A 70,506-nucleotide genomic window follows, 5' to 3' on the forward strand; every position below is an offset into this window, starting at 1 on the left:
TGTTACTCTATAAATATTTTTGCAAAATTACTTCTATGTGTCGCTTTCAATGTTTCACATTTTATAAAAACATAATTTTTCACTCTATTACTCACACCCGCTATGTTATGATATAAAACACTTTTACTTTAATGCATGATTTGAAAAGTTAAATATTTTAACATTTGTATTACAGACCCACTTAAATATACACAAATATTCCTCTGTCTTTAGCTTGCTTGTTAGCTCACCTGATACAGCGTTGAACTTTAGGCACAACTGTCGCAGTTTGAGTCCAGCCAAAGACGTACGAAAGTGAGAGTGGCATAGAAGCAACACAAAATGACGATGTTGCTTCAGTTATTGTGTGTTTTCTTTTTTTTATAAAAAATTTGCAATTTAAAACTATCGATTAGGGTTAGGTGTTGGATAAGGGTAAGGGTGTCTGTTTTGTTAAATTCTCATTTATCTTTTCAGACACTATTTGTTAGGTTTACAGTAAGATTTTAGGTTAGGGAGGTGCGTTTTACTTATTAAAACCTCCATCTAAAATTCACCTTAAAATCTTGTCTGATTAAAACCTAATTTAGCTCGGTTTTGGCGCACCCCGCTGGACATTTCACTTGAAAACTGCAGCCAAAAGTGTAATGAAGCATGTAATTTCAGTTTTGCAAAAAGTTGCAATGCTCAAGTAAATTTCATGTGACCAGGCTGGAAATGTTGCAAGCCAGACTCAATCTCATCATATCACAAAAGCATGATGTCATGTGCACTAACCATTAAGCCATTATGTTAGTTTGAGTACAGTGTGTGAGTTTAGTTACCCGATATCTTAAATGCACAGTAGGGTGTCTAGTGTGTACAAGCAGCCGCTGTGTTCTATGTGGGGGTCAATCTCATCTTCTCCTCTTCTGTTGTTTCCTCATTGATCTGATTCTAAACCATCAAATACTTCTGATCCAGACCTAAATACAGAGACATACACATTAACTGAAATCTGAAAATCTAACATATCTTAGTGTTTTATTGTTTTTCTATATAAAGCTAACTAATGTCTACAGAAACCCTAACCCAAACCTGAAATAAAACATTTAGCATTTTTAGAATAAAAACCTTTTACTTTATATATGAATATATATATATATTCAAGATGAGAACACTTACAAAGGTCACCAAAAGGTTTTGTCATACTTAGCTCACTTCTGAAGTCAATTGTGTCCTCAAACTTTAGTTAAGCATAAACACACACACACACACAAACACACTCACACACACACACACACACACACACACACACACACACACACACACACACACACTTCATTTAAGCAACCAAACCAAAACTGATGTTGAACTATGCCATTAATATTGAAGACTACAATATTCAAAGGGATGTATTTAAAGATAAAATCTTTAATACACTGTATTTCACAGTCTATGAACAAACAAACAGCACTCTTCCATCATCGATCGTGTTTTGACACCTCACTGAGCATAGCTGCACTTTTCTGGTGGTGGAACTGGCAGGAAGGAAGAATCTCCTGTTGCATCTTTGAGTGTGCCACTACTTTCCAAAGGCTATGAGTTTTGACATGAAGTATAAACCGCAATGTCAACCAATTGGAGTTCACTTAAAGACCTTGATAATCGATTGGCCAGGCAGCAGATAAGCAGGAGCCCATTTCAGCAGTTTGCTGTACAAACTGCTCGTTCATTAAAAGATGCTCTACTCTTATTGATTTTAGCTTATGTAATGATGAAGCTTATCCAAAAATCTTTCGCATTTGGTCTTAAGTTAAGGAAATCAATGCTGCCACTGTCACGAACCCCGCTCCTCTGCCCCATCCCCGCTTCGTCGCACACACACTCACTCCCTCGACCTCACTCCCTCGCTCCGCCCCCTCGAGCTTTTCACGCTCTTTTTGCTCGCTCGAGCCCTCACGCCCACTTTGCTCCTACTCGCTCTCATGCTCGTAGGTTATCTCCCGTCCTCTAGTTTCTCACGCGTTTCCAATCCCCCAGAACATTATGACCACCTGCACTTGAGTCATCTGCACTCCTGCACATTAGTTTCACCTGCACTCGTCTCATCACCTGTCATGGTTTACACCTGTACCTTCCCCTATAAATACCACAGCACATCCGTTTCACGGGTGTTGGTTATTGTATTTAGTTTCCCGTGTCCTTGCCCCCCGCTAGTCTCGCCTAGTTCTGATACTCCTCTTGTTTACCCCTTAGCTTGCCAGCTCCCCTTGTTCCTCTGTCGTTGATCCCACTAGTCCCGTCTTGTTCTACGCCATAGTTGTTAACTGTGTTCCCGGCTTCGACCTCCCGCTCTCGTTGACCACCCTCTCCCGGATTTGCCCCTTCCTTCCTCTTGATTCCCCGGCTCCGACATCACGCTCCCCTTTGACGCCTCTTCACTGGATTTGCCCTTTTTTGTACTTTGCACGCTTTGTGTTTAATAAAGCTGTTTTGTATTCGACATTGTGACTGTCTCTTCTTGTGCGGGTTACAGAATAACCAACCGTTACCGAAGACAGTCACAATGTCCCGTGCTGAGGATTCGCGCAGCTCACTAGAGCGGAGGTGCACATCACATTCGGTGCGAGGAGCTAAAGTTTGGAGGCAGGACCAAGCGCTCGCAGCCCAGGGGCAGCAGGTATGTCCCTTGTCTGATTTATGTCACCCTGTTTCACCTGTGTCTGCCCCTGAGCCCGTTTATGCCTCCAGTGCATTTCTGAGCACCGTAAGCCTTCAAACCCCTGACAGGTTTGATGGCTCTTCGGGCGCTTGCCAAGGGTTGTTTATGCAGGGCAGCGGTTGTAGAACTTTTAACCGTGCCCTTAACATTATGGACCCAGCGGCCCAACTCTTGGTTTTGCGTCAGGGGAGTCAACCCTTGGAGGCTTATGTGGTTGATTTTTGTGCCCTGGCCAACCAGGTGAATTTTGATGAGGTGGCTCTGAAAGACATTTTTCAATTTGGACTGAATGAGCCAGCCTCATCATTCATGCCTGGTGGTCGCTGCTCTCTCAACCTGGCTCAGTTTATTGACCTCGCCCTACTGTACGCTGGTTCCTCGTTTACTGTGGGGGAGGCAGAAACTGAACCAACGTTCCATACCACGGCCCCCGTCTTGAAGCCTACCACGGCCCACTTCTTGAAGCCTACCACGGCCCCCATCTTGAAGCCTGCCACGGCCCCCGTCCCGAAGCCTGTCACGGCCCTAGTCCCGAAGCCTGTCGCGGCCCTAGCCCCAAAGCCTGAAACGGCCCTAGCCCCGAAGCCTGACACGGCCCTAGCCCCGAAGCCTTACACGGCCCTAGCCCCGAAGCCTGACACGGCCCCAGTCCCGAGGCCTGTCACGGCCCCAGTCCCGAAGCCTGTCACGGCCCCAGCCCTGAAGCCTGACACGGCCCCAGTCCTGAGGCCTGTCACGGCCCCAGTCCCGAAGCCTGTCACGGCCCCAGTCTCGAAGCCTGGCACGGCCAGCGAGTCAACGCCCATGCCCGCCACGGCCAGAGAGCCAGCGCCCATGCCCGCCACGGCCAACGAGCCAGCGCCCATGCCCGCCACGGCCAACGAGCCAGCGCCCATGCCCGCCACGGGCAACGAGCCAGCGCCCATGCCCGCCACGGTCGGCGAGCCAGCACCTGTAGCCTCGACTGTCCCCATGGCCACGTCCCCTGTTGGCCGAGGACGCAAGAGAAGGAAGAGGGCCCCTTCTCCCCAGTCTCGTCTTGTGCTCAAGACCGCAGAGGTTCCCTCAGAGTCTTCCACGACTCTGCCGGGTTCTGCTCCGCCCCCAGAGTCTTCCACGGCTCTGCCGGGTTCTGCTCCGCCCCCAGAGTCTTCCACGGCTCTGCCGGGTTCTGCTCCGCCCCAGAGTCTTCTACGGCTCTGCCGGGTTCTGCTCCGCCCCCAGAGTCTTCCACAGCTCTGCTGGGTTCTGCTCCGCCCCCAGAGTCTTCCACGGCTCTGCCAGCCTCTGCTCCGCCCTCAGAGTCTTCCACGGCTCTGCCAGCCTCTGCTCCGCCCTCAGAGTCTTCCACGGCTCAGCCAGCCTCTGCTCGCCCCTCAGAGCCCTCGCAGCCTCCGCCTCTCGAGTCTCCCAAGGCTCCTCCTCTCAAGCCTCCCAGGGCTCTTCCTCTCGAGCCTCCTAAGGCTCCTCCTCTCGAGCCTCCCAGAGCTCTACCTCCCAAGCCCCCCAGGGTTCTGCCTTTCAAGTCTCTCGAGCCTCCCAGAGTGCCGCCTCTCAGGGCTTCTCCTCCCGAGTCTTTCAAGGCTCCTCCTCCCAAGCCTCCCAGGGCTCCTCTTCTCGAGCCTTCCAAGGCTCCTCCTCCCAAGCCTCCCAGGGCTCCTCCTCTCGAGCCTCTCAGGGCTTCTCCTCTCGAGTCTTTCAGGGCTCCCCCTCCCAAGCCTCTCAGGGCTTCTCCTCTCGAGTCTCAGGGCTCCTACCCCCCCAAGCCTCTCAGGGCTTCCCCTCTCGAGTCTTTCAGGGCTCCTCCTTGCCTCGAGCCTCTCAGGGCTCCGTCCCTCAAGTCTTTCATGGCTCCACCCCTCAAGCCTCTCACGGCTTCGCCCCTCGAGTCTCTCAGGGCACCTCCCCCTCTCAAGCCTCTCAGGGCTTCCCCTCTCGAGTCTCTCAGGGCTCCTCCTCCCCTCAAGCCTCTCAGGGCTTCTCCTCTTGAGTCTTTCAGGGCTCCACCCCCTCACGGCTCTGCTCCCAAAGACTCCAGAGCTTTCTATGGCTCCGCCTCTCGGGCCTCCTACGGCTCTACCCCCCGAGACGACAGAGCCTGCCAGGTCGTCGCCTCAGGGACCTCCCACGGCGCCACCTCCATTGGCTCCACCTCCTGAGCCTTCCAGGCCTTCCCCCCTAAAGCCTCCTTCGGCTCCACCTCCAGAGCCTTTCAGGCCTTCGCCCCTAAAGCCTCCTTCGGCTCCACCTCCAGAGCCTTCCAGAACCCCACCTCCAGAGCCGCCTACAGTGCCGCCTCTGACGGCACCGTCTTTCACGGCTCAGCCCGGACTTCCTGACCCTCTCCCTGTCCTGTGGCCTCTTCCCTGGCCTCCGGACCCTATTCCTGTCCGGTGGTCACCTTCCAGACCCCCGGACCCAGTCCCTGTCCTCCAGTCGCCTTCCAGACCCCCTGACCCTGTCTCTGCCCTACGGCTGCCCCCTAGATCTCCCAACCACCCACCTGTCCGCTATGTTCCCCCTGACCTTGCCTTGAAACTGCCCATTGACCCCATGGACTGTCTCATTTCCCTCTGTGCCCCTTGGACTGCCCTCAATTTTGTTTGTGTGTTTTGTGGGTTGTCTATTCAGGGTATTATTGTTTGTTGGGATCGTCCAGCACCACTTCCTCGCAACCGAGTTTGGCCGTCAGGAGCCATCCGTTTTAGAGGGGGGAGTACTGTCACAAACCCCGCTCCTCTGCCCCATCCCCACATCGTCGCACACACAATCACTCCCTCGACCTCACTCCCTCGCTCTGCCCCCTCGAGCTTTTCACGCTCTTTTTGCTCGCTCGAGCCCTCACGCCCACTTTGCTCCTACTCGCTCACATGCTCGTAGGTTATCTCCCGTCCTCTAGTTTCTCACGCGTTTCCAATCCCCCAGAACATTATGACCACCTGCACTCGCGTCATCTGCACTCCTGCACATTAGTTTCACCTGCACTCGTCTCATCACCTGTCATGGTTTACACCTGCACCTTCCCCTATAAATACCACAGCACATCCGTTTCACGGGTGTTGGTTATTGTATTTAGTTTCCCGTGTCCTTGCCCCCCGCTAGTCTCGCCTAGTTCTGATACTCCTCTTGTTTACCCCTTAGCTTGCCAGCTCCCCTTGTTCCTCTGTCGTTGATCCCGCTAGTCCCGTCTTGTTCTACGCCATAGTTGTTAACTGTTTTCCCGGCTTCGACCTCCCGCTCTCGTTGACCACCCTCTCCCAGATTTGCCCCTTCCTTCCTCTTGATTCCCCGGCTCCGACATCACGCTCCCCTTTGACGCCTCTTCACTGGATTTGCCCTTTTTTGTACTTTGCACGCTTTGTGTTTAATAAAGCTGTTTTGTATTCGACATTGTGACTGTCTCTTCTTGTGCGGGTTACAGCCATTCCCATATGAACAGCATATTTGAAGTTTGTGTGCAAAAGACAAGGCAAATCCAAAATTGGATCAATCAATAGGCTTTGTCGATTAATGTAAAGCTGACCTATGGCTTTTTAGCACATAAAGTGAGCTGTAAACATATGAAGCCTTATCAGTTCATTTGTTTTTCTAATATAAATGCTTTGATAATCATTGAACTTAAGCTGACTCAACAACTTTTAACGATTGAGAGGCTAACGTAAATAGGTCAGAAAAAAATAATGCATGACAAAACACACTGATTTAGACACTTTTTCCCCAATAAAGAATTTTTATGTAAAGTTAATTTTAAAAAGACAAATAAATACAGTTTAGTAATTTCACAATCATACTGAGTACGAACATGGCTGTAATTATCTATGACTGAATCACATTTTGTATCACCTTTACACAACAGATTAATAAAACAAGTTAAAATAAAAATAAAAAAATTAAAATAAAAAAACTTCAAATATTGCCAAAAGTCAAAGGTTTTTAAAACAAGTCAGATTTTCAAGGTGAAACCAGACTCAGGGAAATCTAATCTTTATATAAAGCTCATACTGGCATTAGCATTAAAAGTGTGAATCTTGCTAAAGCTGGGGGTGGAGAAATGTGTAGGTATAAGCTCAAAGTGTGAAGGGCTGTGTATTAAACTCCAGTCACCTTTTGAGTTCTTCTCTGCACACAGAGTTCTTTTAAAGTTCAATCAGTGGATCTAAGCTAATCTCTACTGCTGAATTGCATACAGTTTTAACTAAAGGTCCAGCAGGCATTGAGTTTGCAATAACTTTTAAATAGGTACAATCAGAGACTATTTATCAGAGTCAGGCCACTTCTATTTAAATGAATAAGAGAAATTGGAATGCCCAACCAGGAAGCTCTAAGCACCCAACGGTCAACGGCTGTAGAAAGGAAGTCCTGCCTTATATGTAAAATCAATCACCTTTTAGATGCAGATATCGCCTGCAATCAACTCGCTAATGCATATGCACATTAATTCTATAAGACGGGAAAATTGTGTGTTTTAATATGAGGTTAAGAAAATAAATTTATGATTCCAATATTATATAATTTTTTTTTTTTTGCTGATTTTAAATGTGTTCTTTGATTGTAATTTTGACCAAACTTTTTGAGATTTCTGTGTTTCCCCATTCAAGCAGATTGGAGCTGCACTGGCATGACTGGAAATAGCCTCCCGAGGGTGTTCCAAAGATGGCCGTCAGGGGACTGACTTGCTAGAAAACATCTAGGTTACTGTTGTACCTCCATTCCCTGAAGGAGGGAATGAGACGTTGTGTTGAAGAAGCGACACTAGGGGTCTCTCTTGAGAGCCTTGTGCATCTCTGAACTTGAGAAAAGGCCAATGAGAAATTGGCAGACAGAATGTGCATGTCCCACCCCCGGACATAGGAGTATAAAGGGAGGGAAATGCATCTGTTCATTCAGGATTTTGCCTGAGGAGCCGACAATGAGGTTCGGCCGTAACAGTGGCACGGTTCAGCAACATGGCCGGGAGGACACAACAGTAACCTAGACGTTCCCCGTCTGTCACTCACTTCGATGTTGTGTCCAAGAAGCGCCATGCGCTGAACCGTGTATGTGCGCTGCTGACACAGTTGTGGGCAGGCAGTTGCGTGCCAAAATGACAAGCCATGTCAGACTGCAGGTACACTTCCCCAACACCCCATAAGATCGTCATAACCTTCTGGTTCCCTATGTCCCGATATGGGGGGAACAAGGTGACGTGCCAAGCAAGGGAGCAAGCTGCGCCAGGCGTGCCTTTTCTCTCTCTATGTTTCTTGCATAGAGTTAAAGTGGCTGGGGCCATCTTAACGCTATCACACGCATCGGGGAAGGTGTTCTTTCCCAATTCCTATTCTTTCAGGGGGGAAAGACCCTGCGGAGACCACACCTGCCCAGGCTGGGGGAGGTAAAGAGTGGTGGAATACATCACATGGCATTCTAAGTCGCATGTGAAGAATGGCACGGTGGTAGATCCTACCTCATTGGGAGGGAGGAGTTGCTACAAAACATGGAGACCGGGGGGCAGTGAGGACTGCCCAAGGGAGACGCGGGTCCGCTCGCAAGGGACCGTACATGGAAAATACACACAGGGGGACAAGTCCACACAGGGGCCCGACCTATGGAGCACCTATTCCAGTACAGAGTAATTTGAGTACTCACATTGGGTTTGGTCGGGGAATTCCTCCGCTGAATTTGCGGACCAGAGGGATAGGGAGGAGTCATCCAGGTGCAAGCGGTACACCCGGTCAGTTGTTACTGAGTTCAACTGGCTCGGACCTGAGAAAACACGGGATGAAACCGACTCAACCCTGTGATTGTAAAATCTCTTAAAGATATTGGGTGTTGTCCACCCAGCTGCTCTACATATGTCTGCTAAGGAGGTGCCTTTGGCCAGTGCCCACGAGGATTCCACACTTCTCGTCGAGTGTGCTCGAACCCGCAAGGGGGCGGGCATGGCCTGGGTGTGATAGGCCAATGCTATGGCATCAACCACCCAGTGGGAAATCCTCTGTTTGGAGACAGCATTCCCTTTCCACTGTCCACCAAAGCAGACAAAGAGCTGCTCAGAATGTCTAAAGCTCTGTGTGCAGTCCAAATAGATATGCAAAGCACGTACCGGACACAGCAACAAAGAGGCTGGGTCTGCCTCCTCCCGGGGCAGCACTTGCAGGTTCACTACCTGGTCTCTGAAGGGAGTCGTAGGAACCTTGGGCAAGTAGCCCGGTCGCGGTCTTAGTATGACATGAGTGTCTGCCGGACCTAACTCAAGGCAGGTGTCGCTGACAGAGAATTCTTGCAGGTCCCCGAACCTCTTGATGGAGATGCTGGACGCAAGTTAAGATTGCGTGAGCATTTTGAACGGGAGTTTGTGCAAGGCCCGGTTGAAAACTCGCAAGTCCAAGATCGGTCGTAAGCCGCCGCCTTTCTTGGGTACGATGAAGGGCTGTAGAAACCCTTCTTCATCTCGGCTGGAGGGAGAGGCTCTATCGCGTCTTTGAGTAAGAGAGTCGTGATTTCCAGACGCAGGGACTTACCGTGCACTGCGGTAAAGCGGACGCCTGGCTCACTGAATTGCATAACCAAGTCGGATGGTCCTGGCCAGCCAGCGTGATGGATTGGGAAGTGAAAGCCACGCATCCATACTGGGGCACTAAGGGGACAATTGTTTTTGACATACCCGGTGGGGCTTCGCAGCGGGGCGGAGCTGGAAATACGGCGTCGGGGGGCATAAGCTTCCTGCGTGGTGCTCTACTTGAGGGTCATGGCATGCAAGGCGGAAGCAGACTGTCCTGTGGCGCTGTAGGATTTGGAGGTCAGTGACGACGTCATCCTAAAGGTCCTGGAGGGTAACACTGGGCGATCCCGCCAGGTTGCGGTGTTCTCGGGACACAGGTGGATCGCAACTGCTCTGTCCACCTGGGGGACCGCCGAGTAGCCGTGGACGCTCCGCCGTCGAGGGTAGTGAGTGCGGATGAGCGAGGGGTTCGATTATGGGCAGTAAAAGGTGCCCTCCATGACCTCGTCAGCTCATCGTGCACTTCCGGGAAGAAAGGGACCAGGGGGGTGTGGCTGTGAGCGGCGCGCAGACCCAAGGAACCAATCATCCAGCCGCAAAGGCTGTGGGGAGGACGGAGGGTTCCAGTACAACCCAACACTGACGGCAGCCTGGGCAAGCATGTCGGCCATCTGGGCGTCAGCCTCTGTCTGGGCGTGCTGACCCGAGGGTGGAAGCCCAGTCGAGTCTTTCATGTCATAAGCCGGAACACTCTCTGATGCAGCGGCGAACTCATCATCCAGCTCAGGGGGCTCAAGAGGATAGGCAGACTGGCCGTGAAGCGAGCCGCTGTCACCCCGAGACCGGGTAGAACTCAGCGAGCATTTCAGGGGGCGGGTGGTTCGTGGGGAGCCCGCTGCCATCCCCAAATCGCCTCCATCGCCAGCCAGGTTGTCCTCAATCCCGTGGGAAGAAGGAGCGAAGTGGGTGGCGGCTGGAGTGGCAATCCTTTTTAGGAAGGAATTCCACAACTGCAGCGTTGCCATGGTAAGGTTCTCGCAGTGAGAACACGAACCATCCACAAACGCTGCCTCGGTGTGATTACGGCCCAGACACACGAGGCGCCGCATGTGACCGTCAGGAGCGGAGAGCACTCGACCACATCCAGGAACTACACAGGGGCGAAAGGGCATCTTTATAAAGATGTGTCCTAAAAAGGATGTTCAACGCCGCTGTGTATTGCTCTTTTAGAGAATTAAACTCTTTTACAAAAATTATTAAATGTATTATTAAAGTTGATAATACAGTACTTGGCCGACTGTTTGTGTCATGTGTCAAAAGCAATTTTCTGCTTTTGTTTATGCATTTCAAAATCTGTCAGCTTTCCATTTTTTCTTTTTGGAATCCCCAAAAATCCAATGAAATTGCAGACAGGAGATATAAAACAAAAATGAAATTACGAAAAAAACAGGGATGAGGAGAAGAACGTGTGAGAGAGAGAAAGAGAGAGAGATGGAGAGAGAAAGGGCAGAAATGACATCCAAATATAGCAGCAGGCGGAGCAGAAATGCCTTCTGGGGATTCCGTCTCTGATACCAGTGAGCCAAAAGTAAGGTGTATGTTAGTAAAGCTAAGCTGTAGACAACATTTCCCAGAGATAATTGTTCCCCTCATTAATATTCATTCGAACCAGATTTCCTTAACATCAGTGACATGTTTTGGCTTTGATGTGCCAGATTGCACACCTTTACGGCACTTTTTCCCCATGCCCGAATTTACAAAAGAGGTGTTTTCTGGCAGGTCTTTAAAAACAGAAGATTTGCTGTTTGTCTGCACCCATTTTGTCTTCTTCCATTTAGATGTCTGGTCCAGCAGTGTTTTCCATTTAGCAGGGATGGTTTAATCACGCGTTAAAAATACAGGCTCTTCTGTTGGCCAAGCATGACATTTCAATTGTGCAGCCAATAAAAGTACGACATGAAGAGGGCTGAGATGATGGACTAACCGCAAAGCCTGGAGATCCAGGTTACCATGGTGAACTACCCTTTCTATGCATGCAAGGTCAAGAATGAGAGGCCTGCTGATGCTGAACGCTCCGGCTGTAAACACAATAATGGACAACGCCTATATTGAGTTATTACAGAATGAAAATCAGTTTTACTTACATCTATCAAAATATGATTTATTGGTCCAAAGTGATTACTTCTGATTTATTTTATCAGATTGTTCTTTTTTTTATTAAAACTGGAAATTGGATCAGGAAATGATGCAGGTTGTATTTGAACCTGTGTCCCCGTGAGCCAATAGATCTTATTGTGTTGTGAGTACATGCAGTGCGCACTATTACCTCCTACTAAAAATAATTTTGAATTTTAAAAACAGTTTTAAAAAGTAAAAAAAGTACTCAGTACATTTTTGCAGATCATAATCTTTCATCTTACTGGACTGAAGCCTCCTTTTCACTGTATCCGACAAATGACAGATGACAGATGACAGACTATAGGTCAGTCATTTCAAATGGAGTGTCGCGTGACTGCTGTGTGGAGATTCGATTTGAGCTTTGGGTACATTTAAATATTTGTACGACTAGACCATATGTGACCTCCCGACTGAATGTGATGTATTCATTCAAAACTATGAGCACAAAATGAGAAACACTGAAATTTTTTGTCCTAAATTTTATTCTAAACACCTGCTACATCTACAGATTGGACAGTAATGAAGTCAAAAAATATCATTCACGTTGCAAATATACAGTATATATATATATATAAAGTTTTTGAAATTAAATGTGTAAATGCCATTTATTTCTATGGAAATGTAAAGCCCCTTACCATAACCAGTTTCAGCTCCTGAGGCTTCCTGAGCAGCGCATTCCTGAGGTGGGCATTATGCAAATGTGTTACATGACGTAGCTGTATCACGGAAGTAATGGCTGGACTGCAATCCAGGCATTTCAGGCAGTTCAGGAGCAGTGTTTTCTGTGGGAGAGCGTAACTCCCTTTTGGCGTGGACATTGTGCATTTTAACTGCAGAAATTGTACATGCACAAACAGCTATATTACACACTAAAGGAAAGGAAAAATCCAAAAAAGCATAATAGGGCCTCTTTAAACAAGCTGGTAAATGTAATTGGTTATGTAAGAAAAACTTTCATATAAGGCATGTGCTATAATAAAAGTTCTTAGATGTCATAATATAGCATTGTGTGAGGAACAGAGCAAATATGAACTGATAATTAGCTGTTTTACTCTTGATTTGAGTGAAAGTCTAGAGTTGTTGTAGCACTTTTAGAGTTTATTCCACCAGGACATGACCGTGTTATGTCCAAAAGGCCACATAAATATTATTTTGCAAAAATGTAGTTATTGTAACATGATTCTATGACCAGGTTGAGAAAGCCACTGGGGAAGAAACAGGACAGTCGTTGAACATAGTAACAAATTGAATTTAGCATCCCCTCTCACACAGTCTCCTCTCTTGATTTAATTCTAGCTAGGAAAAAAGTTACTTTTTAATGCTTAAGCACAATTGAATGTGAATCCTTTTTTACTTTCACTCAAGTATGTTTTTGGCTAGATACTTGTAGTTTTAATTGAGTAAAATTTCCACAAAGTATCCATACTTTCACTTAAGTATAATTTTAGAGTACTTTTACACCCCTGATTACCAATACCATAACATTATATCTGACCATCAAAACTTTCAAATATCATTCATCTTGAGAACTGAAAATGGCAACTTCAAAAATTAAACTCTCAACTTCAGCTTAAGAAGTGTGTTTTGATATTCAGTAACAAAAAAATATTTGGGGGTTTTGATTTTTCTGGGTTTGGAGATGTGCTTATAAAATATTCAGGATGGATATGCAGCAACAGATCCCTGCTGTCATGTGTAAGCTAGTGAATGTTATGACAAGAGCTTTAAAACATTTATGTGTGGAGTATAGTGTATAAAAGACTCATTAGGTCCAAAGGACCAGGCATATCTTTCTGCTTCATATGGTAACTAAGCTAACAGTGAAAGCAAAGGAGCATCAAGAAGGTTTAACTGACACATGCACACCAGTCAAATATTGTTACAAATCCATCTTTGGAAAGAATCACCCCTGGCCATTCAAAATATGAGATTTATCTCTAACTGTAGCTGCAAATGTTACAGAAAATGGTGGGTCTTTTAATATTTCGAAGTATTTTGACAAAAAAAAAAAAGGAGTCAAAGTTGCCTATCAACACACAAGTAGCACACAATATTGTATTTCACTTTCAATCTCTCCAAAAAAATGGGTGTCTACTATTCTGAAAGCATTCAAATGTCCCCTTGCATGTTTTCAGAGGCAGCTTTAAATAAATAAAAGTTTGACCCGCATAATCTGATCAGAGGAAAACATTAGACTTGTTAGGAGAGTAAGTCATTTAGACTAATGTATACATCTCCTGATTGCTACTTCATCTTCTGCAGATATATGACAACACATAAGTTCATCTATTATCTCCTACCCCAAAATCTTCCCCCCACCCCATCTGAACCCCACTATTTGCAATTCTGATGGGATGGATTGTAATTAGAGACCAAATAATTTTACACAATCAGACAAGGGCACAGTATGGTGAATCAGCAAATCTGATAAATTATCTTTTCATGGCAATGTACTCCCATTAGGGCTGTGTGTTGGTATGCTTTTTAGAGTCGGATGGAAAGACCCCCAGCTTAATTCAAAGCACACTTTCCCATTAGCGTGCGTAATGGACACTTCTTATGCAAAGTGGCCGCGAGTGAGGACGCGGCAGCAGAAATGGGATTAAATCTTGCTAACTCCACAAGATTTAACGGAGGAAGCACAGTGGGACAAGCGGCATAACTCTCACTTTGTCTCGCTCTCGTTTTCCTTTCAAGAGAACAACAGTGTTTCGAAAGCCGTCACCTAATCACTCTGTGTTTTAGAGGCCCTCTGGGAACATGCTTACCTCAACTAATATGCTCTAATGACTTTGAACTAACTTTCATTTTTGCTGCTTTGCATTTTAGAGTCCTGAGGATTCGAGAGAGAGGATTATGATGATGGAGAGAACAACAGAACAGAGACCAAAGGATTTTGGAAATGGGAGACTTATTTGTTGGAAGATTTTTTTTTTTTTTAAAGGACAGCTCACCCAGATATTAAATATCTGTAATCATTTACTCACCCTAATGTCGCTCCAAACCTGTATGACTTTCATTCTTCCATCAGTCACAAAAGAAAATGTTAGGCAGCATGTTCGTGTTCCTTTTTTGCATATAACATAAGTGAATGCTGACCAGGGTCTGTCAAGCTCCCAAAACAACAAAAAAGCAACATTAAAGTATGTACATAATGTATCAAAAAAATAAAAAAAGTAACATACAGTAAGTAGTCCATATGACTCATGCACTATATTACAAGTCTTCTGAAGCCATATGATAGCTTTGTGTGAAGAAATTTAAATTGTTATTTACTAAGAATCTTTTTTTTTCATTATTGACCTCAATAATTCATTATTGACCTTTATTGTTTGGCATTATACATGGTGTCACACGTTTTGAAATGTCATAATTGTACATATTCAAGAAAGTAAATGAGAATTGAGGGTTAAGAAAAAGGAGAAGATGGTCAGCGAATAAAGCTATTGTATGGTGCTTTTTGTAATCTTTGGAGCTTTACAGCCCCTGGTCACCATTTACTTTAAATGTATGGAAAGGAAAAATGGAAAGTGTGAACATTCTGCTAAACATCTTTGTTTAGCATCTCTTGTTTTTTAGTAAACTGTTCCTGAATAGAGAATTGTTCACATCACATCAGATATCGTAAAATGTCACACAAAATAATAAAAAAACAATATGCTGGACCAACACTGAACGTTAGACATAAAACAACACCAAATACGTATAACAAACTCGTACCACAAGGAATACTGTCTTCAATGATCACTTGGTCACTCATGTATCCTATGGTCAAAACAAAAGACCATAAAAGCAACATATCAAAATCAACACATATCCAAAAGACATCCAAATGTGTTTAATTGGAAAAGCTCAAAGCTGTTAAACCCTGTAAACATGTCATGGGTTTATCCACTGCACCGCTGCAAAATAAACACTTGGCAAGAGGCACAACAAGTTCCTGTTAAGCATAAATCTACATCTGGGTTCCCCTCAATGCCACTGTCTCTTTAAGTAGATGGCTGTGGTTTTAACACCACATTTCATGTGTTGTGCCAAAAGCTTAAAGGGAGCTGTGATGAGTCGACCATAGTGGAAAGTTGTCTGAACACAGAGTGGGATTTCTCCATCTATAAAAGCAACAATGGCATCTTTTTTTAGCGGCTTTTTCATCCCACATTCATAATAAATGTCAAATGCTGCGGATGGCTTAAAAAAAAAATGGCTCCACATTTTGCTGTGAAGCTTTTTATAATTTTTTAACCACTGTTCTGACCAGGAACACTGTCTCTTTCATATGCTAAGATGCAATAACAATAACTCTGCAAAACTAAACAATTAGGGACCATTTACCATTAATCTTACATAACCACTGCCACTTCAGTCATATTATATAACCTCATGCAGGCACCACAGACTGTTCATCCTCTCCACATACACCTGGCTCAACAGTTCTGGAAAGTTCACAAACGGCAATGGCTGAAAGAAAAACAGAAAGACAAACAAGCGTTAAATGAAAAGCTTTGAGCAGAGGAACAGAACAAGAACGTTTAAAGCTGTGGCAAGCATTATCCAAAACCAGAGGCTGGCCTAGCTTGCTTGAAAGAATAAAAATAGAAATGTAAGCCGACTGCTGGTTAATAGAATAAATATGTTCACGGTGTCACTGAAATCTGGATGTGGAGAGGGCTTTGTCACAGAGGCTTGCCCTTATAAAGACACAGCGCTTTGGCCTCTTCAATTCCATCTGTGCTTGATGAGAATTACAACTCCTATTTAGATGCAAATACAATTAGCTCTCCTACCATGCACATAGGGCCCTTAACAAACACAAGTGAGGTTTTTCTATTTGGCTCCAAAGTGGGCATCTGTGTCCCTGTAGAGCGCAGGCAGAGGAGGGAGAGGAATGGAGTGTGGCGATGCCTGCCAGTGCTGGTTGGCACGATGTCAAGAATTGCTGGGTAAACACTTCTGATGCCTGGTAGCTTATCACAATATGCCACATTATGAGGTGGCACCTCTCCACTTCCACCCAGCACATGATCAACAGTGCCAGGCAAACAGACGAACAAACAAATGCACACATGCAGCGTTTCAGCAGATAAATATTTGTTCTGACAGCTTGACACTCTGACAGCTTCGTTGGAAAACCTGTATCTCAAATTTCACATAGAGCCTTTTACTTTGATAATTCATGGCGGTGAAGTGTGGATATCAGGCTTAGCACATAATACAGTCATTAGCAAAATCCCGGATTCATTAACATGGAGACGTTAATGCAGTGACAAACGTGAAATATCTTGTTGGCAAATTTCCAGCAGGCACTCATGTTGGCCCCCTTTGATCAGCACATGTGTAGAATCAACGAAAATATGAATGCGTGCCCTGTAGTCCACCATGCGCTGCTGAGGTTAATGATATTATAGCACCCATTTACATATTTGATTATGTTCCTTGTAAATGATAAGTGCTGTTCATTCAATTTGCTTCATTTTGTAGCTGGCCCGTTTTCAATGGGAGCCCGCCAGCCAGGCTGTCGGGGAGTAGAGACAATTAAAAATGCATTCATCAAATCTGTAAAACAGATGCTAACAATCAGGTGCTTTCTCTCAACAAGATCTCTTCAATCTTTCATTACCATTATGCCAGTAAGACATAATTATCCTGTTGCCAGCTCGTGCAAGCTTGCTTCTTATTCCAGAAGGTTGCTAGAGTGTCTGAAGTATCAACAGCAGTGGGGCCTCTTAAAGCACATACACATTCAGTGAAATTAAGCATTTTCTCATTAGCCCGAGGCTATTGGGCTTATAAATTATTCATTACTTCCTCACCAAAGTACATTAATCAATTATGACGATATAAAGAAATTAAACACAGGGAGAAAGACACGACTTTCATATTAATATGCAGACAGATAGTACTGCTACTGCTTGAAAATCAATGCTTGTATGAGTAATCTGCACGGTTCAGTGGCAATATGAATGTGTAATCAGGTGTGATCTCGGTTCAGGATTTAGAACAGGAGCTTAAGCCTTTATTGTTCGGGATACAGATTATCTGCAAACGAAAAATTTAAAAAAGAACTCTCGAAATAAGTAAATAAGAGAAACAAATAAAATCACTTTTGTGAAGTGAAAAGCAAGTGAAAATTCTGGCATTGTGAAGTGCAGACAGACCACCGGGGATTGTGGACGAGCGAGCCATGCAATTGGTTTGAACCCTGTGGCACACAAATTTGTTTTTAATGCATTTTTTAAAGTTTTACTAGCATTCAAGGACACTCAGGGAATAAAACTCATCCATTCAAAGTCTTGACCTGATTGGTATTAACAGCTGAAACAAATCTGCTCGGCTCTATCAGCACTCCCTAAGCTAAGAGACACAACCCTGTCTCCTATGAAAGGACAGCCATGGCGCGATACACATTCCTTGCCTGTTCGACAAATAATTTGCAGTGTGCCAACCAAATAACTATCTGCCCTGCAAATGGTTACCGTTTTAAAGTGATTTAACTATTTGATGATTTTTTTCACTATGTACATAACACTTTGCATTGTGAATGACAGCATTGTTCTCGACTTTTATACCTGACCACTGATCCTGCTTGATTGGCTACAAAACTAGTGTGACATAAAATAAGAAACAGCCATTAATGTTGCAACATAATCACAGTTTTAAAACATTAAACCACTTGCTTTTTTGTTATTTGTGTTGAAACAAGAGGTAGGTGTGCTACATTTTGCATAATCATGTGGCATAAGACTTTTTAAACCGTTATAACACAACAGCACTGAGAAATTGTCCTCTAACTGAATTAACTCTAATTTACCAAAAAGGATCATTCATGAAAAAAATTTACATCCAAGATTTCGCGGATTTCGCTGGATCACAAGTCTTCCCTACTGACTACATTCAGCATGCCATTTGGAAGATTAAGATTTCTTCGGATGCATTTTGGCATTAATTCGTCCAGCGAGGTCTTTCAACGTGCTATGGAACAGATCTTTGCTGGCTACCCGTGTGCAGTCATAGCCGATGACATCATTGTAGGTGGTAACGGCGAGCAGGAACATGATGCAACTCTAAGGAAAGTGTTGGACTGTGCTCGTGAAGTGAACTTGAGACTGAACCCTTAAAAGTGCAAATTCCACCTAAGTGAGGTGAGCTATGTCAGTCACATTTTCACAAGCAAGGGACTACAACCTGATCCAGCAAAAACAAAAGCAATCACAGAAATTCTGCCACCAGACAATGTAACTGCACTGCAGCGCTTTCTGGGTATGATTAATTACTTAGGAAAATTCATACTGAACCTTAGTGAACTGTCATGTAAAAACACAGAGTGGTGCTGGTTTAAACAACATCAGAATGCTTTTGAAGATCTGAAGCACAGGATTTCTAGTCCACCTACCTTGAAATACTACCATGATACTATGAAATACTATGATGTCCAGAAACCTGTCACACTCACCTGTGATGCTTCCCAGTTTGGACTCGGAGCTGCGTGTCTTCAAGAAGGTGCTCCTGTGGCGTACGTTTCAGGTACTCTGACGGAAACAGAAGTGCAGATCGGAAAATAACTTCTGGTTGTGGTATTTGCGTGCACCAAATTCAATGACTACATATGTGGTAAACAAGTTCACATCGAAACAGACCACCAGCCACTGGTAACCAACATTAAGAAGCCCATCCACACAGCTCCAGCAAGACTGCAACACATGATGCTAAGATTGCAGAAATACAATTTCACCATCACATACAAGAAAGGGAAACATATGTTTCTTGCCGACACATTGTCATGTTTCCCTAGAGACTCACCACACGAACACACTGATGACAGAGCTAACTTTGAAGTTATGTCAGTTCAACATATATCATCTTCCAGACTGAAAGAGCTGCAAACTCACACTGCACAGGATACGATCCTTCAACACCTCTGCAGTATTATCAAGTCAGGATGGCCCTCTAGACAATCAATGCTGACAGCAGAAATATGTGGGTATTTTCCCTTCCAGTTCGAGCTCACAGTCGATGAAGATGTACTCATGAAGTGACAGAGGACAGTTGTTCCAGAATAATTATTCTGCGAGTATATCGCCATTATTTATAGAGGTCACCCAGTCCTTGATGCAACCATTTGCACCAAGCAGGGCACAAGGCATTGTATTCTGGCATTCCCTAACCAAAGACATTAAAAAGGAGGTTCTGTCATGCTCAGTCTGTAACCGTATGTAAGAGCCTCTTCACTTACACCACATCCAAGATCTTCCATGGTCAAGTGTAGCTACGGACCAAAGCATTCGACCGAATCTGACTCGTCAAACAGCACTGTGATGAAACAAGATCATATCTTGTGGAGGTTGAAGGAAAAGAATACAGACGAAACCGAAAACATATCCTTCCTGTCACGGAGCCTCCACCACAACAGTTCGAGCATAGCGATATGTCATTCCCCTTTGTCCAGACCCCCTCTGCTGAATATAAGCACAAATACCCCACTCCAAATTAAGTCAAAGAACAATGCACCCCACAAGGAGCCGAGAAGAAACCACTGAATGAACATTCAACAATAATTCTTTCCACAGCTCCATAGGTGACCAGAGCAGGTCGCCTTTGCAAACCAAACCCTAAGTACACAGAATGAAAAAACAAAAAGAGACAGAGACAGATAAAACAGTTGCGTAATTCAGTAACTTTCAGTAATATTAAAAATGTGCGTTAACAAATGTTAAATCCATCCATATTCAACCGCTTATCCGAAGTCGGGTCGCGGGGGCAACTGCTCCAGCAGGGGGCCCCAAACTTCCCTATCTCGAGCCACATTAACCAGCTCTGACTGGGGGACCCCGAGGCGTTCCCAGGCCAGTTTGGAGATGTAATCTCTCCACCTAATCCTGGGTCTTCCCCGAGGCCTCCTCCCAGCTGGACGTGCCTGAAACAGCTCCCTAGGTAGGCAGCCAGGGGGCATCTGGTAAGGAAAACCACCTCAACTGACTCCTTTCGACGCAAAGGAGCAGCGGCTCTACTCCGAGCTCCTCACGGATGACTGAGCTCCTCACCCTATCTCTAAGGGAGAAGCCCGCCACCCTTCTGAGGAAGCCCATTTCGGCCGCTTGTACTCGCGACCTAGTTCTTTCAGTCATGACCCAGCCTTCATGACCATAGGTTAAATGTTAAGTGTTAATAGACTTTCTTAATTTCAGCTCAAGTAATTTATTAAATGCATTTCCCATATACTGTAGATAAAGACTTTATTGAGTTAACTTACAATGTAAGGAACTTTTCATTAAGGAATAACTGTCAAAGTTAAAGAAGGAGGATGTAGAACATAAAAGTGATCTTTAGCTTTATGGGCTACAGAGCTGGCTCAGGTGTTAGAGCGGGTCGGCTGCTAATCGCAGACCATTTACCATTTAAGTCCTAGCAGACTAAGCTCTTAAAACTTGCTAATAGGCATGAGCAAGTGAGAGCGTAATGGGTGAAGAAGTTTGCTGTTTGTGTGTTGAACTTCTGCATCTCAATCAGTAAGGATATAATTTGTTAAAAGGAATTTTTGCCATCATTCAACAAAAAACTACAAATTTATATACATATATATTGTATCACACTTGAAGGTTTCAACAAGTGTGTGATTTGTTTTGGGTTCTTTATTCAGCCAGCATCATTTGCATGATCATTCACAGTCCTAGTCACAGCTTGAGCTCAGTACAATACTGTCAGTCATGTCAACATAATGTGTACAACTACTAAGTCTTTTTCTTCTTTCTTTTCTCTTTAGGTCTACTCTGGGATTCTCTTCCTGGCTACTGCCACCTACAGGATATTCATCATATAGCTGTAATTATACTACAAATATACATGCATATGCTGAATAATTAAACAACAATTATTAATAATAAAACAGAAATTATTTCTTCTAAAAATATATTATTATTATTAATATTGGGGGGGTTAGCTTTTTATTTTTTTATTTTTATTAATCTGTCAATATATTTTATATTTCCCCACAATACATATTGCTGTCCGTAAATGTCGCTCTCTGTCCCACTGCAGTCTCCAGTCGGCCTGTATCCCTCTCTGAGGCTTGATTAGCCTGATTAGGGTGTGTGGAGTCACGACCTGGCCCCGCCCTCCGCCTTGTCATATATATATATATATATATATATATAAACTCAGCAAAAAAGAAACGTCCTCTCACATTCAACTGCTTTTATTTTTCAGCAATCTTAACATGTGAAAATATTTATATGAACACAAGAGCACTTTTTGCCAGTCCTGTCTGGTCCAGCGACAGTGGGTTTGTGCCCATAGGCAACGGTGATGCCATTGATGTCTGGTAAGGACCTGGCTTAAAACATGCCTACAAGCCCTCAGTCCAGCCTCTCTCAGACTATTGCGGACAGTCTGAGCATGGAGGGATTGTGCGTTCCTGGTGTAACTTGGGCAGTTGTTGTTGCCATCCTGTACCTGTCCCACTGGTGTGATATTCAGATGTATCGATCCTGTGCAGGTGTTGTTGCACGTGGTCTGCCACTGCGAGGATGGTCCTCCTTCCTGTCTCCCTGTAGCACTGTCTTAGGTGCCTCACAGTATGGCCATTGCAATTTATTGCCCTGGCCACATCTGCAGTCCTCATGCCATTTTTATAACTGTGACCTTAATTGCCTTCTGTCTGTAAGCTGTTAGTGTCTTAATGACCGTTTATGGTTCATTGTACAAGCATGAAAAACTTTGTTTAAACACTTTACAATAAAGATCTTAAAATGCTTAATATTTTTACAAAAATTTATTTAAAATACAGTGTCCTGAAAAAGGGACGTTTCTTTATTTGCTGAGTTTATATATATATATATATATATATATATATATATATATATATATATATATATATATATAAACTATTTTACTAGAGACTAAATCAGGCTATATACAAGAAAAACACGTGAAAATCATTTTGATCTGTTTCTTCAAAGTGCCTCATCTACTGTACATCTTTGTTAGGTCACAGAAAGTCGATGCCCATTCGTGTTGCCCATTACTGTCCAGAGGCCATATCAGCATGTTTATCCCTCTGCTTTTGGAAACACAGTGATAAGTCCATCCCCAGTTAAAAATTATAAGACAGAGGTGCTGGGCTGAAATAGAATTGGAGGGAAAAGGGCTCCTTAATATCCCGTTGATATATCCCTGCAGGTAATGTATGTATCATAAACCCTTTTCTTCCTGCTCAGCAGACAACTGCTGGGATTCATCAGTAAAACCTACAGTACTTACAACCTGTTCACACACTGAACTGACAATATCATTGTCCTGATAGGTTAATTCACTTCTCATCATATCGGTTTATTGAGTATAACACCATCTCTGGCTCTGCGTTGGAAATAAATATTTTTTTTTAATGTACTGATCTCAAAAGCATGTGCATTGAAAGGAGCTCTACTCACTGCATGTTCATTGACAATCAGTGACCCTGCTGTGAGATTTTCATTAAAAAATTCACAGATTTGCAGCAAATTAATGTCACTTCGAGTAATACAGCAAAAGGTTATAAGGAGGGTGGCTATATTTGCTCTTACACATTCATCTGGTCATAAAGTATGTGTACAAGCTTGTTCAGATCCTTATGGCACTGGTCAAATGCATGACTTAGAATTTCATGTTCATCTATCTCCTTCCCAGTCTTACCACTTTTTGCTGCACCTGTCAATTCCTGCTCCGACACACAAAGGGTTGAATGTTAAAAATGTTACAAATATATTTATTTTTATCTTTTCGATTATTTGTCTCCTTTATCTTATTTATGTATACATTTTGGTCGGTTTATACGTATTCTTTTTTCTTCCTTCACCTGTACTTGTTTTTATGACTCAGTGATTGTATTCATACATTGTTTGATCTTATTGTACATTTATATAGATACAAATCCACAGTTTTAGCACCATTTGTGGATTTTTCGGATGGTCCTTTACCCACCATAGGCACATTTTCCAATTTATATAAATGTTAAATTAGCAATCTGGAACAATTTCTCAGTGACACCATCTGACCACCTTAAATATGGGACAAATCATGTCCCGTAATGATTCGATACAGGACACATAATTTTATTTTTAATTATGGGAAGATCCTGTATTTTACGGGACAGATGGCAACCCTAGACTCACACATATATGTCACATCAAACAGAAATATTCAAATCAGTAGACCGTCAGTACATGCTCATACTCAGAAAAGGGTGAGATCATTACTTGCCATTTGCTTGATTACACAGAATGGGGCAGACAGAATTAGACAATTTTTTTGGATTGGAATAGATTGATGGAGAGGTGGAAGGTAAGAAAGCAGGCAGAGTTTACGCACCCGTGTTCCTCTGGGACCAACTGGCCACAATCTGTGAAACGCAATGAGCTTGAATGGCCAAAATGGCATTTTAAGTAATAATTAATATAATCCTCCATCTAAGAAAATCATCTCAAGTTAGTATGCTCAATATTGTAGCTGTGTATGCAAAAAACAAGCAAACACACTATTTATGTTTAGGTTTACCACAACCTTCAATTTGTGAAGGCCTAACCCACAGGCAATAAAACAGCAGTGGTTTTAATTGGTGACACCTTATATAGAGGGGTAGGAGCCAGTAAAAGCAAGTCTTAGTTGAGATGCCATTTCAAGCCTTTTGGGGTTCACAATATTTGCCTTTTGTTACAGAACGAAAGCACCAGCTAATACACAACACATGTAAGGCTTAGAGTGCAATCAGCTACCAATATTGTTAAGATTCGAAGGCATCTAAAAGTTGTTTCAATTCAATCAAAGAGAACGGGGAAAGGGATTTTGCCTTCTGCAAACCTCATTCTTCCTTTGTGCTCACTGGAACAAAGGAGTCTTAATTTCCTCTTTCAGACTTTGAATAATCCTGCTCTTGGCCTTGAGCTGTTTCTTCAGATCTTCCACCTGAGCCTTCATAAGGTCTTCTGGCTTTGGACTGTGAACAAGAGGCTACGGAGAATATTAAGTGCAACTTGCAGCCATTTCAAAATCTCAAACACGCTTTGAGACCTAAACAACCCATAATGCAACCCTAGATTTCACTTATAATAACATGTACAATGGAAATATCCATCTTACCTTCATTTGTGCCCATGAAAAGCAGTAAAATTTGTAACCATGCTTATAATATACTTGACAGAAACTCATTCAAGCTGTAAAAACAACATGTGCTCTTTCAATTTTTGTGAGACATTTATAAGAAGCCATTAGTTGTTCTTACGAAAAGCTGACTAAAATTGTTCCAGACACTATTCTGCTCCTAATGGCACCTCTGTGGCTTTGTTAGAGTTTCAAAAGGTAATGGGGCTCTAATGAGAATGTCTTAATGAATCTCCCAATCTGAACTGAATAGTTTGTATATTTTTTTTCTTTCTTTTCTCCTCAGAACCCCCCGGTGAGCTCCATAATTACTATGTAGTGAGTAGGGCATTCTTTACACTGTTAATTCTGTGTGGCCTATGTGTCTCATTCCCCTCCTGCCTGCATCATTATTGTCATACTGTCACTCACCAGGTGGCGGGCGTTCAACCACACACCTGGAGTGCAGTGGAATCTGGGTTTAACCAAACACAGAGCACGAATGCCCCACAAAAACAACATACGTGACTGCTGTCTCTGTAGTCATAATTTTTGGTAGAGTATAATGGAAACGTCATGTCTGTGTACAACTCTGAGGGACAAATTAACTAAACAGAACATTTGCAGATTTTTCAGTGCAAAAACCTGTATCTTATTTACTAACCGCTCACAATCTAGTTTAAACAGTTGCTATTTGCACTGGAATAGTGCAGCACCATGCATATTTTATAAGTCAATGTCTTTTCAGAGTAAACACGCCTACCTTTTATGCAAAAAAGCAATACCAAGTGCATTTCGATTGGTGCAATTTACATTAGGTTATTCTAGGCAGTCAACAGAATTGTGCTTAAATAAGACATTTGAGTACATTTTCAAATTGATCATGGCACTGGCAATTCATCAAATTATGATGAAATCATGGAGAACACCATAACTAGGCATAATTACAGATGCAATGTGGCTTTAAACATTTTAAATAGCTGATTAAAGTACCTCACAAATCACAAATGTGGAATTGTGGGGGAAAAAAATAAGACTTTCTTTCTTCCATGGAACACAAAAGGATGTGGCAGAGTGCTAGTTTCAGTCACCATTTTTTTTATTGCTAACATACTGCCTAATATATCATTTTGTGTTCTGTAGGAAAGATGGTCATATGGTGAGTAAATTTTTCATTTCTAGCTATTGCTTATATTCAAAACACCATCAAAAACAATAAATCTGTCACTATAGTTGCATCCACACACACAAAACATGCAGAGCTCAACTGGAAGAAATTAGGCCCTGACCAGCTTGACACTTATCAGCAGCGATAAGGAAAGGCGAAGAAGAGGCTGAGTTTCGACAGATTTTGGACAGGCGATCCAGAGGGGCCGAGCAGCAGAACTCGTTCTTGATGTGACAATACATGAGATGGAGGCTTCAGGAGTCTGTGCACTTTCTTCACACTGAGCTCGACTCCCTGAACCTCTCCAGCTCAGCACGACACTCTAAACTTCTCTGACAGAGCGGGCAGGCAGTGCTGGCTTCCTGACGAGCTCTTCGAAGCTGCTAGCGACAGCTGTCAAGCGCCATGCTATCAACCACTTCTCGACTGATATCCCTGCAACATCCTATAAATATTGCTTCTTAATGTTGCTGCTGCAAAAACTCATTTGCCTCATGCTTATATTTGGATATGTAAATGCTGGCTTTATAGAAAACTAACTTACAGGCAGACAAGTTTCTTTTCCCCTGAATGTTGTCCCATGCAATCAAAAGCTTGAGAAAAAAATTATGTCTAGAATGACTGAGGAATCAGGTACAGAACAGAGGGGGAATATGCAAGATGTTCTACATCAGGGAGAAAATGGAAAAACAGTGAGCAATCATAAAGGAAAGTGGAAAGGGGTGCAAGACTCAACATTTTTGACTGAACTTCCTTTTCTAGATGAGTTAATAAAGTATGGAAAGTGATGACATGTACTTCAATATGGGTTGGGAGCAATGTTTTATGATTCTGAAATTTTTGAAAGAAAAATATTTATTTATTTAAGCTTCTGCATTATTTCTAAATCACAAATCAAATGTAACAAAATTAGGTGACATTGAGCATGTAAACTTCTTCCCTTGCTTCCACTGTGCACACAACGTGATCTTTGGAGAGATAACATGGACGATCAGGTTTTGCACAAAGTTTTGAAGTCCATGCCGGTCCAGGTTTATACAGTCATTAAAGTTAAAAGGGGACTTACAAAATGGCAAATTATGACATTAATATTTAGTTCTAAATTCAACTTATTATTTAAATGGTAATGCTGATAATATAATGTGTGACTAATATTTTTTGCATTAAGCTAGAATAATGTGAAATAGAAGCATTTTCACAAGTGGCCTCAGAATTTTGGACCCCACAGTATGAGCATTGCTAAACAATCACAGTGGACTAATGGGGAGAACATGTCCAATTTTTTTACCAATTTATAGTATAGGGCTGATTTGTTTCAATTACAGCACATATTTGAGCACTTTATGTTGCTTGCCAAATATCAGTCATCTGACATATATGGAAAAACTGGTGAAGTGCAAGATGAAAATGAAAGCTCTGTGAATAGAGGAGAGGTTTTTGAAAGGTAACTAACTGCAGTCAATTTGAGACCCATTTCCTATCTGAGACATTTTCTAAAAGTTCCACTGGCGATTTGTTCTGGGCTCTCCCATGCTGGGTAAAAGGTTCCTGTCTCTTTTCTTCGGGGCCCAGATTCCTCTCTGCGCACACCCCTGACAGCCAGTCAATGCACAGGGGCCAAGGGAGGCGTGTAAATTGCCACTCTCAGACTCCAAAACCCAGAGGGCATCCATTTAGCCCTTCAGTACAACCCTGTGTGTGTTTGTGTGTGTGCGTGGGGGGGCACGTGTGCATGCTATGGTGATTGTGTGTTCGTGCCATATAGCACACCCCTAAAACATGTCAATACAACAGCGTTCAAGCCACCTCTGATGCCAAAATTAATCATTCAATTAATGATTCATAATGACATGCATATGCCTACACTTATCGTATCAAAAACACATGCCAAACAGAATACACAGACACAAAAAAAATATTTTGCCCAAGACAAAAGTCTACTGTATCATGCACATAGTCTTTGAGATCACCTAGCAGTATGACTGCATTCAAACATGTAATTATTCGGGTTTGTTCTCTATTTTGCATTTTTTTTTTTTCATTTGTAAGAATTGTCTGTGGTATTGAACAACAATGTTGTAATTAACATGTGGAACTTTCCACGTATGTTAATGTTTAATATGCTGTAGTTTCATGTTGAAACATAATTTCCGAAAATGAATGTGTTATAACATGCCATTGTAAGTGCTATAAAAAATGGCTTCCATGCAGTAAGATAAAATTAGAGCCCTAAACAGATTATATAATGTCAAGCTGACAAATGGAACAACCTGCTATATTTAGCAGCTAAGTATTTTAATGATCATTCAACACCCAGCGTTGTAGACCAGGCAGTGTAGTGGTGTGTTTTGTTGGCTGTAAAAACAGCTTCTCAATTTTTCAAGCCGTCATTCTGCTCTATTAGCAAAGCCTAACACAATTAGTTATGAGTATGCAGTAATAACATGCAAATTGTTCCCTCCCTATTGCCCCTAGGCAGTGGTCTTTGCCTCTCTAAACTCAATTCTTTCTACATCATTACAGAGGCATGGCATAATTCATCAGAAACAGGGGTGGGGGGAAACACCTTGGCCCAATAGCTTGTGCCTGGCTAGGGTAACCAAACGGTGACTGTTAACTGCAATGTGACGGTAGTATAGCAGGCCATGTTAACCAGGCTTTCCCCGACACCATCCCCACTCAGTCACTTGTACACATTTCCCCTGGGTAATGTTAGACACTGCATTTGAGCCTGCCAGAACAATTAACCCTTCTGTTAATTAGAAGGAAATGTCAGGCGCACAGATGGCACAAGCTGGCACCCAGCCATCCCGCCAACTGACGCTGAAAGGGGCTTCCCCGCTGCTGACAGCTGCTCTCCCGTATCCCAAACCAGTAGATGTCAAAACCCTCCAGCTGGGGAGGCTGATGGGAGGTTTGATAGAAGGGGGGCATGAGGAGGTGTTGTTCCACTCTTTGACAGCTATAGGATTTTGTTGCTTACTGCCAGACATTCAATAAAATGGTAGTGAACACAAGAGATTACTTCCTTATTTGTATTTAAAAATGGGAAACATCTTTATACTTTTTTCTAATTGGAGAAGGTAAATTCCCTTTCATTCTGTTCTTTCCTAAATATCTTGATTTATTACAATATTTGACAATATAAGTTCAAAGACACATTTACATAAAAACATCCAAAGAAAATCCACAATTTATTTTTCCATTCTTTTATGTAGGTAATGAGCAGAAAGCAACTGTACTGTAACTTGCTTTCTGGAATGCAAATACTGGCGAGCGGGAGGGCTGAAGAGGGAGGCAGATGATTGGCTGGATTGTTAGTGGCAGTAGGCTGGAGCTCTCATGCCTGCACTCTAGCCACAGTGTAGTATATTGATTTGTTTGCTTCCCTAATAAGTGGAGAAGATGAGAACCTGGAAAAAGTCTATAGAAGAAAAAAAAAAGTGTCCGCCCACAAAGCAAGTTCTCTGAAAAGTGGAATTACTCTCTTTTAATAGCAATGATATTTCAGCTTCATGCCAAAATATTGACAAAGACAAAAAAAAAAAGTAAACAAAAAGAAATAGATGATATGGCAAGCAGATACATTTATATTAATATTCATGTTAAAGGGATGGCTCACCCAGAAATGAAAATAATGTCATCATTTACTCACCATCATGTAGTTTCAAATCATGTGTTTTTTCTTCTTCATTTGAATACAAAAGGACATGTTAGACCAGCGTTGCTCAACACGCTAATTGTACGGTCTTTCACTCAAACATGCACGCTCTCTCCCAATCTCACTTGAGAGTCACTCTTCACAGCGTGAATTTGTCAAAGCTATTTGAATAGCTAATCAGAGAAACAGAATATGCTCGTCATGATAACAGTCAAAAACAGTTTATCCTGCAAATACACAGTTATGCTTATTAGTGAACTGCTACTTTACCACAAAATGCTAAAGAGGGTGAAGACTTGTTCTCTCTTGTTTTTTAATGTATCTCAGGTGACAGTGACTTTGAACACTCATGGTGTTTATTAGTTGACAGTGTTTGACAGTGACAACAGAACTATCCATGTTTTCTATATTGCAATCAATGTGGTAGAAAGCAAATCTTTCAAAAAATAAAACTAAACCATGAGACAAAAACTAAACCATGAGAAAAAAAAAATACTTTTAAAATGTATCATATTACATACAGTATATATATATATATATATATATATATATATATATATATACTGTATATAATATATACAGTATACCATTGTGGCAAATCAGGTTCTCAATGTGGAAAGAAGGAACCGGGTGAATAATCCACATCAGACATTTAATAAACATTTTTCAGTGTATAACAAAACAAAAATGCACACCGCTTTTCAGCCAGCTATGTATAAACATAAAGACTGACACACACACACACACACACACAGACAGGCTTCGTGCATCTCTCTCTCTCTCTCTCAAACTGCAACTCCACCTTATACCTCTCCTGGCTGATTGCGATCATTCTCCCCCAGCCATTCCTCATCGCTCGGCCACAACCCCCTGCTCTCCATAACTATATAGTAAACTATATATACTAAAGTACCATACAAAAGCATTACATTTTTCACAAAAACCTGTATTTTAAAATGGGTATTTTAAGTATTCTCCTTCTAGTGTATCAGTAGGAAATATACATTTTAGATTTCAACATCATCTTTACAAATAGAATTGAATAGAAGAAGGACAGCCCTACAACAGATGGTATGGCCCCACAGAACCCGGATCTCAACATCATTGAGGCAGTCTGGGATTACATGAAGAGACAGAAGCAATTGAGACTAAATAGACTGCATAACTGTGGCAAGTTCTCCAAGAAGCTTGGAACATCCTATCTGACAAAAACCAAGAAAAACTGTGTCCAGGTGTACCTAGGAGAATTGGGGCTGTTTTGAGGCCAAAGGTTGTCAGATCAAACACTGATTTAGCATTATTTATGATACATTTTGTATGACATTAATTGATAAATGAAAACTATGTATGGCATTAAATTATAAGACATCCTGGCTATGCAACATTTTTACAAGTGCCGAAAACTTTTGCTCAGTACTGTGTATATATATATATATATATATATATATATATATATATATATATATATATATATATTATTATTATTATTATTATTATTATTTATTTTGTAATTTTTATAGTATATATCTGTTCAGTGCTGTCTGCATTAACGTGTTAATGCGATAAATTTAAATTGTATAACATGTTAATTTTTTTATTAACCGTGATTTTGACATTTTATTCAGCTAAATTTATTTAGAAACCCAATTCGGATTAATTACATTTACATCGGCGGTGGCAGCGCTAAAAGCAGAACAAGATGTGCTTTTCATAGCTTTTCATGCTCATCATTTGTCCTGAAACAAATGATGAGCATTCCATTTTCAAAGTGAAAAGACAGCCTGATGACAATAAATATTGTGGAGGATGAGTGTTTAAGAGATTTAATGCATGTTGCATTGAATAGTAGTTCTATCAATCAGTCAACATCCCACTTAGACTTTAGTAAATGTATAATGTTACTATAATTGGTGCTATTTTTGGGGAATTTCTGTCTTTGTACTGTGGATTTCGGAAAATGTTAATGAACCCCTATTGTTACATATTGTTTTGTTATATTGTATTGTTCTTTCCAAAAAAGGAAAAATGATATATATATATATATATATAAATTTCAGCACTTTTACAATCTGAGATTAATCGCAATTAACTATGAAAAATCATGAGATTAATAAAATCTACTGACAGCTCCAATATACACCGATCAGCCATAACATTAAAACCACCTGCCTAATATTGTGAAGGTCCCTCTTGTGCCACCAAAACAGCGCCAACCCGCATCTCAGAATGGCATTCTCAGATTATATTCTTCTCACCACAATTGTACATGAGTATGAGAGGTTATCTGAGGTACCATAGAATTTGTCAGTTCGAACCAGTCTGGCCATTCTCTGTTGACCTCATCAACAAGACATTTCAGTCTGCAGAACTGCCCCTCACTGTATGTTATTTTGTTTTTGGAACCATTCTGAGTAAATTCTAGAGAATGTTGTGTGTGAAAATCCCAGGATATCAACAGTTACAGAAATACACAAACATACAGTTTATAATATATAATGACACAAACAAACATCTCCTTTCATTTTCCACAGAAGAAAGTCACACAGGTTTGAAAAATAAATCATGAGGGTCAGTAAAAAAAAAAAGAATATTTTCTTTCTTTCTTGTGAACACTATCCTTTGATAACAAAAAAGGATATAATCACTTTACGCAAGAGGCTGCCCCTCATGGGTGAGCATTGGAGAGTGACCAGAAATACAATTATTATGAAAAGGATGTGTATCTGTTTCTCACCTATAGCGATCGTATCGCTTTAGAAGACATTATTTTAACCACTGGAGTCATATGGATTACTTTTACTATGATAGTCTTTTAGGAGCTTTAAAAGCTTGATCACCATTCACTTGCATTGTATGGACCAACAGAGCTGAAATATTCTTCCAAAAATATTAATTTGTGTTCTGCTTAAGGAAGAAAGTCATACACAACTAGGATGTCATGAGAGTGAGTAAATGATGAGAGAATTTAAATTCTTGGTTGAATTTTCCCTTCAATATGAGCTCTATATTTTAGGTTTCATAATTCAATGTAGTCAGTAGACGCATGGTCTAAGTTAATGCTGTTAAGCCTATAAATAAATACACGTCATGGGCAGGTGCATAGTACACAATACAACCGAGAAAAAATAAAGATAGAGAGAGAGACCTGTTGTTTATAATGCAAATCTTTATTTGCTTACAGTGTTTTGGTCAAATACCTTCTTCAGGCATTCTATTCAATTCTATAAAGATCCTTCCAGTTGCAAGGAAAACATCACTGTTATCATCATTAATTAGGATTATAATATTTGTTCATCACTTTCCACCTTGGGATTGTGATCAAAACATGAACATAACTGCTGTCATGAAGACACAGGGTGGCTTTGAATGGTGCCTTTTGATTCAGATGCCCAAGTCTGTATCTCTGTCTCTAAATGTAAAATATATCAGCCTTTAATTTGTGATTTTCAGAGGAATCACCCTTTGATTTCGACCGCACGCTCTACATGTACCCAGCATACTCTCTGGTTTAATTGGAAATAGGTAAATAAAAACCTAGGAACAAATACTGTCAGCTCTGAGCAAATGTAATAAACCCTATTAGAGCAAACACTGTACTCTATAGTAGGGGTAGTAAGACCAAATTCACAGTATGAGTAATTTTTTACATTCAAAACTGTATATTAAATGATATAGTAATGTTTTGCTGTAAATGTAACAATTGAATGATAAAAACAGCTTCAAATATTGTAAAACTTGATTTTTAAAACAATAAGACACAAAACTGTTAAACTGATACTAAAAAGAAAATAGTACAAACTCAAAATAATGACCGTATTAGCCACAATCAAAGTCATTGTAAAATAGCCAATATGCACGCCTGTGCCCACATGTAATTTAAATTGTACATAAATGTAGCAAGTTGCAACACTGCTTGGAACCATAATCACCAAAAATACACTAGGTAAAATAACATGAAGCATTCTTACCTGTTGTTAGCCACACATATACTGTATATCTAGAAGTGCAACGACATGAAAGGTTTGGTAAAATCTCAGCATGTGTTGACACATTTCTATATGCGTATAAACAAAACTTTCAAAATAATAATAATAATGTAGTAAAAAGATACTAAAATTTATTAAGGAATAACAAGGACTCAAATAACTTTACAGAAGGCTAATGCACCAAGAAAACTGACAGTGTAAAAGCACAAACCAAATATGGCAGACACACACTATATTTAATTAGTCTCTCCTCACCATGCTTGGTGTTGTTTTGGAAAGCTGGGGTTTGACATTGGCCATGTAGGTGAATTATATTGGTGTGTATGTGGGTGAAGGGTACAGGGAAGGGGTCACTCTTGGGAAAAAGGAAATCAATGCTGATGTAAATTACTCACAGGTCAAGCCCATAAACCACATGGATCTTTCTCTCACTGACCTGGTTCAACAGAGAGCTCTCTCTAACACCAGCAGACCGGCCCTCTCTCTTTCTCAGCTTAAAAAATTACATTTCTGTCATAATTTACTCCTTATGACATTTCAAACCAATATGACTTTCTTTCTGCAATGGAACAGAATGACAACCTTTATTGCATGTTTTGTTCATTCTGCATAATGAAAGTGAATGGTGACAGAGGCTAACATTCTGCCTAATATCTCCTTTTGTGTTCCAGAGAAGAAAGAAATCATATGAGGTTGGAACATCATGAGGGTGAGTAAATGACATAATTTTCCTTTTTGGGTGAACTATCCCTTTAATTTTAATGGTCTCACTCAAAAGCACAGCTACAACAAGAATGATGCTTTTCAACAACTTCCAGATGACTATGCCACTCATCCCATCAAGTGCATTAGTGGAGCAAACATGTACACAGTTGTTTTTTTGGGGGCAAAATACACAAGAGACAGGGTCAAGATACAGCCATTAAAAGGCAGGGCAATATTTTATGCATGATCAAGAGATAAGACTCTTTGCTATTATTTTGCTCAAATTCTTGGCTTTTTAGGTCAGCCAGATTCCTTTAATGCACAAGTCAACAAACAAGAAGGAACACTGATGGATCTTGAGCACTTAAAAAAAAAAAACTGTAGGAATTACCATTTACACAATAGTGCCACAAAAGCACAAATTTACCTCTACAAACAACCGTGTTAAGGATTTCTCCACTATTCAATTCTATAAGGGAAAAAAGATTAAGGTGAAACTAGCTTTGCTCAGTGCACTTTGCAATTCCCCCTAAGTAGATTAATGCTAACAACAAAATGGAAACTGAGGGAATTAGGTGAGCTCTGAGTGTGTGTGTGTGTGTGTGTATGTGTGTGTGTGTGTGTGTGTGTGTGTGTGCTTCATCATATTTTTGTATCACTGTGAGGCTAATTAAGCAGAGAGATGCAGGACAGCTCACTCATTGAAGGTGCACTCTTGATTTTATTGTTGAGCAAAGCAGGATGGGGCAACCACACCGGCATGCATTGAGGGGAATTAAACTGCAAGATAGAAACAATAAAAGCCTTCTGGAGGAGCGAGGCATGGAGCACTTGCTTAAAAGACTAAACGGAAGGGTGATCAGGAATCTCAAGAGCCCCCCATTATGTGCTACGACTCATACTGAAAATCTTACTGGCCACCGTGAAGAGACAATAACTGAGATTAAGCCTCTCTCTTTGAGCATCAGGAAGAATTGCTGCTATATCGGTTGCTCTGAAAAGCTGATGCATGGAGCTGCTCTTCAATAGTGTTATTTTTTAATTAAACACAACAGCGCAATTTGATTTGGGAAGTGCTTATCAAAAATAATTGTTTTTGCTGTACGCAGCTGTATTTCCGATACATTTAACAGAGTAACAATTATATTACAAATCACAGTCCAGGTGCTACACCATCTGAAAACAAAGGGATGGAGTTCAAACCATATTTAGTGGTTGATTGCAATTACTGTGTTAATTTTCCCTTTGACCTAGAATGCATGGCGGTTTCTTTCAGAATTAACATCTTTAACTCAACATTAAACTAATACTTATTCACGTAAAATGTAACAATGATAGCACTTGCAAACCCCAAAATGTGGAAGACGAGAGAAAAGATGAACATGAATCAACTAACAGACATATGATAGTCTTTTCACACTCAAATCATCTTTTTTCAACACAAAAAGCACATCACAGATGTAATTTCCTGAATAGGCAACTGGCAACATATGCGCACCAAAGGCTATTTCCTTCAGACCTGAAGCATACCGACTACATATAAATGTGTGTATTTCAGTTATTCAGATAAATCAGAAGGGTAAAATTAATAAAGAGAATATAAAAACAACATTAGCTGATTAAGAAATGTAGGGGGAAGTGGTGGTTCTAATTTAGTAGCAGGACTGAATGTCCTGAGAAAGGTCCTGTTTGTGATTCGTCAATGCAGCTCTCAGCCTTTATGAAAAGCCATGCAATTTATGGTAATGAGCTTTTTGAAGGTTATGACCACAGTAAACTAATTTGTTAGAGGAATGGCAAAAGCAGGCACAAACACTACTCAATCATTAAAGGCTGTGTGGAGAAAAAAAAAATATTAAAGTAATGGTCAACTACCATGCAGAGAAAAAAAAGCAACACAACACAAGCCCAGTAAGCCTGTACTGATATACTGTATAACAGGGCAAAACATGGATGTCGCATCACACAAATTACTTTTCAGGACCATTTTGAACATTAATATGGTAGAAATAAGGGCTGAAATTTAACAAGGAGCGGGAAAAGCCGTCAGAGCTTGGACCACCGCCCAAAGCTGCAGCGACTGAAAGAAAAATAACCTGGCTAACCTTATTTAGAGGTAGGTTCCAACACTGACATCTTAGATTAATGCAAGAATTTAGGTCAGCAGTGGCGTTCCAGTTTATGTTGGTCTTGTTCTGCTAGGCTCTGTCAGAAATAGTCAGGATTTTACATAATTCTCTACCTTCTGACCAGGGTTTTCAGATGGGGTGGGGTGCGGAAGACTTGTATGCCCTAAATATGGCATCCAAGAGCGCCGTGAGCCAATAAAAGTATTTAATAAATGCCAATATTGTTGTCTCTATAAAATCAAAGAACACCTCTATAATATGCTGTTTGAACTATGTCAGCACAGAATATTGAATCCTTTCAAGTGCAGCTAATCCTCCTGCTATTACTCTGCTATTACTTAATATTTGCTATTTATTTAGCATAGAACAGTGCCTCTCATCAGCAAACAGTGTTTCTGCATTGAGGGTGCATTTAAATATAGGTGGTAGCATCAAACACTTTTCTGACCTGATATATTAACAAAGGTTTACAAGGGCATTCAACTACATATGTAGGTTTGCCTTTATTGCTGACCTTACAATGCACTTAGTATCCTGTACTGGAATAATGCGGTCCCAGCTCCTCAGCACAATTTATTCTTACTAATGACCGCCAAGAGCCCATAAATCAGCTTAGGTTCCTTTAAACTGAGCTGGTGACTCGGGCATAGCACAAATAGAGACCACAGCCTGATGCATAACCTTGTATTGGCACCTCTATTGATTTTAATTTGCCTAATTAGTTCATTATTTCAAGCATCAAACAGAGCATTTATTACAGAGAGCTTTACTCCAGTGACATAGCATTATAGACAAATATGGTAATGAAGCTGATCAATTATCACTCAAAGGCAAGTCATTAACAATGGAATTAACATAACCTCCGATAGTGACCTGGGCAACCCCGCCCGAGCAGCCAGTCATCACTCCTATCTAAGCTGCTCGGAGGGCTTGGGTTCGCCACAACTCATGTGAGCTTTGCCTGGAGGACGTTCAATTAGTGCACACCAGGCTGCGGCACCATATACTGAGCTGTGATTCCACAAACCCACCTCTCCCAGTCTGAGCCCTTCTGCCAGTCTTCATCCCCTGTGTTTATCATCCAGCAAAACACACTGACAAAAGAAAGCATGGCATTTTCATCCTCTAACACTGCAATGGGGGTGTGTGGGGCAGTGTTGAGGAGCACATATGCTCATTATAACCCATTCCACTCCACGGGCACAGTTGGCACAGAAGCCAACTTGAGAGCTGTATTGGCTAAAGGTACAGCAGCAGGATCTTGGCATGGGCTCGCGCCAAACAGTCATGAATAAATCCCTACTATTCACACAGCAAAAGCACTTTAGAATAGATAAGTATCTGTAAATGAAAACACTTCACTTGGGCTGTTGTACATTTATACTTGCCTTCTACAACACCTTGTCTCAGCCTTCTTGTCTACAGTCCATTCACTGCCTGTCTGATGTATTTTGTGCATAAAACTGGAATGCAGTCATGTCGTCAAGAAACAAAATTGTGTTCAAAAGTTACCCAGTTGATATGATGTGCACTTGTGAGGAAGAACCATCACTGGGTTTGCCAGGTTAGTGGTATTAAATCTCATAAGAGTTTTGTTTGAGGCACTTAGTAGCAATCAAACTAAATATCCATGAGCAAAACTGCAAATTCCTCTTTGCTTTCTGTCTGTAAAATAACCAGTACTTTTTACTTTAGACATAGGAAATTCTGATCAAAAAGTGCTAACACGTTTTCCACCATTTTATCTGCTTGATTTTGACTGACGCAGCATAATTTAAGTATTTCCATGTTTCTTGTTGATTTGAAATATGTGACTCTGTTTACACCTGGTAATAAGATGCGTCTTGGGTGACCCGATCATATATGGTCAGGTGAGACACATTGCCTTTTTTCACCTGGTCGCTTAAATGCCTCTCCTGTGAACCCTTGCATTTTGATTTAAAGGGATTGTCTTTCATTTCATGACAGCATACAAAAATCACTATGTCACTGTGTTAGTGCACAACAATAAACCAAGAAAAAGTCATAAAAAAGAACTAATAAAACCGGTGCACTGTTTCTCACAGATGCACCTGAAATTGCACAAACACAACATTGAGTAGAATTATCAGTTATTATAGTGGTTTACCTGTATTAAAGGGGCTTCAGTTGTTTGTGCTTCTCATTTGTGTTGATATCAGTCACACTGAAGAAGATCCATAAAGTTCTCATGCTAGTGTATGTATCTGCTTTTTGAAATGTTTCGATCCGATGGTTATGTCCTTTTAAAGCCACACCTAACTGTCAAAATGTAAACTATTGTTTTAGCGCTGTGGTTGATCGACAGGTGAGGGGTGGCACTTCACTGCTGTCCACAATGCAATCAGGATGTATTCGCATCTACAAATTAAATGCAATGTGGTCCCTCGTTCTCTCAGGCTGGGGAGCCCCCGGCCTGACGTACACCCCCACCCTCTTTCCCTGGGGGAGGGCGCGCCTTCCGCGCTGTCTGCCGGCAGGTCATCCCCATCAACCTGGACGAGGGAGGGGACAAGGGGAGGGAAACAGAAATAATTAAAATGGGGGGTACTTCCTGTAACAGTGTAGTACCCCCCAAAAAACTGTAAAATTTAAAAGAGGATAAAGGCCAATGCAGAGCGACAGTGAGAGAGAGAGCAGAGAGAGAGGAGAGAGAGATGAAAAAAAAAAAAAAAAACTCTTACCAGTTCTCCGATATGCTGCAGCTTGTTCCTCGGCCACTCCTCCACCCTCTATCGGACAACAGCCGCGCCTCTCCGGGCGGATCCGAGGCAGTCCTCCAGCCCCTGGCTGAAACCCCGCCACGTTTCAGCGGCTGGTAGGGAACTCCTCCGCCCCTGGCAGCGGCCCTGACCGCTCCAGGCGGTCGGTTAGGAGCCCCTTCTCCCCTCCCGGTCAGCGGCCATCATCCTCTTCAGGCGGCTGGGCTCCTCGTCCCCCGTCAGATGGCCGCGGCTGCTCCATTGGGGTGGACCCGGCCCCGCCCTCCGCCCTGCCACACCTTCATTTGTGGTTTTTGTGATCGATCACAAAACGTTTTAGCTCTGATCCCATTTAGATCCCATTTAGACCTGTATTTAGTGCTGACCATATGTGATCGGATCACCAAAAATGAATCTTAATACCAGGTGTAAATACATAAAAATTAAATGTCAGTCAGATGGGTTCTTCTTGTCTAAGTGGACAGATTTTGATTGGGACAAGTTGCAAAATGGTCCAGACTTTATGCCAAAGTAATAAGTCTGGCAACAAGAGACTAACAACACCTTGGTGATGTTTAGCATTCAGACATGATGGGATAAACGGAGATGGGAGATGAAAAAGAAGAGGGGGCATTTAATGCAGATCAAAGGAAGGGCTGAGGAAAGGAGAGCAGTTTGATTAGAAAGAGGTATTGGAGGTGTTCAAGATGGAGGGGAGGATTGAGCCAGGTCTTGTTGGCGGTGGCCGGAGGGGCCCCGAGGAGCCACGAGGTCAAGTGGAAACCACTGAGTCGCATCAGTGTGGCAGGGCTGGAAATGAGTCCCACGCTACAGTGCTGGATCAAAGCCCAGCTTCGTTGATCCCTCATGCCCAAAGGCCATGAGTCAAGGTGAAGCCAGAATTAAAAATCCTGTGCTCAAGGGCGTAAAATGAGTTTTGAAAAATTAATGAGGGACCGTCCCATGACTTTGAGGTGAGGGAGAAAATTGAGAGTGTGTGAGTATATGAGTGAGTGAGTGAGGGAATAAGGTAAGGGAATATAGGCATATGACTCACATCCAGACCAAGCATGTGTTGAGCACGTTGGATCACTTATGTGAGGGGGCTAATGTAGGATTTTCATCTCCTGGATCTCAGCTCGCAGACAGCTGCTGTCCTCCTCCAGGCATGTCCGCTGATGGTCCAAATCCTGCCAAAATCAAAAGGCAACATCTCCAACTCTTCCACACTGCTGTAAATCCTATCTGTTTAAACGACCACTTTAACCTGAGCTTTGATATAAGCTTTGAAACATCTGCTCCAGGTTGGGTGTAGAAAACCTCTTGGCCAAGAGCTAAGCTTTTCACAAGGTTGCTGGGGTTGATTAAGCCTATGCGTATGCTGCACAATGATAAAACACAACATGGCTATTACTTCAAGTAATTACAAAGGCTCCTATGGATAAATCTGACCTGAAATCAATAAAATGATTTTTAAAACCCATATTGTATGGGTTTTGAACTAAGAACATTTTGAATATTTATTTTAATCATGTTTATGTGATGGCAGTAGGCAGTCGTACTTTAAAAAGCCCATTGCTTTAAAAACAATTACAATCCTGCAAAATGGGTTAATAAATCTGGTTATCCACTGCAACCATTCAAACAGGGCATTTTGGTTCTCATATTACCAGGTTTGAAGCATTCTTTACATTATGAGAAGCAAATAAGCAGCTTTTAATGCTATGATTCTATTCAATTGGCAATTATGAACATTAGAACAATGGTTACTGCAGTCAAGGGACAATAGCAATATGCCTCTGGGACAGCAGAGATGCAGTCTTCAATCTAATTCTGCTGATTGTTTAAAACATCAAGGAAGAGAAATGGAGTTCATACACAACCCAGCATCAATATTGTGTGGTTTCGCTAATGAACTCTTCAGTAAACTGAATAGTTTATACTGTTTTGTTGTTTTTCTTTGCATTTAGAGGTCAGTTGCAGTGATAACAGCTAATATTGACAGTGGTCTAAATATTAGCAAAATGCCCAGAACTGTTATTGCATAAGACACATTCTAAGTGCATAACTTATCATCCTACTTTATGTTTAAACTAAATGATCAATCCTACCTCTTTCTGGGAAAATTACTTTTAACTAGGTTACAGTAGGTTCAATGACCATTCAGGGGGGTAAATAATTTACAATACATACTGATAAATTATTAAAATATCTATTAGTGCTGCAAATGCTAAATAGTTAGTACATACTAAGGGAAGGTAATGTGAATGTTCACATAAGTTACAGACCATGTTGTTCCTATTATTGCAGAAATTATAAATAATCTGTATGAGACTCTTTTTCAAATAATTGTTGAATCTCAAGTCTTTGTCAGGTATACAACAAATAGCTTTAAAAATAAACACATTATTTTTCTGATATGTGAATCCATAGAGGTCAAAGGAGGTTTGGAACAATTGTCTTCTTGAAAACCTGAACCTTGAGGATACTGAAAAGGGCATAGAACAGCATGAGTACCTTACACAATGGTTGATTCTTTCATAAAAATGGGTAAACATCTTTAAAAAAAATAGCTCATGAAAAGTCTTATCAACAATAGGCCTATAGTGTGCACAGTCTCAGATGAATAGACTGTTTCAAGTGTGACAAAACTATTTAAGTATATAGTTTAAGATCCTCTCTTTCCTTAAAGCCCTGATTTCATTAACAATGACTATTTGAGTATGTGTATCATGAGAAACAAAAACCTCCAATAATAAATGTATTATATGAGATTCTTGCTATTTGATTTCTATTTGCTCTTCTTCTGTTTGAATTGAGACTATCAGTCAAATTTATCTGAATGATTAAAGCATTTCCACTTTAAAAACTTTACTTATTTTGCCCAAATACAGTGAACAAAGATCTACTACAGAATATTTTAACAGGACATTAATCACATTTATTAGATGTGGTAACTTAAACATAAATTGAATGAGAACTTTCAATTTACAAGATCCCCGATTACAATAAACTGTCCTACTGTGAAGGGACTGGTCTGTTTTTAACTTACACACTGCACTTTTTCACTATACAAGGTTAATATATATATTAACAGACTATATATACTTCAGTCTGTTCGTCATTCATTGAGCGGAGAGCATCTCTTGTGGATTCTAACATGCAGGGGAACACAAATGTAGCCAAAATATGATGTATTCATTGTATAGCATGATTTGGAAAGTATTAAGTTAATTCATTAAAAAGATCGCCACGAAAAGAACAGAACGCGATCGAGTGTCTCGTGATCAACCCGATCAAAGACGTCCTCATTTTTACATTAAAAAACAACTGAAAAACAGCGCGGACCAACGCAAAAACGTGTTCAGTGTGAACGGGGCTTTCAATAATAATAAAAAAATAATACAAGTAGCTGTATAACTTGTATGAAAACAGGGTCACTATTTCATCTAAATGTGCGTCTCTATAACCTTATTACATGCCTCACGTCACACACAACACGTCACCTCTACTTCAGCGTCGCTGAATACATGCTGCCCATTAAAGTCCGCCCTCTGGTTAAAGACGATTGGTTAAAACGTGCTGTCGACCAAACGCTACTTATTTTGATTGGACAGTTATTTCTCAGACGCAAGCGCACGATAGTTGGGTTGCATGAAGTGACTCCTCTCCCACATGCAGTTCGTAATTCATGTTTGCCTCGCTAAAATCAGATTTTAAAGCCACAAATTACGATTGGAGGCATGTGATCTACGGAGCAGAGGAAAATGCAATTTTCAATTGGCTCAACGGCTTTAAGGAGGGGTTAACTGAGATAACCCGGAAACGAAGGAAGAATCTCTCCTCGCAGACTCAAGACTGTCAGTCTCGCCATGGGTAATTATACAAAATATATCTGCTATACTCAAATCTAAAAAGGAATTCAGACATTGTGGGAAAACATATGAAATCTGTATATAGTTTAATGGAGCACAAGGTACTGTTTTCTCTCGCGTCTAATATCAGATTGTTATTGTGCTGGTTGACGCAATAAAGCCTCAGCTGACAAAAGTTATATTCAAAATTTCTCAATTTTCGGTTTGTATCACGATTTTAAGGTCACGGTTTCGGAATTGGTCTGTATTTGCTTTGTTCAGAAAAAAAGGTAGTTGCCTAATCCAAAGATTAATCTATTTGGTAAACATTTCACAACATTACAACAGTAGCCATAGTTTAACCATGGCATTTGTTGTAAAATCATCGTAACCACAATATAAAGATGATTACTGTCATGGTTACAATATATAGTACAATTATGGATACTATAAAGAAATGACAGTATTACTGTTATAAAACCATGGTTAATTCTATCAAAGCAATTATTTCTGCTCAGAAAACCATGGTGACATCAGTCTTGGTTAATACAATATTATTATAGTAAAACCATGGTTTATTTTTTGTCAGGGTCCTTAACTAAAAACAAAACAAAAAAAAATCTCTAATTACTAAATAAACATTTAACTTATTAGTGCAGATATTACACTACATGCATCAACAAGGTGCACTTCAATTTAATCTTAACATATATTAAATTATTTGGAAACTGTACAAAACTATAAAAGGAATAACCTTGCTATTAAAATGCATACGAGAAGGAATATTGTGATAACGCTACTGCTGGAGAATTGTAATAATACGTGGAAATCCCACATGAATTCCTTGTATGCGTAAAAAACGTACTTGTCAATAAAGCTTTTTCTGATTCTGATTCTGAATACCCCAAGCACTTTAGTTATTGTTTCATGTCTGTTTGAATTAGCACTGGAAGGGAGTGTGTGCCATTTCAGCTCACCTGCGGCTCTTTCCTTGGGTGATGTCGGCATAAAAGATTAATCATGTATCAATGTATTACTTTAACTGGGGGGTTGACCCATATGAAAAACAGGTGGAGCATATCCATCTACAGATCCATTCAGATACATTAGCGGAGGTTGGACGTGTCTGTTTGACACTTTGTTTTCTTGACCAAAACTTGTGCTCCAGATGCGTTATTAAACTTGAGATGAACCGACCACGGTGCCAGTGCTTCCCGAGCCATGGAGCCTATAAATAATAAATATATATATATATATATATATATAACACGCAATTGTACTCTGCAAAAGCCCAGGTTTGAATTAACTCTCAGAAGTGTTTAAAAAAAAAGAACATGTCAATTTTCTATTTATTTATTCAAATACATTAATAAACAGTCAAAATAAATGCATTTTTGTTCTCTAAATGTAGGTTAACTGTACTTTTGCATCATTCTTAATAAAAAGAAAAATATAGACAAAAAAAACTAGGATAAGATTTGTCTGCAAAAACTTTAAAATCTCTGAAATAGTGACATTTTTGCAACATACAGGACAGGTATAAACACTCAGCATATAATAGTTATCATGTTTATATTGTATCCTGTTATGTTTTTGTTGAGAAAAACAAGCATATCCACGAGCTCAGAAATGAATAGTGTTCATTTAACTTGAATCAGTTGTGTTCTCTTACATTTAAGCCTTCTTGTCTTTTTTAGCCTACATGTTTATATCACATTAGATGAAGTCGATTAGGTCAAGTTACTAGAACTATGTATAATGCGTTATAAATGTCAATTCTATTTTCTCATTCTTCGGTTACTGTCAAACAAGACTACAGAGGCAGCACACAGTATGAAACTAATCCATTTATTGGAAAGAAGTTCTGAAGTCATGCCACATTCAAAGCTTAAGGGAATACAGGTTCAATATAAGTTGAGCTCAATCGAAAGCATTTGTGTCATTGTTGATTACCACAACTATTTTGATTCATCCTTTTCTTTAAGTGAAGCACTTACAGTGGAAGTATATGGGGCCAATTTCTGGAGTGTTTAAAAACACTTAAACCCGTATAAGTTCTACTAACTTAAAAAAATATTGACTGAATTTACTAAAACTGATTGCCTTTACTTTTACAATTATCTTTTCTCAGAAACTATAAATTAAAAATAATTTTGTTCAAATAAAAATATGCAATTACTAATGTTTATTTGAATTATCCTCAAATAAAAATAAAAAAGTTCCCCAAACTTAATATTATACAACTTAAAAATATATATGTTTTTGAAATCATGAATATGCATTTTTTTTTAAGCCATATTAATTTAATAATTAAACCAAATACACTGGTGGCCAACATTTTGGAATAACGTACAGATTTTGCTATTATGGAAAGAAATTGGTACTTTTATTTACCAAAGTGGCATTCAACTGATTACAATAGTCAGGACATAAATAATGTGAAAAACTACTATTACAAGTTGAAAAAAAAAATCAGAACTTTTAGTTTAACTACTTCATCCATGTGCAGTAATGACAGCTTTGCAGATCCTTGACATTCTAGCAGTCAGTTTTAAAAAGAAATCTGAAAAGTCTGGGCAGGTGGGTGATTACTTTCAAGAATAATACAATTGGTGGGCCTGGGTAGCTCAGCAAGTAAAGATGCTGACTACCACACCTGGATCCAGGGCGTGCCGAGTGACTCCAGCCAGGCTTCCTAAGCAACCATTTGGCCCGGTTGCTAGGGTGGGTAGAGTCACATTGGGATAACCTCCTCGTGGTCGCTATAATGTGGCTCTCGGTGGGGCACGTGGCACGTTGTGCGTGGATGCTACGGAGAATAGCGAATAGTCTCCACGCGCTAAGTCACCACGGTAACATGCTCAACAAGCCACGTGATAAGATGCACAGATTGACTGTCTCCGATGTGGAGGCAACTGAGATTTGTCCTCCACCACCCGGATTGAGGAGAGAGCCACCATGAAGACTTTGAGCACATTGGGAATTGGGCATGCCAAATTGGATAGAAAACAGGAGAAAAAAGAACAATGACATTTCCAGATTCTAGTGAATTGCAGCATCTGTGAGTTCTCTGACCATTGTTAACGGGGCAGCTGGTGAATATCCAACATTTGGCTCTTAATCTTTAGCCCTGAAATGCAGAAATAGAAAAACGTGGCAAAATACACACCTACATAAAAGAATAGTTTGCACAAAAATTGTCATTATTTACTCACTTTTTTCTTCTACTGTCCTTTAAAAGGATACTTCCCCCAAAAATGAAAATTCTCTCATCATTTACTCACCCTCATGCCATCCCAGATGTTTATGACTTACTTTCTTCTGCAGAACACATCTAGAAAAATATCTCCGTTCTGTAAGCCCATACGATGCACGTTAAAAGGTGTCAGAGCTGAAATACTCTTATAAATATTTGTTTGTGATCTGCAGATGAAAGTCATATACATCTGATATGGCATGAGGGTAAGTAAATAATGAAAGAATTAACATTTTTGGGTGAGGTACACCTTTAAGTTTCAAAAACGGTTAAATTATTTAGAAATGTGTGAATAAAGTAATTTACACCGCATGTTTTGAATAATCTTGAGGCGTCTTCTCTCAGCAGCACAGGAAGTGTGTGGACACTATGTTGAACCTGAAAGTACATTTTTAATCTAGTGTTTCATGTTTAACATGTTGAATGTGTTATTCAGCCTAAACATTGTGAATTATCCAAAACCCAACCCAAAATCATAGTTTTGTAACATTCACAAAAAGTCTGAAGATAGGAAAGCACAGGCCAAGATGGCATCTGTTGGCGATTTGGCTCTTTCCAAGCAGATTTTTGGGGAAAATCTGCAGGATTTTGTCGATGGAATTTAAACATGGTAAAATGTGTTAAATGAACCTGACTGGAGAATACTGTACTTTTAATGGTTGCTAAAAGCATCACACAGTTAGCCAAACTATTAAAAAAAAAAAACATGAACGTGACTGGGAATTTTTAGAACATTTAAGAAATGTTCTTAAGAAAGCATATTCTTCATGCGCAGATTTTGTCTGAGCTTATCACAAACATATTAGAACCTTTCAGTACACTCACCATTAATGGGATAGTTTACCCCAAAATGTTCTCATAATTTTCACACCCTCAAGCCACCCCAGATGTGTATGACATTCTCCTGCAAAACACAAACAATGATTTTTATAAGAATATCTCAGCTCTGTAGGTTAATTGAATGGGGACCAAAATGTAAGCTCCAAAAAGCACATAAAGGCAAGATAAAAGGTAATCCATACGACTCCAGTATAAATCTATATTTTTTTAAGTGATCCAGTTGGTAGGTGAGAATTGACCAAATTATGAATTTTTTTTTCAGTATAATCATACATATCTGGGATGGCATGAGGGTGAGTAAATGATGAGAGAATTTTGGTTAATATGTCTTCTGAAGCTATAGTAAAAAAAGGACTTAAATATTGATCTGTTTCTCACCCACACTTCTATCTCTTCTGAATATATGGATTAAACCACTTTACTGTTTTATGGATTACTTTTATGCTGCCTTTATGTGCTTTTTGGAGCTTTAAAATGTTGGTATCCATTCACTTGCATTGTATGGACCAACAGAGCTGAGATATTCTTCTAAAAATCTTGTGTACGGGAGAAAAAAGTCATAGACTTTGGGATGACATCAGGGTCAGTAAATGAGAGGTTTTATTTTTTAGTAAACTATACCTTTTAGTTTGGGACAAGCTTGAATAATTCTGTATAAAATCCAGGTATGTTGAACCACAGAACAGCATTAAACAACTAAGACCACAATAATACCTTTAAGTAACGAATCAAGAGAATCTCAGCAAGTTCACCAGAAGTCTTTTCCGACTCCAATGACTTCTGATGAGAAATAAAGTCATCAGCGAACTGTGCTAATGAACTTCTGCATACTTGTGTTTGGTAGATTTTGGTTTGTAAAGCGCTACTCGGCAAACACCTGAAACAGAGAGATAAAAAAAGGCTGGTTAAATTCACGTTGGATTGAAATATATCCCTACAAATGATCAAACTTGTGCATGTACACAACAGTTTATGTTGCCAATTTAGATCAAATAAAGGAATATAGTAAACAAACACACACGTTACTTACCTCGGAAACTTGTACCATGCAAACAACAAAATACATCCACCTTGTTCAAACAAGGGTGGGAAACTAGTCCAAACAAGTCCTTTGAGCCCTCAATATTCTTTAGGCTAGAATGGGGAGCAAAACAAATAGTATATAATCTATCAGTTAATTACACAACAGTAACCTTAAACTTAATTTAATTTAAAGAATCACAGGCTAACTCCACTAAATAAAATGTCCTCATTGTTAAAATGCTAGTAAATGTAGAAATTGTACCTATGTAGATCCACCGAGGAGCTGCTTAGATAAGCACACGCTGCTTTGAAATAATACCATGTAGATGGACAAACACTCTTTAGATAACTGTCGCTGTTCGTTTTGTATTCTACATATCCTAAAATATCATCATTAAACCGAAGTTAACCAGCAACTTGCTGAATGTCTCCTTCCAACATTAAGAACTGTTTGGGATATTTATGAAAATACATCTAAATGTTATATTTGTGTAGTTCCCATATTACAAAAATAATAACAGATGTTATGATTGACCATAAGATTACTTTCTTTTGAATCCACTCGGACAGCAGCGAACATGTTGATGGAGGAAAAGTGCATGCTCAGAAACAGCATGTGTTTGAACAGAAGTATATATTCCTTCTCCAAAATAAAACTCCTCTAATTAGAAGCTGCATGCACGTAAACCTTAAATACATGCAAACTGTTTTTTTTTGTTGTTTTTTTTAAAGTAGATATTATATCCAAATTAATATGAATGACAATAAATGTGTCTCTACGAGCTCATTTATTTACATTTTAATGTAGTTGCTTTGCTTTGCACATCACATAGAAATGTTAATTGATTCTTTCAATACACAGTAAATTAATTTTGTTTATTCAGGCCAAATCCTTTTTTATTGGCGTTATGTTGTATTTTGTAATGATAGTGACAGGGGAATGTAGTGATGGGTAATTTATGCTTGATTTACATGTCATTTAAATGTAAGGATGCATAAAACACAGTTATTTACTTATTTTAATTTAACTTATGGGTTTACACAGGTTTTTATAACATGAAATGCACTTATTTAACAATAAAATCTTTAAAATTAATACAAATGTATTGATAAAGTGAAAGTCAAAATCTGATAAAATTCTCTAGGAGTTTTTTTTTTTTCATTTTATGTATGTAAAGTAGTGGTTAAGTTATGCAAAATGACAAAATATTTCTTTCTTTAGTCAGATATTTTCTTGCAATTATAAATTTTTAAATGTATTTATATGTATTTGACAGTGATATATCACCATGACAAAAGCAATTGTTTGTAAAATTAGATAAAATAATGCTACTTTTGTCAATAAAGGACTTTAAATTGTAACTGTAGTGGAATACAGTTACTTATATTTTGTATTAATAATCCTGTTACATGTATTCTGTTATTCCCCAACCCTGTGTGTGTGTGTGTGTGTGTGTGTATATATATATATATATATATATATATATATATATATATATATATATATATATATATATATATATATATATATATACTATCTGACAGCAAAGGAAAATGTTAATGAACCCCTATTACTACTTCTAAATAACTTCTTAATAGATTAGATCTATTTCGTGAAAGAAAATTCAAGGTTTATACAAGTTAAGATCAAGCAACATCATTTGTGGCATAATTTTGATTACCACAAAACTTAACTGATATCTCCCTCCTTATCTTTTTTAAAAAGAAAAGCACAAATCTTGGTTACAGTGTGGCACTTACAATGGATGTGAATGGGGGCTAATTTCTGAATGTTAAAATACTCACTTTTTCAAAATGATAGCCACAAGACATACATAATATGCATATAAACATGATTTAAGTATGATAATATTACTAACTAACCTTTTCTGTGTCAAGTTCTAGCCAATTTTACAACTTTGTTGCCATGACGATGTAATGCCAATAAACCCTAAAATGACTCAGATAAAACATGAGTTTTAACAGAATAATTAAAGTGCTTTTTATAAAATTATAAGCTTTGCATTTCTGCCTTTTTAAACTCCCCAAAAATTGGCCACTTTCACTTCCATTGTAAGTGCCTCACTGTAACCCTGATTTTTGCTTTTACTAAAGGAAGGATGACTCAAAATTCATTTTTGTGTTAATCAACAATATGCCACAAATGCTGTCGATTGAGCTTAACTTGTTTTGAACCCGAAATATTCCTTTAACAATAATCATGTCATATTTTCACTTTGCTTTGAAGTTATTTTCTTCACTTTTCCATTAAAAACTTTTTAACCACAGTGTCTGCCAAAATACAATAGTTAATGCAGGATGGTATTTGATATTGGCCTCTGCTGTTATAAAAAATTAAATAAAGAAATAAGTATAATATATAGAATAAATAAAATTACTGAAATATTCTGAAGCCTTTCTTATACCGTTTGAAAAAGATCTGATTATAATTTAATAGGAATTAAAGTAGTAAGTAAATAAATAAAACTGTAGTAACTAATGAAGCTAGGCTGAAACTGTGGTTACCATGGTAAATTTTAAGTTTTAAAATGATCGGAGATGCTGTCATCATGCAGAATTAGGACGTCTGATTGCTGTTGATTTGATTGAGCTCTAAGTGGCCCATATAGCACACTTAACATAATGAATAGAGTTAAAGTCAGACTGCAGTATGATCTCAGTCCAGGTCAAAAGGTTGTCTATAGATTTGTGGCAGTGTCGCATTTAAATGGATTAAGATTTTCAAAAGCAGGCTATATTATTGTTGTGTTTTGCCGATGTGTTTAGAACTGAGCTTGAGTCTTTATCCCATTTGTGGGTAAAATGTTTACCAAGTTCCTCCATCTATATAAACAGAGAGCCTTTTAATATTGCATTACATGACTGTGCTGGGCCAAATCTGGATGAGGGTGAGAGGAAAAACAATTCTCAAACAAAAACAGTTTAACTCAGGGCAGTGTTTCAAGATGTGTTATACTATATGGATGGTGTGTTTTGCTACTGCTGCTTCTAGTCAAATGATACATTTTTACAAGAACACAGCTATTAAATGCTTTTTATGCAAATGCGTTATGTGATATATAGGTGATGAAAAATTGCAGGATTAATGTATTGAAACCAAGATCAAAACTGGACTGCCCTAAATATGATTCTTAACAATTTTCTCATATATTAACTGTTCTCTACAGTCATTACTGCTGCCTCTGTCTTTAAATGTTTCATGAGTTTTTTTTACTTAGTACTTAAGGCTTTAAAACTTCCACCTTCATACTCACAAAATCAATACATTATTTTAATTAACATTTTGAGCAAACAAGATTAAGCAAGGCATAGCTTTGTGTCAGACTTGTTTTAAAAGATGTTTCTTGGATATTAAGTTTTGTTAGGCTGTGGCTCTTGCGATTCATTTGTAATTAGGGCAACGGGGCAGTCTGATGAGACATTAGGCCAGACCTTGAATCCAGAGTGCTTTTGCAGACATTCATATTTTATGATACAGCAGTAGAACAATTAGAACAGTCACAGGATGGGTATTTTAGCAGTCCTGTAATCCCATTTCAGGATGACATCACCTTGTAGATTCAGAAATTCTACATCCCCATCAGTTTTCTTAATAAAATGGATATGATGAGTTAAAAGTGGAATGCAAAACTAGGAGACTTCTGTCAACCGATGAGCATCAGGGCTATGTAACTTTAATCACACATATAATTATATAGAGCAGGGGTGTCCAAACTACGGCCTGCGGGTCCAGTTTTTATTGGCCCGCGGCAAATTCTGAAAATATAATTGAATATGGCCCACACAAGAAGCTTGAGCTCAACTCTGTTGCACTTCTCAGTTTCAACACTAGATGGAGCCAGGCAGCCAGCCACAGAAACGGTGCTTCTCAACCGTTACCGCTAGAAAAACTTTTACCGCGAGTCACCAGAAATGGCAGCACCCAAGAAACGAAAAATAGCAAGTGAGTGTAGAAGATTTCAAACACGGTGGGAAAATGAATATTTTTTCAAAGAAATCAACGGAAAGTGTGTCTGTTTGATTTGCAATGAAGATGTTGCTGTGATGAAAGACTATAATGTCCGTCGGCACTATGAAACCAAACATCAGAGCTACACATCGTACACCGGTGCCGAACGAACACAGAAAGTCAAGCAAAGCAAATGGCAGCTAGTCTGCAAGCTCAACAACAGTTTTTTTTCCGTGCTAACAAAATACAGGAAAACGCCACAACAGCAAGCTATGAAGTCGCTAAACTTATTGCCCAGCACGGCAAACCGTTCTCAGACGGTGGTTTCATAAAGCAGTGCCTCATCAAAGTCACAGAAATAATGTGCCCGGAGAAAGTGCAGGATTTCAACAACGTGAGCTTATCCAGAAATACAGTGGTGCGGAGAATCGAGGACTTGTCAGCTAACGTGAAACTTCAGCTGAGAGACAAAGCTGGTGCTTTTGATTTTTACACGATAGCATGCGATGAGAGTACATATAGGTGAGTTACAATGTTACGACCACCTGTGCCACCTGCAGGCCTGTCGTTCCAGTGCACGGGCAGTGCAGTTCCAGTTATTAACCTGACTCTTTGCAAACGCACACAACTGACATTGTATTTGAGTCATACCACACTTTTTACTTTAATAATAAACAGTTCTTTATTCATTTTAAAACCTAAACTGTTTGTTCCTGTTCCTTTTTATGTTGAGACCTTGAGTAACAAGCCAGGTCGTAAAAACGCAGTATTCATGTGTCAATATAGTGTGTAGCCCGGCCCTTTGTTTATTTTTCTGTATTTGGCCCTCACTAAAAAAAGTTTGGACACCCCTGATATAGAGGAAGCGTAAGACTTAAAGGTGAACTCAGTAATTTATGTATGTTGAAGTCGCTTACATTGGCTTTCACTGACACCTAGTGCCCTGGATGCTGCATCTTTCAAACACATTCGTTTTCAGTTACAAATGCCATTGTAGAAATCCACACCATATAGTATAAAAGGGATTTTATAAGGTTACTGATATGACTGAACTCTTCATCTCACATGAGTGGTCATGATTTGCAGTGACAACTTGCTTTACAGGAGTTTAGATGTTACGCTAAAGAGAATAAGGGTGTGTTCACACTTGGCAGATTTGGTTTGATTAAAACGAACTCTGGTGCGATTGCTCTGATAGTGCGGTTCATTTGAACAAGTGTGAACGCTGTCACCCGAACCTTGGTTCGCACCAAATAAGCGGACCGAGACCGCCGGAATAGTCGGTCTCGGTCTGCTTCCAAACAAACTCTGGTGCGGTTCGATTGATATATGAATGCAACATGGACCAAAGACGTCTAAACGGACCAAAAACAGGAAGTAATTTCCCTAATACTGACCTCAAGCATACCTGGTTCTTCTCATCATAGGAGTTATGTTGCCCATTACGGTTCAGTACAGGTGTCGGAACCGCCGTCAGCCATCCTTCCAGCATATATTCATTTGTGTGTACAATGGAGGAATTTCTGGATCTGTTTTGACTCGACACATTTTATTAGCACTTCTTTTGTTCTCAGCTGGTAAAAATACCCCCATATATACATATATAAATATTAGGGATGCACCGATCCGATACCTGGATCAGTATCGGCTCTGATACTAAAGCTTTTAGATGGATCGGGTATCGGTCCGACGAGCCTGATCCATTTCCGATACTGTGTGTTGGACATGTTCGTTACTGTCAAGCTCAAAAAATTACATAAAAGAACCATAAAAACACATAGTACATATGACTCAAGCATTTTATTCAAAGCCATTTGAAGATGTGCGATAGCTCTGTGAATCACAAAAGGCTGTGTTTTATGAGTAAATATATCAAATTCTCACACAGCTCTAGCGCGTCAGTGAATGGCGCTGCTCTGTTTACACACACTCACGGCTATTTTTAGCCTTCACGCGGCGTGCAATAGTTGAGCGCTACTCGCGAACAACATCTCAGATGTAGATGCTCAAAAGTTCGGTTCACTTATAATATGCATTTAGAACGGCACTGGGTGTGCTTTTTTTTACCAGAATATGAATAAGAAGTGAATTAATCTACTGTGAACTTGGCTACAAACAGACACGCATACAGGACTTCCTGGAGAGTTCAGAATGTCAAAATAAAAGCGTGAGGGTTTAAAAGTTAAAGGTGCATGATTGAGATATATTACTATTATAATATATTATTATTTGTTTACAAATGATAATAAATATTTAAGTTGAATGGGTTCCAAAAAAATTACTGTGTGAATGAAAAGTGAGCTGATATCTTACAAATAAATTTAACAAAAAAGATCTGAATCATTTAAAGTCCAGATACAAGTTGAATTGTTTTTGCACAAAAAAAAACAACAACAAAAAAAACAGCTTTTCTACTGATCACTTATACTGGAATTACTGTTCATTTTGCTAATAAAATTGTTCTTAATAAGCTACACATTTATATTGCAATAATATGTAGTTAGAGGTTTGTGTTTCTTTAAATATTAAAGAGTACTCCCAATTAGTTCCACACAATAATGTACAAATATTCTGAACTGATTATGCAAAAAAAAACAATACTGGTATCGGATCAGTATTTTCCGATACTGACATTTCCGATTACGGAATCGGATGACAAAAAGTGGTATTAGTGCTTCCCTAATAAAGATATAAATATAACTAGCGCATTTCCCCAGCAGCCAGCATTGTTTTGGATGATCGTCAAGTTCCGTCAAAAAATATACGTCATAAAAGCTGTCAAATCAGGTTGTGACATTTTCAGATGCCTTTGGTTTTGTATCATTAGGTTCGGTGTTAAAAACACTAATCGAACCAGGTCTAAATGTATAATTTTCTTTTTTGGTCCAGACCAAGAGAACCAAACTACAAGTGTGAACACACCCTTAAATCCCTTTGGCCACCCAATTAAGTCCATATATATATATATTATATAAAAAAAAATATACCTTTATTTTTTTTATAACTGTTAATGTATTCATTGCAATTTAGAATATACGAGTCAAAAGTTGAATTGGCAAATTAACATGAATTTCAGAATTGCTTAGCATTTTTAATGTCCTGCTTTTACTTTAAAGATCGCAAAAATTTGATCTGGCATGATGTCCACTGTTATGTGCAAAATCTGGTGATCCATGTTATCCCAGCATGGTCTGAGAATGTTTCAAAGCGCATATTTAATGGAAGTAAAGAAATATGTAATTGTAAAGAAATATGTCATTTTGTACAAAATGAGTAAACTTATTTAATTGAACAAATTTGCAAATTTTATTAGTGACCTAGAAATAATAGAGAATCTTAAATTAAAATCTTTCAAATTCCAACAATAATTTTATTTCCAGATTTAGATTTTGAATCCCAGATTCAAAGAAAGTATTGGCCTCCTAAAAATCCACTGGCTGCAGGAATTCCATGGCCTACTGCCTTGTAATGATTAAGCCCAAGGTGACTCTGTGACCCAGCTTATCAGTTGCAGAACTGCAAGCCTGAGCCTCCAGTGGGCTGCCTCAGGAGAACATGTTTTATAGCCTGTGGTGGTGTCAGGCATTTGTCATTTAATGCTGCTTGACTCTGCCGATATAACCTTATATGCGTGTTCCACATCCATTTTGCAGACTGAAGATGGGCTCCATTTTCTAGGAAATTCAGCTTATTTGTTGCAGTGGGGTTGATTTCACATCATAAATAACAAAGTAGCCATATTCTTTTGAAATGGTAACACTGTAATAAGGTTGTATATGTTAACATTAGTTAATGCATTCGGTATCATGAACGAACCATGACCAATGACCAGTTGTTTTCAGCATTAATTAAACTCTGTAAATTATAAATATACTATTATTCATTTATTTAAATATACATGTATTTTTTTTTTTTACCAGACTATATTCTTTTTGGCAATTTACAGTAAAAAAAAAATGTCCTTGCGACAATCCATGAGTTAACCTCAAAGTAAACGTGTAATTCTCAGTGAATTTGTATGAAACACAGCGCTCTATTTAGGCCAGGTCTTCTGAGAACAGTAGAGGTAAACACAGCCATTGATTACGAATTTGGCAGATTACATAAGAATCATAGATTTTCAGATCTCTGGTTAAAGCCCTGTACATTCAAATGCTTAATTTTTATAGGCAGCTACATTGACAAAAGTGTCTTGTTGTTATATATTTGGCAAGTCTGAGAGAGCATGTCAATAGTAATCCTGATATTGATAGCAGGCCTATAAGACATGTTACTTGCCCGAGCTAACATCTGTGTGATCCTCTACATCATAATTACATTACTATTGACAGGCCCTTGACAATAGTCACATTACTATTGATAGGTTGCTGTCAATATTATGTTCTCAAATAAAACATATTCATAACTTGTATACTGTTCAATAAAAGCATATGACGAGAAAATGGAAAAGCTGTATCCTCCAAGTGGCCTCACGTTTTGATTTTTCACATGGCCAAGTACCCAACTCCCCCGCCCCCTTTCTTTTGTTCCTTCGGCTAGTAGATCTGAACATATATGCAACCTATGAACAGGAGCTAAGGTCAAGTGTTTGACTGTATTAAGAAAGGATACATCGCTATAGTCCCCAACAGTTTTTTTTTTATGTTTTAAGGTAATCATTCAATTGGTTTTTCTGTTTCACGTTCATTCTTTCTTATTTTTTTCTTTGTCATAAACAGGTGAAATGCATTGGGCACAGTTGAATCTGACCTGAAATAAGAAAGATTTTTAGACATATCCTGAGATTTCTATAAGCCAGTTTATTGCAGATATTGTCCAAATCATATCAATGATACACAGAGGGCTAAGTGGTGGTCACCATGGCTCCTGGCTCTCATTTTTTACCCATTGCATTTAAAGTGATAAACTCGGCCTGATACAAAAGCATTCCATGAAAAATTGCCAAACGTCACAGTTCTTAGATCCCATATAAAAGCCGTCAAAGTAAAGTAGTTCCACATTGCGGATGTTTACCGCCTTTCCAAGCCTGTGCTGTTGGGATAATCTCCTGTGATGTGATTTGTCCTCCAACTGAATCTCGATAGGGAACAGCATAAGACCTACTGTGCCTCTGCCCTGCACAGCTAAAAGGGAATTTAGGATGGGTTTTACATGTGAAAAGTGATTTCAACTGAAATGCAAAAATGCATAACCATTCACTTCTTCTGCTTGTAGCTGGAGCTGGAGGTGACAAGCCTTTCGCAGAGGCCAGCCCAAGCCCTTTATCTCGGGTTTTGAGAATCAGTCAGCTGGATGCTTTTGAACTGGATGGTGCACTGGAACAGCTTGTTTGGTCACAGTTCACCCAATGTTTCCTGCATTTCAAGCCTGGGCTCTTAACCCCTGTGGAACCAGAACTGAAGGCCCTTCTCCAGCTTCTCTTGTGGAGGTTCACAGTCTACTCCAACAGTGCCACTGTGGGCCAGTCGCTGCTCAACATCCGGTACAAGAATGCTTTGATCTCGGGCCAAAAGTACAGGTCCATGAGCCGGCAACAGAAGCTCTGGTTTGCTCTTCTAACTGTAGGTGAAAAGTGGCTCAAAGAGCGCTCTCATAGCTTGTTCCTCAGCCACCCTGCAGAGTCCAACATGCACAAAGCCCGTAAAGCACTTGACATCATCTCAGGTCTCACCAAAGTGGCCAGCCTGGTCAACTTCCTTCTTTTCCTACAGAAAGGCACCTTTCCTACTCTGACAGAAAGGTTGTTGGGAGTACAACCTGTCTTCAGCCGACATCAAGGCCCACGGGACATCAACTTCCAGTTCCTGAACCGAGAGCTTTTGTGGCATGGCTTTGCAGAGTTCCTCATCTTCCTACTTCCTCTCATTAATGTGTGGAAACTGAAGGCCAGGGTCTCTTCCCTGTTCTCCCCTCTGAATGAGCTGAAAGGTGGAGACTGTTCAGAGGAGACCTACTGCACAGTGTGTGCCATTTGTGGGGAGTGGCCAACCATGCCCCATTCCATCGGCTGCAACCATATTTTCTGCTATTACTGCCTCAAGAGCCACACCATCGCAGATATCTACTTCACCTGCCCTAAATGTGGTGCAGAAACAGGGACTATAGAGCCAGTCAGACTTCAGATAGAGATGACTGTGTTGCGTCAGAGTTGAGTTCTCAGAGGAAGACTATGCCTCAAACAGACTGTTGATTGACTTGATCTCAAGTTTTCCCTCTGTATGTGTATTTCAAGCTGAACGTTTGAGTGTATCACAGAGATTGGTTGATGAAAGCATACGGCTCGTGCCTTTTTCTGAAATGAGAGTATTTGTCGCCATTAAATATGCAGAATTTTGTACAAAGCCTGACTAGAGACAAACTTGATGTAAAATTCTAAAACAACATAATTTGTGTCACTAATTTATTCACCCTCATTAAAGTTTGATCGAAACTGTGTATCAGAGGTCCACTTTTCTGCATTCTTGGATGGAGCGCCGAGCAAATGAATAAACATCCAAACAGCCCTTTGCTCAACTGCCTGCACGATCCAATTCCCCTCATCCCCTATGAAGTGAGAAATTTGCACAAGATCAAGGAGAGGCCATGATAGCACCAGGGGGGTGGTTGGGTTGGATGCAGATTGACAGACATCCCATCATAATCTCCTTGGCCCTTCTTAAGACACCAGTAAACTGGAACAAACCAGAGTAGGACCAATGCAAGTTTCAGGCATATTATGCACTAAGCGTAATAATGACTGCAAAAATGGTTATTTATTCTGCTGTTAACTCTCTCCAGTGAGCCATGCCTCAGGCCAAACAAACCCAAATGGACAAAGGCCTGCTGGAAACTCTAACACAACATTGCCTAAACTGCCCATTATGAAGGCTATCAGTCAGTTCTCTGGGCATGATGGGTCCTGTGTTTTGCTGGATTTTGTAAGTGCTGTGCTGAAGTTTACTGTGACAGAATTTACAACTGGGAATGTGGCACACGCCCTGTTGTAAGTTTATTCATGTATGGTCAAATACACAGGTCCACCAAGGAGTGTAGCTCTTACTAAATGCAATGCTATCCTAGTTTACGTATGCTCTGGGTTAACAAATGTTCAAAAGATGTTTGAATATGAAACCGTATATTTATAACTTTTGTGTTTGTTTTTCAAAGGATTAAAGGTATTAGCCGCCACTGTTTTGGAAATGTCCTCCAGTAATGGCTGCCTATTTAAAATGTACACAACATATGGTTCTGTATTTTTTTACACATAGATCGGGTCCAATCATTTAACATCTGTCCCTTTAGAGTTGGTTTATTTCAGAAATAAACATGCGTTTTAGGATCAAAAGCATCCAAAACATTATCTCGTAAAACATTTTATCTGATCAGATACACAAGATTATTGTATTATATTTTTTATGTCTGCACCAAAGAAAAGATTAATGAAATTTAAAGCAAGCGCTCATATGACCCTAGATTATTTTGACATTTGGTTCATGTTAATGGGTTATCTAAACTTATGAATTGGTAATTAGTTAACAACATTAGTTAACATGAATTAACGATGAACAATACTTTTACTGATTTTATTTATATTAGTTCATGCTAATTTCAACATACTCTAATCATTTTGGGCCCACTTTATATTAGGTGGCCTTAACTACTCTGTACCTAACCATTTAATACAATGCACTTATTATGTACATGTTGCGTTTTAATTGCTTTCATTTCATTATATTTGTAGTTACGCTGTTAGCTTTAACCATACCCTTACTCCTAAACCTACCTGTACCTCAACAGTAGCGAATGAGGGAATTTTACAGAACAGCATGTAGTTTCACAGTAAATGCATAGTCTTGTATGTATTTAAAGTTAGTACATAGTAGTTAGGGCACTTAATATAAATTATGACCTATTTTTTTAATCAATGCACTATGAATTAATATGAACAAAGATTAATAAATGCTGAAAAAAAAATATATACTGTTCATTTGTTTGCTCATGATAAATGTACTAATGTTAACACATGGGATCTTATTGTAAAGTGTAACCAATGATTTAAAGGGATAGTTCAATCAAAAATGAAAATTCTGTCATTTACGCACACTCGATTTAAACCTGTAGGACTTTCATCCATGGAACACAAAAGATGTCAGGCAGAATTCACCAATCACTGTTCCTGCTCATTACAAAATTATACATTCTTGATACTTTGATGTCAGGCATCAATTTCTCTGATTAACAGGTTTAAAATTAAAGTACTTTATTTTAGTCTGTGTAATACCATTACTTGGCTTTTGTAGCCATATATTGCTTAATTAAATAGTAACTTACAGTGAACTGAAAGACACTCTTTGAATGTTAGATATCTGGGTTTAAATACAATGTATGGGAGCTAGTTTGTGTGTCCATGTGCGAGTTATGAAAAGGAAAAAAGAAAACAAATGATAAAATAATACATCTGAGAAAAAGGGTTAAAGCAGTTCGTTGACATTTCTTGCCATACGCTCTAGACTTTTCACTAAATTTGATCAGCTAATGTTCATAGTTAAAAAGCAAATGTAACAGCTTCTGGACAAACTTATCGTCAGTAGCCAAAATATCTATGTTTCTTCACTGTTGGAAGGGCATGTGTACTCTAAAACAGGAATGTAGGGAATCAATGAGGTAAAAAAAAGGATATTATATAGATATCGACACCCACTGCTTTTTGCGTTACAGGATACCTTTAAAATGCATAATTGAACTAATGCATTGAAGAATCATCATAAAGCCCACAGAAGGGTTACGCTTAGGTCTTCTCCATCTCTCTGTCTCAAAGGGCTTCTCAATTCCGGGCCGATGCTAATGAATGCAAGTCTGGCACTGACATTATCTGCTGGTAACGTCTAAGGTGGAGGGAATGAGTTTGGCACGGTAAGTGATAGCTTCGCTGACTCCTGTGGAGAACTACAAAGATAGACTGCATACCTGGGAGGAAAAGCCAATACCTGTTTGCCTCCACAGGCCCTCCACTCATTGGCTGTGCTGGAATAGAGTGGTTTAAAGAGAGAATGAACGACAACAAGGAATTAAGGGGGATTATGGGCCAGTCTGCGCTGTAATGAGCCCGAGGTGAGGCGGTTTTCAGCTAAAGTCTGAGCAGGCCTCTCATTGATGTCTATTGCAAAAAATTGAAAATAATCTGCAGACATCCTTCCAGATCCTTCCCCTTGAATTTCCTGCGGCTTAAGACAAATCGAAAGTGCTTTGAAAGTTTTGATAATCAAATAGCAAGTTTGATTGAAACCTTGCACGTGGAAAAATGTCATCTAAAAGTTTTTACTTGTGCCTTAATGACGGTTATCCCATCTCAAGGAAATTTTACAGGGAATTATATTTGGTAGACTAGAGAATGATACCTTCTTTACCAGAAGTTGTCTTGTAATACAGTTTCTCAGACTGTTAAAATTGTTATACATACTATTTAAAATATCAAAAGGTTAATATTTTGGTAACACTTTACAAATGGATTAGTTTGTGAATTAGGTATTGTGAGCAAACAATAATATATATTTCAGTTATTTTACAGCATTTAATAATCTTTGTCAATGTCAGTTAATAAAAAATACTATTGTTAATTTGTTAGTGCATAGTGCTTTAATGTTAACAAATACAACTTTTGATTTAAAAAATGTATTAGTAGATAATATATATTAAATGCTGTAAATAAATACAAGTATTGGTCATAGTTAATTTATTTTAACTCTTTGTTAACAAATGGAAACTTATTGTAAAGTGTTATATAGTTATATATTATGCAGTATCTAGAAAGTACATTGTGCAGAGGATGTCAGTTTTCTGTATACATAATACAGAACACACGGATGGCCTATACAAAGTACACTGTATGCAATACTGTATGTCACAGTGAAATGCACTTTACTTGGCCAGCCATTTCCAGTGTAATGAATTCAAGACAATGTTTAACAGCTATTTTCTCAGACTGCCAATAATTAAGTTATTTTTACACAAAACAGAGTAAAAAATGCAAAATAACCATTTTAACAGAAGATTAAAACTTGCCATCACTCATGTGCAACATGAGTTAGTGTGACAAAAATGTAGCATAATACTGTTTACAAAGGAATGATGGTACTGAAATAATGCCTAGTTTCATTTACATATGTGTGTGTGTGTATATATATATATATATATACACACACATATACAGTACAAGTAAGAACAGCCAAGGAGAGCAAATTTTATTGTTTATAAGACACATGCTGAAAATGTATGTGCATATCACATGAAAGGTAATGACAACATACAGATGTTCATTTCCATGTTTCCATGGAAACCATACTGCAAAAAAAAAAAAAAAAAGTGTCTGTCTGTAAACTTCAGCTGGAAATCAGAGAACCAGACACATCTGCAAAAATTAACCTCAGCTAAACACATTTTCTTTTTTTAAATGCCCCAAAATGGAAGTACTGATCAGCAGGAGAAAAGGGAGAATTGATTTTCATGTATGTTATGGTTTATTTTAACATCTCCTGCCCATCTGCTCTAACATAATCTTATTATCCTCAATTTTTTACTGAACAAAAAAAGAAATGTTAGAATGTGACATGGAGGAAATAGTTCAAATGCTTGTTTCAGAAACTGTATGTGTGATCCGATATTAGAAAATTCCACATATTGTTTATGCTGGAGACCAGGGCACTGCTATTAACCAATGAAATACATACCTTTCTATGCTTTTTTTATCCATCAAAGGTAGTTTTTCCAGAGGTCAATGTCAAAAAAGCAAAATGAAAGTCGACTGCAAGATATCTTTCAGTCATCAAAGCAGGGACTAGTCTTTAACAGATTGGTGACACTGCTTGTATGAGGACTGACTGCCCTCTATATGCCCCAACTGATTGCTTTGCATTCATAACAGCTGTGGCTCTGCACCAATTTGGAATCCTCCATGATCCATACTGCTCATACTTACTGCTTGAACCAAACATATACTAGAAATTATTATTTGTTCTATTTGTATCCTGTTTGATTTTAATAAAGATTCCAAATACAATGCAGATTCAATTAAGGAATCTGCATTGTATTTGTTCAGTTTGAACACACACACTAATTTACAGGACCATTTGTGAACTGCAACATCACAAATAAATTAGAAATATGTAAATATGAATGAAGGTGATGTTTCCTTTGCAAAAATGCAGTGCACATCATAATGCTTCTTTTCCCCTCTGTGTTGTAGGGTTTAGATAATAAATTAGAATCTAACTCATCAAACTCGGTTCCTGGAGGGCCACAGTCCAGCAGAGTTTAGCTCCAAGCCAAATTAAACACACCTGAAGCAGCTAATCAAGGTCTTGAGGAATGCTTGAAGATTAAAAGAAGGCATTTTGGAACAGGGGGGGAGACTAAACTCTGCAGGGCTGTGGCCCTCCAGGAACTGAGTTTGACACCCCTGAATTAGCTCATTAAATAATTACTCAAAATAAATGCATATATAAATAAATAAATTCACTGCAAAAATTATTTTCCTAATCAGCATCTTGTCTGGTTTTCAATCTCAACATCCCAGCATCAAGATACATTTACTTGTGAAGCAAAATCGCATGAGATATTTAAACTCGTTTTCATAAAATATTTATTGAATTTTAATTTTTTCTAGTTTTATGCATAAATCTAACACAATGTATTGAGGTTTGTTCTTAAAACAAAAAATACAATGCCAATGGGATGAAAAGAATAATTAAAAAAACATTCTCTGAAATAAGTCTGTATCTTACACAATTAAATGTATTATTGTTTTACGAATTATATTATTATTATTATAAGATTATAAGATTACTTTTCTTTGGAAAACAAGACAATAATACTGATTAATACAATATTTGTGTGGTTATTGCAACAGTTTTTTTGTTTTCATGTACATTTATATCTCAAAGCAGTGTTTATGCCTTCACTGCATGCATTTATGTATTTATCCATTGAGAGGCACACAGCATGACCTACAGCTCCGCTCAGAGCATCTCTGGGGCTGGTATCCCCCCAGGGCCTCTCATCTTTTACTGTGCTGTGACAGAAAATGGAGGCAGCGAGCGCAGAGTGCTGCATTAAAAACCCTTTACCCCATGGTGATTTATAGGCGTCCGCCCAGCCAAGCCTACAATGCCACACCATCTTTCCTGTGAGAGGCCATTTATGAATTTCAGCTCTTGGGGTTGTGGGCTCGATTTTACCATGAGATTGTCCCACATCTGGTATTTTTGCATTTTAATAGTAATTTTCACCTATTCAATTGTAATGCAGTGCCGGTGAAATACCATGCTTCGCCACCAGCTCAATAGCTGAGAAAGTACTACAATTACGTGATATCTTCTCGTTGACACCAGGTAGTCCTGACAATGAATATTTGAAAATGGCAATAGCAGAGTGTAAAAGGACTGGTCATTGTGTAAATGAGGACGTCACACTCTTTTATTAACTCAAAATACAATCTATAAAGCTTGTAAACACTCTCATACAGGCTTTAGCTCTGTAGCACTCTCTCTCTCTCTCCCTCACCCTGCGCTCTGGCGTACACTCCTCTTATTGCTTCTCCCAAATTACTGCAACAAGAAACAGTTGTTAGACCTAATTGTCACACAGGGATAAATCCTTACCGCTTCCTATCTCCCTGGATGGACACTCAACCACGCCCTCTCCACACACCTCCACAGCCCAACTCAGGCCAGGGAGCCATCCGGCCTGCCCACCACTACCCCCCCCCCCCCCCCTTTTTGGAGAGGAAAAGTGCAACAGCCATCTGCTGGTCTCAACGATCTCAGGACAGCCTGCAGATTTTGCATAAGCACTGTACAGTCTGAGGACTCGGTCCATGAGCCGCTGTGACATAGCTAGAGCCCCAAACAAAGCGAACGGAAGAATCACGAATTGGTGTAAGCTGAATGGTGTGGAGAAGCCAGTTTTCTCATGGGACATTGGGGTTAAGGGGATTTTCCAATAGCCCTTTGTCAAATCCAGTGTCGAATAAAACAAGCTGTCTAACCGATCTAGAAGTTCATCAGTAGTGCCTCTGGATATGCATCAAATTTAGACACCGCCTTTACCTTAATATAACCCACACAGAACTGGACTCTTAGAAACATCACTCTTAGAAACCAGCACTAATGTGCTGGACCAGTCACTGTGGAATTCTTCTATTACTCCCATCTCCCGCATTGCATCCAATTCTTCTCGAACAACTTTTTTCTTGTGCTCGGAAAGTCGGTAGGGACGAGTATGTACCACTACCCCGGGTGTAGTCTTGATGTGCTGCTGTATGAGTTTTGTACGACCCGGTAGAGGCTGCAACTTAGCAATGTCTGTGAGTTGAGATGGTGAGAGGTGGTCCCCACAAGTGACTGGGGTGAGACGATTGGTTTTTAAGTTCACCCCCGGCCCAAGCTCCACCCTCTCTGGAACCACCATCGCCAATGTCACAGGATTTCTTTTGGAATCCCCACAGATTATTCTGAAGAGTGCCTCTGCAACTCTGCATGCTGAGATGTTGCACAAAGGCACTGCTTCCAGATATCACGTTGCATAATCCACCAGGATTAACACAAAGCGATGACTGCGTGCCATCCATTCTAATGGATCGACAAGATCCGTGACAATTCTCTCGAATGGGACCTCGATTAATGACAGAGAGCACAATGACACTCTTAAGGTGGCCAGTGGATTCACCAACTGACATTCAATGTTGTGCTCCTCCGCCAGCATCCACTTCCAGTAGACATCACAGAGCTGTTGGACAAATGCAAATGGTCATCCACAAGCAGAAGTGCTGTTGATGTTCCTCAGGGCTGTGGCCTACCCGTGGCATGATGGCTTTCCTCAAGTCCTCACATACCAGGAGGTTCACTGCAGGCAGGTGTCGGGCCACAAGCTGGCATTCCCCAGACAATAGCGGCAGGAGGCAGGTCACCCACTGTGACGTCGGCCATTTCCAGGTCTCCGCCGTCTGCTCAAGCAGTTCGAGGAATGCCTCCAGTTCATCCTGCGGGCCCATTTTCATAAGGGTGATGGGAGGCATGGAGATTGCTGGATCCGGGTCGCGGTTAGGCCTTACCCCTGGTGTAGCAACTCCGGAATGCCTACTGGTCCTCCGCTTGAGCTCGGAAAATTGCCTGGAAATGTTGATCTTGTTGCTCTCGATGTAACTCAAGCAGGGCCCGGTGTTCTGCCTGATGAATGCTGGCGAGGGATTGGATTACTTCGGTTAACAGCAAGAACTCCATGACGGCATACTAGAGGTGTAACAGCACTGGTCATTGTAGGAATGAGGTTCAAGTAACGTCACACTCTTTTATTAACAACAAATGCACTCTATAAAGCTTGTAAACACTGTCATGCGAGCTTTAGCTGTGTAGCATTCTACAGCATTCTTTGTAGCAAAGAAACAGCTGTTAGACCTTATTGTCACCCAGGGATGAATCCTTACCGCTTCCTCTCTCCCTGGACAGACACTCAACCCCACCCCCACCACACAGAGTGTGCTGAGCCCCTTGCTCTATTCCCTATATACATATGACTGTACCCCAACCCACCACGGCAACACCATGGTGAAATTTGCTGATGACACCACAGTGGTGGGGCTCATTTCTGGGGGGAACGAGTCTGCCTACAGGGATGAGGTGGAGCGGCTGCAGTGTGGTGCAGCAATAACAATCTGCTTCTGAACACCGCAAAGACCATGGAGCTCATTATAGATTACAGGAAAAAGAAAACAATCATTCAACCACTTATTATCAACGGGGACTGTGTGGAGCGGGTGGCAGACTTCAGCTTCCTGGGAGTCCACATTGAGGAGGGTTTAACCTGGAGCAAGAATACCTCTGAGCTAATAAAAAAGGCCCAGCAGAGACTTTATTTCCTGAGAGTACTCAGGAGGAACAACATCACACAGAGGTTGCTGGTGTCCTTCTATCAAGCCTCCATAGAGAGCTTGCTGACATACTGCATGTGCGTGTGGTACACCAGCTGCACAGTCTCTCACAGGAAAGCGCTCCAGAGGGTCATCAACACCGCACAGAAAATCACTGGCAGCCCTCTCCTCACACTGGTAGAACTATACAGTTCCCGCTGCTTTAAAAAAATACAGAACATTTTAAATGACACCTCTCACCCAGGCCACCACCTGTTCAAACTGTTACCGTCAGGCAGACGGTACAGATCCATCAGGGCAAAAACAAATAGACTCAAAAACAGTTTTTACCCACCTGCAATAACTGTAATTAACGCTGCTAAAGTGAACTGAACTGATTGCAGGATTGGTACAATAAGTATGACTGTGTATGTGTATATGAATGCCTGTTCAGGCTGCTTTATTCTTCTTTTAGATACTATTTATTTACTGTTTTTTAAAAATTATTTTAGGAATGATGCACTGGCTGGTTAGCACTTTAAAATCTTTTCGTTGTACATGTGACAATGACAATAAAGTTTTCTATTCTATTCTATTCTATTCAGAGGTGTGGATAGGACCAGGCATGCTTTCCATTCAGCAACTATGGTGTAGTCTTGATTAAGCAGAAATATAAAGCAATTCTCTCTAGAGAAATACTGTTCCTTCATCCTCGAGTTGGGCCAAACCTTAATCGCAATATTAATGAATTCATACTGAATGTGAATGAATCTGCTCTTGTGTGTGCAAGTTACCACAAGGATGATAATAAGACCGGTATATGTTATTCATACACTGCTTTGTGTTTTTCTTCTTTTCTTCTACTTCTGCTTTTAGTATTCTTGAAACACATCTATCTGTCTGTCCACAGGTTCCATGTTTTCAGCCAGCCGTCAATAAACGTCATGCTGCTGTCATGGCAACGTGATATCATAAATTGCGCTGTTTCCAAGTTAATTTTTTCACACAAATATGCGAAAAATAATTATAATAGTTTTTTTTCAACACTGCATTATATCACAATATCATACAAATATGTAAATTAGAAGACCAGAGGAATTACTTCACAGACATGCAATGTTAAGTGTTCGAGCTGTATGGAAATACATTTGTCCACTTTGCTGATATGTATTCAGTTTTATCCTCATTCTGAGCATTATTTAGCTTTAAAGGTTTTAACTTAGATAACTTTTTTTTTCTACTGTCTTTTTGCTTTGTTGCTAACTCTGGATACAAATAACTGTTAGTTATTTGGTTTCCTGTGCCACTTCATCCCATACACTGAAATCGACTCGGTTACTAACGTAACCTCGGTTCCCTGAGAGGAGGGAACGAGTATTGCGTAAGTAGCTTACGCTATGGGAAAACTCAGTTTCTCGAGAAATATTGAAGTCTTTATGTAAAACGCATTGCAATGAGCGAGGCAGCTCGGTCATTGGCTGTGCTGCAGCAACTTGCTCGAACCAATGACGGGGCGACTCTGAACGCGCGACCAATGGAGCGGCTCGCGCTCAGCGCTCAGAGCCCACCAAGATGGCCGTGGCTTAGGGCTGTATATTAGGCGCCCCGTCATGAGAGTTCTTTAGGTTCAATCGACTGAAGCGAAACTGACCAAGCACTAGCACGGCAGCTTACGAAATACTCGTTCCCTCCTCTCAGGGAACCGAGGTTACGTTAGTAACCGAGTCGTTCCCTATCGAGAGGTCTCTCCTATTGCGTAAGTAGCTTACACTATGGGAACACCATGTAAAACGCTGTGCGTGCTGACTTCGCTCTATAAAGCCAGAGGCAGATGCCTGAGCCTTAAAGCAAAGTGATTATTCCACGAGCCGGCCAACGGCGAGCTACATAATGGGATAGTATAGAGCGCCCTTCCAAGGTGGTCCATGGTGGGGCGCTCATAGTACAAACACAAGCACATATCTTATGTACTGAGTTTTCTATGTACTGATATGCATAAAAAATCCTCTGAGTCAGTTAGAGACGGACCTTGTAAGGGAGGAGATAATGCTCAGCATATACATACTCCAGTCCATTCTACAGTCAGGCTGATAGAATGTTGGAATGCATTTTTCTATGTACTGATATGCATAAAAAATCCTCTAAGTCAGTCAGAGACGGACCTTATAAGGGAGGAGATAATGCTCAGCATATACATTCTCCAGTCCATTCTACAGTCAGGCTGATAGAATGTTGGAATGCAATGAGGGGACCTGTAGGTTATAAAACCTGATAAATGTCGAAGGGGAGGCCCAGCACAAATATCTTCAATGGGTATCCCACTCGACCACGCCCACGAGGAGGCCATGATCCTCGTAGAGTGAGCTCTGACACCTAAGGGGCATTGAAGGCCCTTGGCTTCATAAGCTAGCGCTATAGCATCCACTATCCAGCGCGATATTCTTTGCTTTGAGACTGCGAGACCTTTAGTGCGGCCGCCAAAGCATACGAATAATTGTTCCGTCTGTCTGAACAGGGCAGAACGTTCCAAATATACTCTGAGCGCCCTGACCGGGCAGAGTAAATTAGCGTCGCTTTCGTCTGCTGGGGACAATAGCGCTGCCAGAGATATCACCTGTACTCTGAAGGGTGTGGAGAGCACTTTAGGAATATACCTGTGCTTTGGCCTAAGGACAACTCTGCAGTCGTTAGGTCCAAATTCCAGGCAAGCAGCGCTTGATGACAGCGCGTGCAGGTCGCCCACTCTCTTGACTGAGGCGAGCGCCAGCAAGAGCGCAGTTTTGAGCGAGAGCTGTTTAAGGTGCACGGTTCAGAGAGGTTCGAACAGGGCACTCTTGAGTGCATCCAGGACCGTGGCCAGGTGCAAGATCGGCACCGAGAGGGGGCGAGGAGGGTTCATCCTCCTGGCGCCTCTTAGGAAACGAATGATTAGGTCGTTTTTCCCTAATGAACGTCCTTTATCAGGATTGTGTGACGCCGCTATGGCAGCCACATAGACTTTGAGCGTGGAGGGTGTGCGGCCCGCCTCCAGCAGCTCTTGCAAAAAGGCGAGTACACTTGGTATCTCGCATGATTTGGGGTTCAACTCTTGGTATCACACCAGTCACTGAACACTTTCCACTTTTGGGCATATAAGCCTCGTAGAGGCGCCGCGCCTCAGTGATGGTTCTCAAAACTCCACTGGGGAGGTTCTCGGGAACCCGTTGAGGGGCTATGCATGGAGGGCCCACAGATCGGGGCGGGGATGAAGAATCATCCCGTTGGCCTGCCTGAGGAGGTCTAGCCTCAACGGAATCGGCCATGGGGCACATTGCATCATCTGCATCAGTTCTAGAAACCACGTCTGGTTGTTCCAGAGTGGGGCTACCAGGAGCACTGCACATTTCACTTCCCTGATCCGACTGATGACCTGAGGTAGCATCGTGATCGGAGGAAAAGAATACAAGGGGCGGCTCGGCCAGACTTGGGCGAGCGCGTCCGTGCTCTTTGAGAAGAAAAGGGGACAGTGCGCGTTTTCTCTGGAGGCGAAGAGGTCGACCTCTGCCTCGCCAAAGGTTTGCCATAACCACTGAACCGTCAGGGGGTGGAGAGACCATTCTCCTTGGAGAACCTTGTCTCTGGACAGCATATCCGCTCCCTGGTTCAGGGCGCCTGGCACATGCGCTGCTCTCAGCGAGCGCAGGTGGTGTTGTGACCATAAGATGAGCTCCCTGGCTATAGAGTGCAGGGAGCTCGACCTGAGTCCACCCTGGCGATTTATATACGAAACTACCGTCATGTTGTCCGTTCCGACCAGGACGTGTTCGTTTTTCAGGTACGGAAGCAGGGCTCTGAGAGCCAAGGCGACCGCTTTCATTTCCAGAC

The 70,506-nt window shown here is 40.3% G+C and overlaps 1 protein-coding gene across 1 annotated transcript; it reads left to right on the forward strand.

Annotated features, from left to right (window-relative positions):
- The first annotated feature begins 42,458 nt into the window (after positions 1–42,458).
- LOC127635085 (peroxisome biogenesis factor 2-like) lies at positions 42,459–59,699 on the forward strand. Its single transcript, XM_052114864.1, has 2 exons — positions 42,459–42,694; positions 56,976–59,699. The coding sequence occupies exons 1-2, from the start codon at positions 42,691–42,693 to the stop codon at positions 57,911–57,913; spliced, it is 942 nt and encodes a 313-aa protein (XP_051970824.1). The 5' UTR covers positions 42,459–42,690; the 3' UTR covers positions 57,914–59,699.
- Positions 59,700–70,506: the final 10,807 nt, after the last annotated feature.

This window comes from Xyrauchen texanus, chromosome 42 (genome assembly GCF_025860055.1).
Source record: "Xyrauchen texanus isolate HMW12.3.18 chromosome 42, RBS_HiC_50CHRs, whole genome shotgun sequence".
NCBI classification, from domain to species: Eukaryota; Metazoa; Chordata; class Actinopteri; order Cypriniformes; family Catostomidae; genus Xyrauchen; species Xyrauchen texanus.